At 32.6% G+C, this 72,089-nt stretch overlaps 1 pseudogene; it reads right to left on the minus strand.

The window, feature by feature from the left end:
* Positions 1–30,788: 30,788 nt before the first annotated feature.
* LOC149572249 (uncharacterized) lies at positions 30,789–31,546 on the minus strand (annotated as a pseudogene).
* Between the last annotated feature and the right edge of the window lie 40,543 nt (positions 31,547–72,089).

The following is a 72,089-nucleotide window of genomic DNA, read 5'->3' on the forward strand; positions in this document are numbered from 1 at the left end:
TAATGGTCATTTGTCAAGAATTGGTTGTACTTAGTCTCTATTATGTTTAATTTTTCTATGAAGTGTCTTAATAGCATTATTGGATTGTTTTGAGATAAGATGGTTGAAACAGAATTCTTTTATTATAATGATGTATTTCAATTCATTATTGAAATGGAAGTTGTTTCAAGTGCTGAGGTAGATTATGATATATGTTTGATGATATGTCATTTAAAATAGGAATATCATGTGCATTTTGATTCGTTATCTTGGTCATTTTGAAGTTAAGTGTAGATGGATAGGTCAGCAGGAAATTGAATGCATAGTATGAAGATTTAGAAAGTATCGTTGAGCTGAAACAACAGTTCAATTATATTTACGTGATCTTGATATTATAGGTTTAGTTTTTGTTGTTATAATTATCTATATTTACCTTTGAAATTAGTAGAATAAGATGTGTTACAAATAGATTAAAGGATGTAGTATCATGTTGTAAATTGATTTTATATTTGTTGCATGTACATTCTTAGTATAGCTGTTTGATGTGTATTTTAAGAATAGCTGTGATGAACATATATTGGGGTTGCTGAATTTGGTTGATCCTATTCAGTTAATTAATTCAGTGATAACTTTAAAATGAATTAGGTGGGTTAATTACATATAAAAAGATAATTGGCCTTACCTATGACTTAAACCTATAAGGTTAAGTACAGAGAACAAGGCAAATCTATATTCTGTCATTGACAAGTATAATAGAGAATATCATTATGTGTTGACTATGAGCATACCATACATGGATTGAAAATCTTAGTGCCATAACGATGACACCTCAGTATATATATGATTCATTTATGGGTTACTCTTAGTGCGAGATTAATTTTGCATTGTTAAGTAAATGTTTACTTCTTGCATATTAATTTTGGAACTACACTATGTTAAGTGGATCAGATATCTACATTATGGTTATGTATATGTATCTTCTAACATGTATGCAGGTGGATTACACTTTTCAACTCAGTGTGTACTGAGCCCCCCTTTCTTGTTGTGTTGCATTTTTGTGTGTTTTCCAGGTGCTTCAAGTTGAATAACAAGTAGCTAAGGATGACTAGTGAAGTTATTTCTTGAGTCAATTTTTAATTACTTGTAGGGTCCATATGTTGGACATTAGTGATTAAGAATGATGCCGTACATCATTATTGTACAAAACTCAATTTGTATTAGCATCATAATGGAAGCATATTTGGATGATAACATCTTTCATTTTGAGGTTTTCAGATTGTGAGTGGTTCAATCTTTGTACTTGTACTCATATTGAGTTGATTTCAAATAATAATAAAATTATTGCATTTATTGTTCTTGTTCTTTGTTTCATACTTATTGGTTTTTCTTAGTGTGGCATTACACACCATTACCATCTTCTTCAATCATTTTCTCTAGCACATGATTAGTTGTGCCAATACCAACATCTTCAATTTTGTTCTTTGTCTTAGGATCATCTTCTTCCATGGGAGCATTACTCAATGCTTCAATATTCACACCTCCATGTTCCTTGAGTTGGAAACACACATTCACCAATGGAAAAAAATAATTTCCCCCTTTAATGTGACCATGTTTCCTACAATGTCTCTAAGTAGTTGTGATTACAAGTCTTTGATTCTTTAAGCCCTTACAATTTTCATAGGGATAATAACATTTTCCATCACCTTTTCTTTTGAGCTAAGACAAAAATCTCAAAATTTTCTCCTTATTTTGTTCTAAGATCATATTGTTAGGTGTGGTATTTCTTGGCACTAGAATACTAAGAGTAAAGAATCAAAGCTATATTGGAAATAGAAGTGTTTGCACTAAAACAAGAAAAGGAGCTCAATAGGCCCTAAAAATGTATTAAGTATTTGATTTTTTGTAAAATTAATTAGATATTTTTATTCAATGAAAAATTAACTTCATGTTTAACTTCATAGAGATAGATTAGTAAAATATTAAGCATTGAATAACCTAGCTAGTGAAATAAACATAGTTATGTTCATTTCAATAGACACACTTAATATTTTTTCATATCATAATGTCCAAATCTATTAATAAGGTTCCAAATACAAAATGAGTGTACAAGAATCTAACAATCTGATACTTCGGGCATGGAGAACAGTAGAAGATTTAATAGTCTAATTGTTGTTTCTTCATGCTAGCTATTGTGTATTTCTTTTTGCTATATCAATGTAGTTCTATAATGATTCATATTTCTCTATAATGGTGTAAAGGATTTTGGGGTCTCTTCAAAACCTATTTTTCACTTAATGAAAGCATCAAGATGATGAAGTGAGTTATATGAAGTGATTCATAGACATGTATTAGAAGCACTATTTGTCTTATTTACAACTAGAGAGTCATGGTCGATATCCTTCAACAATGTCACATTGTTTGAATTATGATATCTTGCTTCAATATTTATTATGTCTTCTTTTGTGCATAATCCTTCTAATGATGTACAATAAAAATCATGAAATTTATGTATTTGCATCCTTTATTCACTTGTGATCAAAGATATGCATGAAGATTCCACTACTATAATTTCCTTACAGATGTCAAAACTAAATTATTCTTCAATTATTTTTTACTTGACATCTCTTTTAACCTATCATATCACCATTTATCTTGTAGATTAACTGAGGTAGGTTCTATGATTATAATTTTATTTCTTCCTTTGGAGGAAAATTAGGAAACATTGGTTTAATTGTAAGGGTGTGATGTTCTAAATATTCATCATTTCTTCTCGTTTCTCCTCTTTTCTATGATTTCCATTAGTTAATAAGAGCAATAATTGAGTTGGTTTCTTTTAAATATCTTTTTGACCTTTCATAAACTAATCCATATCATTGTTTAATTCTTTATTTCCTTCCAAATTAGGACATTATACTACCTTCTCAATCATTTGCAATAGTAATTCTAAATGCATACATCGAATTTAATACAAATAGATTTGAATTCCAAATGCATACTCTTGAAATGAATTAAAATCTTGCATAGCAATAATAATAAAAATTGTATCTGATATGGAAATGGAATGTATGCTTGATAACCTGAATTGTTATTTGATATGTGCTATTGAAATCCATGCTAATATGTAGGTTGATATGATGAGAATTTTGTATGTATTTTATTGATTGTTAGGTACAATAGTTAATGGATATTGTACATGCCATGTTTGATCAATAACTATTAATGAAGACATTTGATTTATCTTGAATTTATTATGATTATATGATAATGTTGTCTATGATATAAATATGAATTCTTGCACCTTTGATTACTTTTCGAAATCAATTTCTCTAAATAGAGAAATTCACAAGGGTCTATTATATTGTATACTCTCAAATCTATATTTAATGTTTCTTGAAATAATATGATTTTTTATATATACATGATGATCAATTGAAGATGCACAATGAAATATTCACCTCTCGACATTATAATAATAAATTAAGAGTCAACTATAGTAATCACAATAATCAAGATGATTTTTTGTGGTGAATGTCATTAATCATATGTTTATCAGGATATGTGTCAATAAGTAGATTTGGGTCAATATATGTGTTAATTTAATTCAAATTTTAGTTATCTCAATGACATAATCCAATAAGGATCTTAAAAATTAAGACAAGTTTTCTCTTTTAATATTTTAGGTTGACCCATGTTTGCACAATAACCCAACACAATGTGCTACATAATTTCATGAAAAACTAAGATTTAATTTCACAAAAAATAATTTAAATTTCCCTTAATCTTCAAGAGAAATACCCAATGAAATTTACAAATGAATGTAAAAAGAAGTAATGTACATGACACATAAATGTAAAGGTGTTGATAAATATTCAAAATCTATCTGCTGTAATCAAGTGACTTTAATGAATTAATGGTTTCCCTGGTTAGATAATATTATGAGATGAACAAGACAAAAAATCCAATCATATTGCCCAGAATATCCCAACTCTTTGATCACCCTCCCCTTCTATCACCGTCCCCTTCTATCTTAGACTCATTATCAATCTCCTATTCAATCAATCAAACCAAATATACATGTGATTGTCAAACTATGATAGAATTACCTATGATTATAACTCTCTATCCCAACCCTTTCTTGGGTACTCTATTCTCCTTATGGATTTCACACACATTCACCAACAGTCCTTACACCCTTCTCAAGGTCTTAAAGAACATTTTTTTCCTTCTACAGTGAACAAATCCCTCTTTCAATATCTATTTCACTAAACCCTCTATGTGACTATGATAGGTCTATTACATCTCCAAACCATGTGTACTATGTTGTATTCATCTCCCACAATGCTCTAGACAAGTATTTTACAATGTTTTCCATCATCACTATCATTGGGGAGACTTATTGCAAATTATTATGAAGGGAAACTATATTTGAAAGTCTTTGGATACCCTAACCAAGGGTTTATTAGTCTACAAAAAACTAAAATATATTTGAGTATAAGAAGCTAATCAAGGTTATTCAAAGGCCATTTTTTCTGAATGCATCCTATTATCTATAATTATTAATTGTGAAAATATTTAGATCAAGGTTTTCATTTTAGTCTCATTCTTTATCATTATCAATTCATTCGTTGGTCATAGTAACTAAGAGAAAGGGTGTGGGTTGAAACCTAGTAAACGTGAAGAGAAATGGCCAAAGATCTAGCAAAAAAGGCCAATGAAGCCTTTGTGAAAATAGAAGAGATTCTAGAAGTACTTGATGCCTAATTTTTTTGGATTCCTTTTGTGGAAGTGTGATGTATAGAATTGCAACACACTACGATTGGTGATCAATTATAAGATGTATTCATTGCTAAGTGTATGGAAGTTACATTTTTTTCCATGCGCTCTATCTCTTGTCACATTCTATAATTGCATTATCATCAACCCAGATAGTAGCAAGAGATGAGATGGTTTCACAAGTGCAAGCATAAGTTAAAATATATATATCTACTTTGAAAACTATATATATAATATATACATAGATCAAATTCTTGGATCAAATTCCTAGATTGGTAATGCAGGGGCATACATATTGGCTAGAACTTGGTGTGCTTAACCCTTTCTCCTAGCCACAGCTAAGACAAATTGGAGTGATGAGTTTCAATTTTCTCTTTTTTTTGTTTATATCCTAAGTTGGTCAAAAAAATTACAATAAACTTAGGTTATGTCAAATTTTTGACAAAAAATCTAAATAACATCAAAATTTTGATATTTTCAGGACATAAACAAAAAAAGGTGAAAGTAACAAGCCAAAATGACCTTTAGTAAAAAATTATGGAAAAAAACCAAGGGCAAATGTTCTAGTGACATCAATAAAATATTAATATTTTTATTGATAGGATTATGTGCAAAGGAGATGGTATAATATAAGGAGTACATATCATCAAGAAGTTTCATTCATCATAAATTAAGACACTACTTGAAGATTGTAAGTTTTAAGTGCACCCAATGATGTTCTTCCATTGTAAGCCCAAAGATGGGTCAATCTTGTGGTCTAATATAGATTTTTAGCTAATAAAATTCTTCTAATTTATGTCTATATTAGTTTCTTTAATGTCCTTCTTAGAGATATTCATCTCCTCCAAGTAATTTTTTAGTAGTTTCATTTCTTCTTCATTTGAATTGGTTTTCCCATGTGGAAAGAAGTAGGAAGATTGAATATCATAAGTTTACACTAGCATCAATCTTTCATTAAATAGTCACATGAGTTGGTCTTTTGGTGTCTCCATAGTGTCCAAAACTTTTCACATGATTATGAAATAGGTTATTTCACTATTGAAAACTCAATATGTAACACACCACAAACAAAAAATAAAACTAAGCAAAGAACAAACATAAAGAAGCATGGAATTTTTTTAATTTAATCATCAAATTGAAAGATCCAATACAAAGATTGAATCATTCTCAGAAATATAAACCTCAACATAAAAGAATATATCATCATTATATATTTCCATAAAGATGTCTATACATAATGAGTTCAGTACAATATAGATGAGCAATATCATTCAAAGATGCCTAGGTCCAACAAATGAAATTTTACAAGTATCAAATTCTGTTTCATGACGTAACTTCAACAGTCTTCCTTCAAACTAGATATTCAATTTGAACACCTGAAAATAACACAAACATACAACACAATGCATAGAGGGCTCAGTACACATTGAGTTAAAAAGCGTAGTCCACCTGCATACATGTCAGAATTAACACACACACACACACACACACACACACACACACACACACACACACACACACACACACACACACACACACACACACACACACACACACACACACACACACACACACACACACACAAACACACACATATATAAATATAAAACCTTAAAGCATATATCCAACTACATAACATAGTGCAATTCTAATATTACTATGCAAGAAGTAACACCTTCTAAACAATACAAAATTAAACTTGCACTAAGAATAACTAGTTAATGAACCATATATATATTGAGGTGTCATCACTATGGTGCTAAGATACTGCATCCGTATATGGTATGCCCTTAGATAACACATAGTGGGGTTCTCTATAATATTCGTGAAATGATGCAACAGAGACCTGCCTTGTTCTCCATACTTAACCTTACTGGTTAAAGTCATAGGTAAGGCCAATTATTTTTATTTATAATTAACCCTTCCAATTCATTTTAAAATTATCACTAAATTTAATTAACTAAATAGAATAAATTGATATTCAGCCACCTCGATATACGTTCACTACAGCTATCCTTAACATACACATCATACAGATATTCTAAGAATGTACATGTAACTAATAACAAGTCATTTTTCTCATGATATTACATTCTTCATCTTTTAAAACTCTCATCTTCTACTATCAATTTGAAAGTAAACTTAGGTTATTATAATAACAGAAGTAAATACTACAATATTACAATCTCATAAATATCACTAAACTGCTATATCAATTGAATGATATTTACCAGTCATAGTACTGTACTACTTATCTCTACTATTATAACAAGCTAAGCGTATCCTTTGAATTGACCAAGATAATAAACAATACACCTATGATAATTTTACTTCAATTGACATATCTTCAAATGTATATCATAAATTTGCTTCACAAAATGAAATAACTTACATTCCAATTAACAAACTAAAATATATCAGTATGTAAAGAATTCTATTTCAAACACTTAATCTCTAAACAATCTAAAAATTCTATAAGGTACTTCATAGCCTAAACTAAACACAATTGAATCCAAATGCAGCCAAAAGATCCTTGCAATATCTTAGGATATTCAAATGTCTATAGAAATTTCATCTTTGTTTAATAATAAAATTCCACCTAGTTTTAACTACAATCAGCAATTATCATAAAATAAAATATAATATCTAAGATTAATTCAATATACACTTCACCAATATGCAAAGTAATTTACATCATACTAATAGCCGGAAGTAATCAGGATGTAAATTCCTAAGTTAATAGAAGCACACAATCTCTTCTCATAATGATCCTGTCGATATTACAGCACCTATCTATATCTATGTTTTTTTTGAAAAGAATGCCTTATTCATTTGCAACTAATTCCACAACAATAGATATTTAACTTTCAATTTCCATTATAAATTATGGAATAATTTATGCTGTCACAGAGTTTCCAGTTCGAAACAAGTTTCCTTTTTAAAACATTTGACAAAATGTCATTTCCAAAACCATTATCAAATGTTAACTAAGTTACTATTTTCAATATATAATTTAATCATATTATCGAATTCGACATACTTCTAAAGAAAAATAATGACAAAACCCTCAAATTACCCATCAATATCATAATACAAGATAACTGTCATAAGAAATTCAAACTAACAATGTTCAAACTATATAATCGACCATGATTCATGAAGAAATTTCAAACATTTTGTTACCCATAAAATGCTATGCAAGTTAACATGACAATTTTAACATTGCTATGGTTTCACGCAAACCATTTGACAAAATGTCTCTGCCCTCAATAGCAAACACGAGCCCAGTTTAAAACATTCTCAAGTCTGAGGCCAAGCCTCTCGAAATTTGCTATATATAACCAAGTAAGCTAGAGGTATGTGTTTTCACAAGCTCATACCAATGAAAGCACAAACTTGCTCGCTATTACACAACAACCGAAATGCTCACTGCCGCAACCATATGTTTCTCACAAACTCAACTTGGTGGGAAACATATGTTTGGGGTAAAGCTATATAAACATAAATGAAGGAACTTCCAAACATATCTCTCCACAACTTCCACATTCAAAGGTGAATACATGCAGAGCTTTGCATAGCACACAGTGAACATACTCATCTTTGAATGTAAATTTTCACAATATGAAAATCTGATAACTTTTACATTATGCAAAATGAAAGTAACATGGCATTCGCAAACAGAGTGAAAGAGTAGGGTAAGAAATTGCCTCCTACCTGAACAACTAAAGATGGAAGATTTTTCCTCAAACCAACTTGATGCCAAAACCCCAAAAACAAAATCCAACACTAGTGAGCAAACTCTATAATGTCGACTCACACAATTTGTAGAAGACTTCACAATAGAGTGAAGCAAAAACTCCATAAACAACAATAGCCAAACTCTGAGAAACAACTCCATCGAGTTAAACCAAATATGCACGTTAACCTTCCAACCAACTCCCATTAAAATGTCAATATCTCAACACGAAACCATAGATGTAAAATCAACAAAGCAATGTGACTCAAAACTCGGCCTGTAACCAGCAAAAAACCTGACTCACATCAAGGTATGGCTGACTACAACTTCAGTGCCATAAGTTCGACAGTTCCAAGTCCACCGCCATGAATATGGCTCAAACAAAATAACAATGTTACCCTCCTTCATAGCAATCGATACCCATTTAGGGTTACATCATTGCTAATTGCTTATGAGGTGATTTAACTCTTTAAAAATAAAAACAAATACAAATGTATGCCAAGCTCCACTAAGGTGTTAAACCTTAATCATAAGAAAACACATATATAAATGCAAACCATGGTTCCCTCAATTAACAATCTAATATGAGTCAAGAAATGAAACCATCTTAAGGGTTAACACAAACTAAACATTAAATCCTTATATAGTTACATGTATGAAAGTACAATGAAGGATTCTGATTAAATACAACATATAACCATTTATAAATATCTGCAACATCATGTCAACATACAGCATGAAACAGAATGCAGTAAACAAAGAGTCAAAAACATAATAACATAATCAATAATTTATCAACTTGAAATCAATGATATGCCAAATGCAATTCATAAAATCCTAAATCACATTTATTGCTAAAACATAGTTCTTCACAGAAAATACGTTCAACATCAGTCTCATCATTCAACAACAGTATAATAACCAAGTTCTACAGAAATTCAAACATAACATCAGAAAGAAATCTTAAAATAGCTAAGTGGTCAGGCATGACACAATAACATGTATTTGTCTATGCTAAAAAGCCATTCCTCCTTTTCCAGATAAACCAAGAAATTCAATTTTCACAATGAATCAAAATCAATTAAGGGTAGATTCAAAAGAGTTCATTCATCCAACAAGGATTTTAATCCATGGAAAAACTTTATTGGAATTCCACTTAAAATAAAAATTAAAAAAAATATCTTTATTAGGATGAAATTGGAAACCCTTGGTAGGAACCCATCTCTCAACCAAAAAGGATATGAACTTTTAAATGCATTAAGGAAAAGGGCATTTTCTAGTAAGGGGTATGATGACAAAATTATTTGCGAAAGATCAAACGATGAAAATTGAAAGGTCAAAGAATACTACAAGCTTGTAATAAAACATCATAATCTTCAACTCTCAAATAATCCTCTACATAATTATACTAGAATAAAGCCTTCATACCCAAAGAAAGTACTTTCTTATGGGAAACTATGCAAAAATGTATACTAACAACAGAATGGTTTAGAAAACTTGGCAACAAAAGATAGTATAGATGTGTACTCTATAAACAAGAGGAAGAGTCATTGGACAACATTATCCTTAATTTTACTTGTGCCACAAAATGTTGGAATAATATTTGTCACAAATTAAATTAGTCAACAACACACTACCATAATTTGCTTTATATTTTACAACAATGGCCTACAAAGATGAAGAATAGTCTTTTCAAAAAATTATAGGTATTGATTCCTTCTATAGTTTCTTGGAAATTGTAGAATGAAAGAAACAGGAAGATTTTTTAAGGAAAAATGCTAAAAATAGAGTCTCTAGGGAAAAAATAGAAGCAAGTTTAGTAGAAACTTTAAATAATAGATTGAGAAACTCTACCCACACAAAAGTAGTTTTTACTTAATGGGATGGTCACATCCAGAAAAATTGGATGGGTTGAAATGGTAATCCCTTTGCAATATGGTAAGGGAGGAAATAAGGTAAGAGAGACTAAAATGAGAGTGGAAAACTCAAGAATGGACTATTTTTCATTAAACCTTTATGAATCATCTAGAGGAAATAATGAGATAGTTGGTATTGGGTATATTGTTCATAAATGAGAAGGTAAGGTGGTTGCTAGACTAGCCAAATCCCTAAATTATGCTACCAAAAATATAGTAGAATTTGCAGCCCTATTAAGGGTTTAAAGTTATGTAATAAGAACTTATTATTAAAATGTTAGTTATCAAAGGAGATTCTTACATTGTTATTAATACAATTAGAATGAGTGAAACACCTAGTTAGAAATTAAACCCATTACTCTAGAATGTAGTTCAAAACTTATAGTATACTTTACTAATAATGAATATAAACACATATATTGAGAAGGAAACAAGTTACCCAATGAGATGGCTAATAAGGTTATTGATGGCTCATTCGGTAAGGAAAATTATTTTTCAACACTTCCCCAACTCAAGAAGCTCTTCCTAACCATTCATCTAGCTTATAAAATTGCAGGGAAACTTCAAAAAAGATTCTAGTGTTAGTTTCCTCCTTAACATATTGGATGTTAAGCCTTATGTGAAATTTGACATCAAATGATCAAAACCTCCAGTGTCACTTAGATCTAATTGATGCCAGGGTTCCCATAGTTTTGAGTGTTTTGGTCATTGTCTCTTCCAGAAGGGTTATGAATTTCATATATAGGAAATTTAAAATTATTTAAATTTAACTTGGATTGGTATAAGGGTAGAGGGTTAATTTTAAATGGAAATATTATTTAAATGTATGAGTTTATGTATTCCTAACAATGATCTTGGTCAAAAGAGCAAGTTTTGTAGGAATCTAACAAGAACTTCTTCCCCAATCAATAGTGTAAATGAGATGGAATAGAAAGGCATTATTTAATAAATACAAGAAATTCTTCCCCAATTGAAAGTGACAATGAGATGGAAAAGAAATGAATTATTCAATAAATGCAGTGACACCCACTTATTCCTTTATTATATTTTATGTATTAATATATTGGACCTTTATCCTAGGAAATACTAGATGTTTTCTTCTTTGTTCTTCCATATTAGTGCTTGCACTAAATAGATACTTTTGTAACTTAAATATTTATTTAATAAAATTATTAATGGCCTCATCCTTTTACCAATAAAAATAATCTGAAAAAGGCCCAAAGAGCATTAACACATTAACATTAAAAAAAAACATGTTCAAAAGACTAAGACATACTATAAATATCACAATTTTCAGTAGCAAGATTGTAGGAATGTATTACATTATCAATAACCAAAATTTTAAGCATGAGTAACCAAAAAATGGGGAAAATGATTTAGTGGGACTATACCACATTAGATTGAAACATTCTATCTATTTTCTATCCAATAGGCATAAATTGCAAACCTTGTAAATTTATTCATTCATTAATTTATGGGGAGCTAATTAGCATATAGTAGATACTTTTTACACTAACATCAATGAGAAGATAGCAATATTGTCATTTAATCCTTTATAATAATTGTAGATGTATTCTTTTGAGAGTTAGGCATGTCATATTTTTGTTATAGTTTCTTCCATGTCAAAAACTCATTACCAATGTATAAATATTTCAAGGTTCTAATTCCTAAAGGAAAAAAGTTTGGAAGAACATCCTTGAGTCAAAACTAGGGGTATATCATTTTTCACCAAAATCTACCAAATAGATATATCAACAATTGTATATGGAGATTATTTCCTATGGATAAACTATGAGAGACTAACTTCCTTACATCACCCCATGCTTATCAGAGAGAAGAAAATACTTTTAAATCATGGGTTTTAATATGATCAAATTGAATGAAGAGGCTATAATACATGGAAATAATTTTCCATATAGTTTCCCTTTCTTAGATTTGGACAATGGCAACAAATTTCTAAATAACACCTTTCAAGTTTTGTTGCCTTAGATAGCTCTATAGATTCATTTATAGGAAAGTTTTATATCCTTCAGTTTATGATATTTCAATCCAAGGTCATCAAACTCTTGGGGAGACAACATCATTTCTAATATACATGATGTCTCTTCATGTTACTCTTATCATCAAACCATAAAAAAATTCTACGTATTATCTCTAGAGCTTACTAAAGTACATATAAGAAAAATAGCCAAGAAGAGGAATGATATAGAGTGAGAGGATATAACCTTATACATACTAATTTTATGTAGCTTACTAAAGTACATATAAGAAAAATAGACAAGAAGAGAAATTATATAGAGTGAGAGGGTAGAACCTTATACACTAATTGGGTCCTCCCTACTAATGAGAGAATATAGGTTTGCAATTTTTCATGCTTGTTTTCTATCTTCTTGAAGATCCATTCCCACATATCATAAGTTAGAGAGGGAGAGACAAAAAATAAGATACCAACATATCTCACAATAATATAAGGGTTAGACCACTACAACCTTTAGAAGGAAAAAATAAGAATGGGAAATAGTCCACTTGATGACTATAGACTTATGGGGGGAATTTAGAACTAATAGCAAGGTATAAAATCTAAAGCTCAGATTCCCCACTAAATCTCATCAATAATTAGTAATGGGATGACTCCCTAATTAAGGATTTGGACTTAGAAGCTTCTCTCACTCAGGTTGCCTAGACTAAGGTTTCTACTAAAGCCCCTACCACTTTTAAAGGTGAGAAATTGGCATAGAAAAACATGAGCATGAATATAGTGAGGTTGGGGATTGATAGGGAGAAGATTGATATTATAGTTGGTAAGATGGAACTAGGAAAAGTGGATCTCTAGGAGCTCACAGATCCCTCTATGATCATTCTTAGTGACTACATAAAGGTCAAGTACATGGACCTTCTTAACACTACAACATTTGGGGTCAAATTGTGATGGGATGTAATTTGTGGTCATTTTCATTTTTTTTAATTGTCCTCGACATCATCTCAATATTGATGTCTATGTTTTAATTGTGATACCCTCGCGAGCATAAAATAAATAAAAAAGAAACACAACAATTGTTTTCCATTTGTTATAATTTTGGAGAGAGTTGCATGCAAAAGAGGTGGAGAGTTGTGAACATTGTCATGGCCCTTGTGATCTATGCATTTGGTTATTGTGCCCTTATGATCTCTACATTTGGTTGTTGTTCCATTGCTCTATGGTTTCATTATCGTGTCATGCCCTTACTCTATTATTTCATTGTTGTGTCATGCTCTTGCACTTCAATTTTATTGTCATGTCATACCCTTGTGCTCTATGTGCCCTTGCTCTATGATTTTCTTCAAGGGAGAGAAGAAGTACATCTGTAAAAAAAAATTCTTTTCCTTGTAAACATGTATGTCTTTACATTTCCTTCTAAACATGTATCTCTTTAGATATTCAGAGATATATTTTTCAAGGCGCTTATTACATATATGATTCAACTACATATATATTCCAGAATCCAAATAATTAAACAATAAAACTTACTCAACCCATGCTAAGTGACTTACCTCAAGATCCTATACAAAAATAATGTAGACTAGGAAAAATGGGCTGAGTTCACAAGAATTTTACAGAAATATATCATAGCATATATTTTAGAAAAGAAACAAACCATAACTAGTTAAATGGGTCTAGCTATTGATTAGTAGGGTTGATATATATGTATATTTAATTAGGTTATAGCTTCTACAAGGGAATGTACCTCATGATTATGAATATGTGCTTGGTGTGCCCTTGTGATCTCCATGATCTATGTTTCATTTTCGTTCCCTAGCTCTCTGATTTTGGTGGCATTCCCTAGCTCTACAATTTTATTGCCATGACATGCCCTTGCTCTATGATTTCATTGTCCTGTTGTGCCCTTGCTCTATAATTTTGCTTCCATGCCCTAGCTCTATGATTTTCTTCAATGGTATGTAAATTTTGGTTTCCTTTCCTTCTAAATAGGTATCTTTGTATATCTCCTTTAGAATATGTATATTTAGATATATTTTTTAAGGCGCTTATTGCATCTTAGCTACACAACAGAAAAATTGATCCAACTGCATACATATTCCAGAACAAAATAATAATAAAATAAAATTCACTCAACTCATGCTAAGTGACATACCTCAAGATCCTTCAAAAAAAAAAACACATACCACAAAACATGGGTAGAGTTCGCAATAAATTTTATAAAAACATATCAGAGCAGATATTTTTAGAAAGAAACCAGCCATAACTAGTAAAATGGATCTAGTTGTTGATTAGTTAGGTTAATTAAAAATTCCTATAGAACTAGCATCATGTTAGGTACAATAAAATCAACAATCAATTGTTCTCAGATAGAAGGATCATATACAGTTTTCCAAGGTGATAAAATTTCATATGCAAGGAATTGAAGAATAACTTCAGTGAAGAGTTGACTATAAGGAGTTAAAGAAGCAAGTTCTACTTCTGTGTAAATTCCATAATCATGAGGCTCATTCCCTTATAGAAGCCTCTTCCACAATGACGTTACCTCTAAACCATTCAAAGGATGTTGAAGTGGTTCCCAACCTTGAAACACTCTTATAAGTATTTGTTACTCAGAATCATCATAGGGAGACTATGCCAATACTTGAAACACTCTTATAAGCATTTGATATTTGGACTATAAATTTTCAATTACACTTGCAAGTGATTCCAATTTCATAGTACCTACTACAACACTTTCCTTGATTCTATCTAGTGGCTCTCATAATACCCTCTATGTCGTCTAGTTGTTGTTTCTGCCATGTAGTCTCTTTCTAAAGCTGCTCCTTCTCCTTCACTCTCATGCCTTAAATTTTGATTATCAAACTTTTGAATATCTACCTCTACCTTATCTAAAATCAACTTCACAGTGTGTTGTAATTCTACCATAGGTGTTTGATCATCATTAGATTTCATTTTAGCATTCAAGTTTTCAAAATTGGTAAACACCCTCACTTGTGGACCTCTCATGTCAAGCACTTTTTGTACTATTTCAACACCATGTTCTTGTTTTTGAGCTAATAGTTCTTTAGATGTATTTTCTTGTAAAACATTAATTTTTTTGAACAATTGTAAACTCTCATAAAGTACATTGTTGTTTTCAAGTATGTATGTATATATGTATATATATGTATGTATGTATGTATGTATGTATATAGAGAGATCTTGTGGATTGTGGACTATGGATTATAAACAAAAAAGAAAAGAAAACACAACATTAATCATTACCCATTTGTTTTGATTGATTGTGGAGAGTTGGATGTGAAAGAGGGTGGAAAGCTTTGAACGAGGGTGGAGAGCTCTAAATGTTAGTGTTGGTGGAGATAAGTGGAGATCTAGGATTTTTTTGTTATTCCCTTGTGATCTTGGTGACCTTGCTCTATGATTTTATTCAAGGGGAGAAGAGGTACCTATGTAAATGTTCTTGTCTTTTCCTCCTAAGCATGTATATCTTGTTCATATATAATAACTTTGGTTATATTCAAGGATAACTAATTATGAAGAATGTATGCATATGTGCATGTATGTATTTAAATTAATTCACAATGTGAACTACTTTATATGCATACATACACACTTGCATAGTATTTGTGCTAAATTAAATTAATCATTCATGTCTTGAATTCACACAAGCGATTATCCTTGCACTCAATTGAAAAACTAAGTATGCAAAAATATGTAATTATAGATTATATTATCTCTTGGTGATTGAGTAAAGATCTCGTGCATAATATCACCTAGGGAATGATCGGATGCATTCAAATTAATTCATAATAGGACCAATAAGATGATCCATTTATGTTACTTCATACTTGTGTTATTGAACATTTTATTTAACGTAATCATTAATACTAGAATTATATAGCTATAACTAGTATTCATGTTTATTTTATTTAATCATCTACATTTAAGACTATTATTTTTCCTAAAATTAGAATGTATATTTGTTATCACTAAAACAAAATATAGATCTCTAATAGTTATCTTTTCTTAATTTCAAGATCTTCATATTTAACATGAAGATTTTCCACTACTAGATAGTGGAATAGCCACAATGTGGAGCCACATGGCTCATGTCTTTTCCACCAAATTATATTTTTGTCCTTCAAAAATATTATAGGTGAATGTTGTTTTGGTTTTCCATATATTTAATAATTTTTCTCTTGTCATTTGAGTTAATTTTCTATTATGAGATAGAGACATCTATCATAAGGATGGACATGTCAATTTTGATCATCCCACTTTCAAAGTTGATTTCCTTATCAAATTAATGAAACTACTTGCAACTGAAACCTTGATTTTCTATAACATATCTGATCAGCCATTCACACAAATGAATACATGGAGCCATTATCATCATGAGTAGACTCACTCTCCTTAGATTAATTCAATCAAAACTATTCATACCAAACTAAGTATGCAGAAATTTGTAGTTACAAACTATATTATCTCTTGGTGATTGAGTAAAGATCGAATACAATTTTTCAAGGTGATAAAATTGCATATGTAGATGTATGTATGCATGTATGTATGTATGTAAGTATGTATGTATATATGTATCTTTGCATCTCATTGTTGCACCCTTGTGATCTCTATATATGTATGTTTGTATGTATGTATATACATATATATGTGTATATGTGTATATATACATACATACACACACATGTGTGTGTGTATATGTATATATATACATACATATACATAAAGAAAAGATTCTCTAATCACCTTTTTGGGGAAATATAAAGAGATACATGTTTAGAAGGAAAAGAAAAGAACATTTAAGAGGTACCTCTTCTCTCCTTAAAGAAAATCGTAGAGCCATCACTACTACGTTTGGGCCTGAACACCACAAATTACACCGCCGTCACAAATTGTCATTGTAATTTGACCCTAAATGTTGTAGTGTTGTAAAGGGCACAAAGATCACAATGGAAGGACATGGAAATGGAATCATGGAGTAAAGGCATGAAGATCACAAGGGCATGGCAATGAAATCCTAGATCTCTACTGATCTCCACCAAGGGCATAGTAATGAAAAGCATAGATCATAAGGACATGGCAAAAAAATGTAGTGATGACAAGGGCACAACAATGGAATCTCCACCCTCGTTCAAAGATCTCTACCCTTTTTCACACATAGCTCTCCACAATCAAAACAAATGGGGAATAATTTATGTCATTTTTATTTTTTTAATATCTAAAATCAACTCCACGTTATATTGTACTTTTCCATAGGTGTTTGATCCTTGATAGCTTTCATTTTAGCATTTCAACATTCAAGTTTTCAAGTTTCCTCTTCATTATATAGTCCTTTCCACCCTGAAACTACTTTTTTACTTCATTAAAATTAGGACTTGAACAAAGCCAATGATAAAATAAAGCCCATATTCAAAAATCCAAATAAAAAAACAATAAAAATCAATCAACCCATGCTAACTGACTTAGCTCAAGATCTTGCACAAAAATAATGCAGACCAAGAAAAATGGGCAAGAAATTTTAGAAAAACATATCATAGCAGATATTTTTAGAAAGAAACAAGCCATAACCTAGTTAAATTGGTCTAGTTTCTAAATAGTTGGGTTGATTATGAATTCCTATAGAACTATCATCAAATTAGGTACAATAAAATGAACAATCTAGTGTTCCCAGCTAGTAGGATCAAATATAGTTTTCTAAGGTATAAAATTACATATGTAGATGTATGTATGTATGCATGTATGTGTATATATATGTATGTATGTATGTATGTATGTATGTATGTATGTATGTATGTATGTATATATATATATATATATATATATATATATAGAGAGAGAGAGAGAGAGAGATCTTGTGGATCATGGAGATCAACAGAGATCTAGGATTTCATTGTTGTGCCCTTGTGATCTTTGTATATGTACACACACACATATGTATATGTATGTATGTATGTATATAAATAGAGAGATCTTTGCACAATAGAAAAAAAATAAAACTCACTCAACAGGTAGCATGGCCATGGGTATTTTAACAAGCTTTTAAACATAACTATATTAGGAGTGAGTTAGGATGTATATATATTAGCCTTACATTAACTGTAAACTACAAAACAAAGGTTACACTAGGGTATTATAATATTGTAATTATAGAAAACTTCCTGATTTGCCTAAGTGGGTGTATGATGGCAAAGAGTTGTATTAGGTGAGTACAGCTCACCAATGGTTATAGGAGTATAGCTACATAAAAACAATTAGAAACCAAAACTACATATTCATTAGAGTGAGTATTTCAAGGGTCTTGATTCCATGAATATAGGTATGTAGGCAGCCTGGTAGGAAGAGTATGCCTCTAGTGTGCAGATGCCTTGGAAGTTTTAAAATATTATATGTTAATTCATGAGGCTTATATTTTATGACAATATATGTACCTAGTGTACCTAACTTTTGAAAATAGAAGGCTAAACTCTATGTTTCAACATTAACTTGACTAGTTTATTTAGACCCATTGATTATTGTCACAAGCTTTTAAACATAATTATATAAGGACTGAGCTAGGATGTACATATTTTAACCTTACATTAAATATAAACTACAACACAAAGGTTGCACTAGGGTATTATAGTATTGTAATTATAGAAAATTGTTTGATTCACCCGACTGGGTGTATGATGGTGAAGAGTTGTATTAGGTGAATAAATCTCATCAGTGGTTATAGGAATACATCTACATCAAAACAATTACAAACTAGTACTACATATTCATTAGACTAAGTACTTCAAGGGTCTTGATCCTATAGAGACGAGTATGTAGGCATCTTGGTAGGTGGAGTATGCCTCCAATGAGAAAATGCCTTGGACACAGTTAGGGAACACTTAACCATGTATGTATATATGTATGTATGTATGTGTGGATGTAACTATTCTCTACTTAACAGTGTCATCCACATGGGGGGGCAGTTTAGTTTGCACCTTCTGCAATACTTTATTTCCAGTATTTGAGCTCTTTGAATCAAAGGTATATAACTTTATCACTTGTAACATTAATTTTCAAATAGTGCAAACCACAATAGTTTCTTATAATTCTATGGTTCTCTTTGTAAGTTTATAAAATTGAATTTTAAAAATTAATTGCATTTATGTACATATTTTTCAAGTTTGATATTTATCTTTTTCCTTACTCATAGTCCAACAATAATTTTTCAAAACACATACTGACCAGTTCGAGATTGAGCAAAAAATTGTAAGAAAGATTGTGCCAAAAGAGCTATTGGTGCACGATAATCATCTTTTTATGCTATTTTGGCATAGTTTTTCTTACATTTATAATTTTTGGTTAGAACAAAATTCCAAACTAATCAAGTAGGTGATCCAAAATTAAATCATAATTAGATGAGGCATGTTTAAAAAATTTATTGGCATATGTTATTAAATGTTATGTGTTTATGTGCTACTGTTAGATAGCTTTGGACATTATGAGATTATTTTATGGATGCTCATAATTTTTTTTTACTTCATGTGATAATGAATGAATTTTATATTTTATTAATGAATGAATATGAGATCCATCTATTCTTGGGTACTCTTTCTAGGCCATTGTACTAGTTCTTAAGCCCAAGATAGATAAATCATGATTTCAAATGTAAACTTGGGTTCTTAACTTAATGAATGAGCACACCAAGAAAAAGACCTTGTGTGATGAAGGATTATATGATTTTCTATGTATTTCACCATGCAGCAGTGCATTGCAAGTTCACATACATTCTCAAGTAGACATTTGTGAGCAATAGGTATGTAAAGGTTCCATGCAAAAACATGTAGAAGAAAAAAATGTCATGATGAACATTTTTGATGATACGTTTGCCAAGAGCATAAACAAGTTCCTCAAGGTGACTTCGCATTATTAAATTTTAATTTTTTCCAACACCATTTCTCTTCCTCTATATGCTACACAAATAATAAAAAATTGCCTCCAACATTGAAACCATATGGTAAATAGGAATAGTACATGCCTAAGCCATAACCTAGTTAAATTGGTCTAGTTGTTGATTAGTTAGATTCATTAAAAATTCATATAGAACTATCATTAGATTAGGTATAGTAAAATGAACAATGTATTGTTCCCAGCTAGTAGGATCAAATATAGTTTTCCAAGGTGATAAAATTTCATATGCAAATGTATCACTTGAATGCCAGGCATGAAGCACATTCCCCAATTTTTATGCCTTCCCCAATTTATAACAAATGGTTGGATGTAAAGGATCCATAATCTGGCACAATAATGGAAGCCAAGGATGTAACCATTAATTTATTGGCATGCTCTCCCTACAAGTATCCCAAGTATCTACTGCTACTATTAATTTAGTTTAGTTGTTGATTAACTAGATTGATTACAAATTTCTATAGAACTCTCATTAGATTAGGTAAAACAAAATGAACTATTTGATGTTCCTGGCTAGCAGGATCAAATACAATTTTCTAAGGTGATAACATTTCATATGTAGATGCATCACTTTAATGCCAGGCATGAAGTGCATTCCCCAATTTATAATGAATGGTTGGATATAAAGGCTCCATACGCCAGCCCAACATTGGAAGCCAAGGATGTAACCATGCATGTATTGGCATGCTCTCCCTACAAGGTTCCCAAGTATCTACTACTTCTATTAATTTAGTCTAGTTTCTAATTATCTAGGTTGATTAAAAATTCCTATAGAACTGTTATCACATTAGGTACAATTAAAAAAACAATATATTGTTCCTAGCTAGCAGGATCAAATATAGTTTTCCAAGGTGATAAAACTCCATATGCAAATGCATCACTTAAATGCAAAGCATGAAGCACATTTCCCAATTTGTAATAAATGGTTGGATATAAAGGTGCCATATGCTAGCCCAATAATAGAAGCCAAGGATGTAACCATGGATGTATTGGCACACTCTCCTTGCGAGGATCCCAAGTATCTACTGTCATTGTTAATTTGGGCATTACTATATGATCTAGAATGTAATAAAGTATTGAAGCTAGTAGTAACTTCTCCCATGTCTCTAAAAAACATAGTATAGGTTCAAGGTCCTTTGGCTCCCAGGAATTTGTAGTAGTTATTCTCATTGCTAGAAGAATAACTTTAGTTAAGAGTTGAGTGTAAGGAGTTGAAGAAGCAAGTTGTTCTTCTATGTACATAAATACCATAATTACAAGGCTCATTCACTTGTGGAAGCCATAACCCAATTTTATATATATATATATATATATATATATATATATATATATATATATATATATATATATATATATATATATATATATATATATATATATATATATATATATATATATATATATATATATATATATATATATATATATATATATATATATATATATATATATATATATATATATATATATATATATATATATATATATATATATATATATATACAAGCTATAACCTAGTTAAATGGGTCTAGTTGATGATTACTTGGGTTGATTACAAATTCCTATAGAATTGTCATTAGATTAGGTACAATAAAAGGAACAATCAACATTATTTTTGTGCAGGATCTTGAACTAAGTCACTTAGCACAGGTTGAGTGAGTTTTTGTTTTTGTTTTTTGGATTCTAGAATATGTACGTAGCTAGATCATTTTTTTCTATCATGCTAAGATGTAATAAGCACCTTAAAAAGATATCTTTGTGTACATACATACATACACGTATATGTATGTATGTGTATATATGTGTGTGTGTGTGTGTGTAGCATATGTATGTATAGATTTATGTATGTATATATCATGTGGAGATCTAGGATTTTGTTGCCATGTCCTTATGATAACTGCATTTCATTGTTGTGTCATTATGATCTCTGTATCTCATTGTTGTGCCCTTCTGATCTCTATATCTCATTCATTTTATTCTACCTAAAATGATGATAGTTCTATAGGAATTTGTTGCCATGCCCCTGTGATCTCTGCATCCCAAGTATCTATTATTATTCTTAATTTGAGCATCACTATATGATTCAGAATGTTAATGAAGTACTGAAGTCGGTAGTAACTTCTCCCATGTCTCTAGAAAAAGTAGCATAGGTTCAGGGACCCTTGGCTCCCAAGAATTTGTAGCAGCTATTCTCACTATTGGAAGAATAACTTCAATGAAGATTTGAGTGTAAGGAGTTAAAGAAGCAAGTTCTACTTCTATGTAAATGCCATAATCATGAGGCTCATTCCCTTATAGAAGTCATAACCTAGTTAAATATATGTAGATATCAACCCAACTAATCAACAACTAAACCCATTTAACTGGGTTATGGCTTGTTTCTTTCTAAAAATATCTATTATGATATGTTTTTGTAAAATTTCTTGTGCACTATGTCCACTTTTCCTGATCTACATTATTTTTGTGGAGGATCTTAATGTAAGTCACTTAGCACCTTAAATAAGATCTTTATATATACATACATACATTCATACATGTAGATATCTATGTATGTATGTATGTATGTGCCCTTATGATCACTACATTTTATCGTCGTGCCCTTGTAATCTCTACATCTCATTGTCATGCCCTTGTGATCTTTGTATATGCATGTATGCATGTATGTATGTATATACATGTGTGTGTATGTGTGTGTGTGTGTGTGTGTGTGTGTGTGTGTGTGTGTGTGTGTGTGTGTGTGTGTGTGTGTGTGTGTGTGTGTAAATAGAGAGATCTTGGCATAATAGAAAAAAAATAAAACTCACTCAACAGGTAGCATGCCCATGGATGTAATGGGAATGCCTATTGGTAAGTAGATTCCTCTTTTTCTCTCTCATTTTTCATGTGTTTATTTGACTTGAACTATTATTTCTTAGGGGTAATTTTATAATATTGGATTCATTTTATGCAAGAGGTGATGATGACATTCCTAGATGTACTCATGTGATGAATCTCTCATGAGCAATGAAGATGAACTTTCCATGAGAGTAGTAGGAGGCGATGAGGACATTCTAAGTAATTTAAAGATTGATCATTTCTTAAAGATTTTAGATGTTGGGTGGGGGGGGGGGAGGGGGGAATATGAGCTTCTACCTTCATGTGATTGGCTCTAATTAGTAGAGAATATTAAACTATTCTCAAAACCAAGTGAAGCTCAAAAATTACCTATGATTGTATGACAACTAATTGTGCAAATTTCTTGGTTTCAAGCAATGCAAAAGGATGCCATAGTTCAATATGCAATGTCAATTCATATGCATACGACATTAGGTGGAACTATAAAATACAAGTTTACATTTTTGTTAGAAGTCTTTAATTAGGTATTTTAAGTTATAGACCACCACAAACATTGTTTATGATGATGGTCTATAATTTTAAAAACTTAATAGACCTATTAAATAAATGTAATCATGTTGTGTTTTATCAGCTCCATCTGATATCCATGTATTTAAATGCAACTACACATGCATTCTTGATTTAGAGTGGCAGAATCTTATTTTGGATGTGACAGAAAAATGGCATGCACCAGAAGATGGGAAAATGATGTCACTTTTGTAGGTCTAGAACCTTTTTTGTACTTTAAAGATTTATCTTTTTTTAAAGATTTTAGATGTTAATAGGGAATTTTGATGTTAGGTGGGGGGGTGGGGCCAAATGAGCTTCTACCTTCACATGGTTGGCCCTGAGTATTAGAGAATATTAAACTATTCTCGAAACCAAGTGAAGCTAAATATTAACCTATTCTTGCATCATAGTTATTCAATGTTTGATACCAAATTTTTATTGTTAATACAACACATCATCACAATTTTGGTCATCAATCCCACCACATGCCCATCCCAATCACGACTGAGGATTTTGATGACTTGTCATGGGGCCCATGGCATTTTTGTCACATAGACCTTGCAATTACGACTGTATCATCAAAAAAATTTTGTCATAATTATTACAGTGAAAATGAATAATTTTCCAAAATAGTAGCCCAATTTATGACACTTGTGGCCATATTAATTGTGATGGTAACCCTTGTCATTGCCACTAGTAAAAACAAAATTTTGACTCTTGTCCAATGAGAGCCAATTCTAACTGATGTCAGTTGGGCGATGGGTTACTGCTATAATTACAATAGCCTATCGTCATAATTTGGGCCCAAATGTAGTAGTGTAACAATGCTAGGAATAGTCTATTGGATAATTTTAGATCCATCAAGTGGTTCACTAGTAGAATTTTGGCAAATAAATGACTAAGTGACCAAAAAATTTAGTCACAAGCCTAAATTTTTTAGTCACATGACTAAAAGTGATCAAATTTTCATAATATTTTATAATTTATAACTAAATAAATGACTAATTTAGTCATCAGACAAAATCGCGAGATTAGAAAAAGATAAGTGACTAAATAAATGACTAAATAATTGGTCACCTAAACAAATGAGTGATCAATGATTTTTTAATTTTATTAATACATTCTTTAACTTTTCAATAACTTTAACTACTCATTGTTGAAGTTTTTTTCCTATCAATATCAGTTAACTCTTAAATGTGTATGGTTGTTTCAAATTTTAAAGGGGTATTAGACTCTAGATTCATGGAGGGCCACTAAAACTTCCTTGAAGTATAATTTGTTGAGGAAAATTTAAGATCCTCTTACTATTAAGAAAGATCATAGATTATAACAATAAGTGATTTGGATCTAGGCAAAAGCCTACAATGCAATGGTAACTTGCAAGCCTCTTATGTGGGACGTCTTGGGTTCGAATCTACATTTTCTTAACATATAATAATTAATTCCAAATAATAATAATAATTAATCTAGGCTTTGGCCATTTATTGATTAAAGGAAAAAAAAAAAGTGATTTGGTAACAATTTAGCTCTAATTTTAAGAAATGTCTTATAAATTTTATAACACTAATTAATATTACTTTTTAAACAATTTTTTCTTCTTACAATAATAAAATGTAATCCAATTTCTTCCTATTTATCATAAAACCTATTCCTATCCATATCCCTCTCCCTCCCATATTATCCAAGAAAGAAAATTTTCAAAGAAAGAACAATAATAGAAAGGGCATTGTGACCAACAAAGTCTCCTTTAGGGTTGGGATAATATTAGCTAAAGAAGAAATCAAGTTACAAGGACAATATTACCCTAACAAGGAATTGAATTACAAGTGAATAAAGATCAAAGGGCTTATTAGAGTTTAAGGGTCTAGGTTTGGAGGATGTAGATGAGGGGAAAACATGAAAATGAAAGGGGTCATGTCATACTACAAAAACTAATTACTTTGATCTAGAAAAGCCAATGGAATTTGGGTTGAAGAAAATTGTAAGTTGTATGCACATTAGTTATTTTATTTTGAAATATTTTCTATGAAGTATACTTTCTTCTTACAAAGAAACAAACACAAGATTTCTTGTAAGATATTTCCTTTATTTTTCTATTAATTTATTTATTTTCCTACACCTTTTATCATTTGTCTTGTTTGGATTGACTATTTTCCTTTTAGGCATGTAATATGTAGCACATAACAATATATATCCATAAGTAGTGAGGAAAGAGTTTGGTCATTATACTATTATGATTAATTATTGTTCTTATTATTTTTTATAGGTAATTGGATGACACCTAGATTAATTATTATATGTTGAAATTAATTATTACTATGTGTTAAGATAGGGTAGGCTCAAACCTAAGACCTCCCACATGAGAGGGTTACAAGTTACCGTTGTTATGTAGGCTATTTCCTATTAATTATTTTATTTAAATAAAAATGATAAAAATGAAATTTATATTCTTTGATGATGATGAACAAATTTAATAAAAATGATATTTAAAAAAAAAAAAAATTAATCTAATGTTAGAAGGGTTAAATTAATTAGTATCAATTAGTGTAATTTATTCTAATAAGATCATAAAGATATATGAATTAATCTTAGTATTTTTTTAATGTCAAATTTTATTTATCAATTAGTTAAGAATCACAAGTCATATAATAGAATTAAATTAAAATATTATATTATATAAATATCATTCCATAATTTATAAAATCAATAAATTATTTATATTTTTAAAGAATTAATTAAATATTTAAACTCTATTTTTTATTAAAAATTACATTTTATAGTCTACGTATCTTCAACATACATGTAATGCATAGCAAGATGCAATTGCTAGGTTACTTGTAAAAGTTGATTGATCGATCTTTTGAATGAAAAATGTTGAATTCTTTACATATCAATCCTTCATCACTAGGCTAGTTTACACATTTTAGGTGGGCAGAACTATAGAACCTTTGAAAGAGAAGAGTGAAGGCAGGGGTAGAGACAACCAAACACATTTCATAACCAAATAGAATATTGGCATAGGAACGCACACATTTTATAAGAGAGAGATTGATTGATTTTACATTGGGAAAGAATCCTAAAAGTCATAAAAGGTGCATCAGTGATAGAAGCAATAGCAATAGCAACAAGGTTTCCCTATATTAGTATTAGTGTTTATTTCCCTGACCTATAGTTTTCCATGATTGTGATAAATTAATAAAAAATAATCAATAATTATAAGGTAATGTATAATTTGTCATTTTAATTCCATTCTCTTCAACCATTGCATATTTCTTTCATTTTCAAAAATTGTGTTGCTAGGGTTTGTTTATGATAGAGATAAAATGATTTCTACTACAATTCATCAAGGTAGCCCTAGCTCTACGATTCTTGACTAATTCATGAGGTGGATGTAGGGAAAATTTTAGAAAGAGTATCAATAATCATGAAGTAAATAAATCTAATGATGTATGTTCCATCATTCACATTTCCTACTACCTTATGATAATTTGTTAGAAAGGGGATGAAACCTCCAATCACACAAAAATGATTGAGAAGAAAGAATATTTAAGAAGAAAGGAGTAAATTTACTATGAGTGTATTTCTTGATCCCTATTCTTTGGGGATATGTTTCTTAAGTATGACCTTTGTGTTTCTTGAATTGCAAGTTGTGATTTGGTGCAGATATTTACTTAACATCAAATCTCATCCAACTGATCTTAATCAGCCACTCTAAGAAAAAAAATTAAATGTTTTTTTCATGCCTTATACATGATGGGAGAGTAAAATAATAACTTCAAGATTTGATTGTGTCATCACTCTCTCCTTTTTTTTTAACTAAAGAAGTTAGCCATTCATATTTTACCAATAAATGTCATTGATTTAGTGAATTTAAAAGCTTCATTTGCATGTGGGATTAATAGATTCAAGCACATTTATATTTTGACCATGGACAAATTGAATATTGTTCATTCTCTAAATGGTATTATTTGGAGGTTTCTTATCACTACTTAATGCATTATTCTATTTTATTTAGCTTTTAGCTAGATTGCATTATTCTTTTAGAAGATTTTTGTGTTTTTAATTATTTAGAAGGGGATCTATAGTTTTCCCTTCTCCCAAAAGGAAATAGCTACATGACCTTAATAGTTAAGACTAAAATATATTAGATTATAGACCTAAAAATCCATAGAACTTCTACTCATAAGTCAAAACACCACCTACCAAAAGACACAATTTACAACATTAAACTGAGGCACCCAATTACCCACACCACTAGAAACCTAAACACCCCAACCTTCCAAAATTACCATCATGGATTCCTTCTCTCTACCAGTATTACCTTGCGAAGAAGAAACTTTCTTATGATTTCATCTAGTTCCAACAATTTTAAAGAAAATCTCACTATTTTTTACATTTGAAGTAGTTTTCTTGTTGATATTGCTCAAGGATTTGATCTTGGATAAAATATTTGTCACATCTAGCATAAGTTTATAAGTTTGAGGTGTAAAGGGTTGACTAGACCCTAGATTTAAAAATTGTTGTAGAGAACTCAGTAAATTATGCTAATTGATTTGGGAAGAGTGAAATGAAAGAATCAAAAAGTCAAAAAAAAGATATTCAATCACATCACCTACTACACCTAGTCACCATTCAATGTATATTTTACATAATCAAATATATTTCCAAATCTATTTAATCTTGCTTTTACATCATTAAATAATGTGTAAAATAACTACCCAAATTCATTCACTGGATGATGTTATAATCTCTAGGCTATCGAGAATCTAAAAATACTAAGTTGATTTTCTATTCATGGGACTGGATACCCAATCATAAATGACTTCTTGCATGACAAGTGTGATTTCAAATTCCTTTTAATAGCCTTTACAAAAGTCCATTTATACATCACCTATGCAAAATCAGTTTTCACAATCGTTGTCCTAATTTTCAAGTATGCAGGCTTGAAACAATGAACAAAGGCCCCATTTTCTATCAAATTCCATATAATTAATTATAATTGAAGGATTATATTTTTTACCAATTAAACATGGATTTTAATCCAATGAGATCATATAAATAGATAACTCCATGGTTTTATAATAAGAAGGTTTTCAATTTTCTTTTTATCCTTCATTTTGTTTGATTCTTTCTAAATGATATCAATGTTTATGTTGAGGTTTGTTTTATCAACATTTTGGATCACACTCATGATCCATCATTAGAATGAATAGTGAGAGGTCAAGGAGATGAAAACATCTCTTTGATTTTTCCATTACTATCATAATGTAAGGTCACGGAGTCTAATCTGAATGTTGATGAAAAATGTCTACATAATCTTAATCTATAAATATATTATTTTTATTTTTGTGTTTTCTAATCTATGTTATTGGTAGTATCATACAACTACCCCATCATATTTCACAATGATTATCCCAACCTCTAAAATGTTGTACACCCTAATTTTTTTCTACACTTCTACTCCAATATTAAATCTTATTAGATGTTACAAAGGGATCTTGAAGTTATAATTCCTTTCAGTTTTCCCATGTTGAATTTTATTTACTGCCTGAGTTATGATTGTTAAGCTCCATTAAAACTTTTGATTTAGACATTCCTTTATCATTCCAACATTAGTATGGTTTATGCAATATTATTATCATGTTATCCAATTTATCTTGCCGCTATCTCTTAAAGACTATAGTTTATAGGATGTCCAATTTATTTTCCAATGGGCATGTCTTATAGACATTAAAGTGGGCTATTGACAAGATGTTTAATTACACTTAATAATATAATTAAAATTCACTTTGTAATTGTACTAATTTTTAATTTAATATGGAATTACAAATAAAATTGTAAATTTGGATGACTGGAAGAGTATTGAAATAGAGTAAAGCTATAAAGAAGCAAAAAAATTTATAAAAAGAAATAAATTTATGTGAAAGCTCAAACCTCTCAAGCAAGTCACTCTTGTCATAAAAAACTTTGTGATATTTGTCAGAATACTAATAAGAAACCCACCTTATATGATTGATTTTGAATTCCCAAACCAAAATATGGAAAATATAAGAACTATAACCTAGTCAAGTTACAATAATTATTTTTAAAATTATCAATACTTTTGATGTTACATGAAACCATTTATATTACTCTAAATTATAGGTAGAGATATTTTTTTTACACATCAAGACTATAAATCTAGGATTTGGAAATCAATTCAAGGCACATTATAATAATAGTTACATACAAAGATTTAAATCTCTCCATGTTTTCACTTGGATTAAATAAAATAGTGCTCAAATAATATTTCATCTCAACTAATCTATGTATATGTGTCAATATGTCACTCATTGAACATTTGATATAAGATTCATTTAGAACCAAATGAGTTATGTTCTAGAGTAATCACTGAAGTGTTACTATGTTGCTAAGTTCACATCCATTTTCAAATTATATTTTTACATATTATAGCAATTATTCCTTTTTTTTTATCATCATCTTGTAACTTCTTATTGCTAATTGTATTGGCTTAGCAAAATACATGGCTACATCATAGTTTGCAAAAATTGTGATTTGTAATGTACGAGAAATTCAAATTGAAGGAAGCACCCTAATATTGGCAATGTATAACTTTTTGAGTATATGAGAATCCGGCTTGCAAGTTATTTTAGTTGATAACCCAGTTATTCTGATAATTTAAAATGGTCTTTCCATGATACATCGTAGCAAGCATTCCCCAAGTTGAATTTACAATAAGTGGAGAAAGACCATTAGAAAACTATTTTTTTAAAAATCATATCAATTAAATAAATGGACTAGATCCCCAAAACATCCATTAGCATTTATGCCCAACACCACCCCACGCTGATATGTGACCATTTTTAAGATAATAAATCATAACTTTTGAATCACATCTTGATTAGTACTATCATACTTTACTAATTAGCCTCAATAATGTCCAACAAAATCTAATTTAGAGGAGAGTTTATTCTATTCACATCAACTTTCTAGACTTTATGGAAGACAATATAGTGGAAGCTATATTAATTGCTTAACCAACTAGAAATACAGAGGCTTTCTCTCACAGATCACCATTCAAAATATTCTCCAAAGATGGTTTCAAAAATAATTGATGTAACAATTACCTGAGATCTACTGCTATAGATATATTCTTGTCACATGTATCTTTCCTTGTGGCAATCATTACTTCTAAATATCCCTTCCTTTCCTTCTCCATAGTCTTCATCTCTATTTTTTCTGCCTCAAAGGAAGCCATAAACTCTTCATATTCTATATCTTCCTTGTGATGGCCATTCATTTGGGAATCATGTGATAAGAAGCTAGGATCAACACGTGGATCTTTAGATGAGTGAACCTCTTCTATTTTATTGACTCAGGACTTCTCTTTTAGAATTTTAAAAAATGAAACAACAGTAGCAATCTGGCCTTGCAGCCCAATAAGGATTATCTTGGAGCTTATGTCCCTTCTTGGATGCATGCAAATCCTCTTCAGCCTTCCATAAAAGTGACTTAGCATCTACCACCTCATTCTTTGTATGCCAGAGTTGAAGATGTGAAGATTTGATCAAGCTACCCTTTACTGTTGAAGTTCTTCCATCTTGACTTGCATTATTTCTCTATAAATGACACAACTTTCTAAACACTTTAGAAGCTCCTCCTTTTCTACCATTTTTTTTGCAACACATCAATCTAGTTTTTTAGTTGAAGTAGCTTTATGTTTTTTTCACTAATTATAGGATCATACTTGTTTGCATTACTTAAATTCTCTCTATCTAGTGTAGACGACCTTCTTGAGTTTGGTTGCACTTCATCAGAAAATTAATTTATACATAATGGATTTATAAAAAGATAAACCAGTCATATGGCATTCCATTTTTTGAAACATAAAGAAGGAATCTGAAAGATCAAATTCTAGGTTTTGTCTCAAGCAGGTCTGTTCAAGTCTCACATGGGAAGAATTCTCAAGATTAATTTTCTAAAAGTGAATTTTCCTAGTTTGTTAAATGAAATATTGAGCACATTTAGTTTATAAAAAATGAAAGCATTTAAATGAAAGGTTGGGCACACATAGTTCAATTGTCAACACAAAACAATTGTTTTGAAGTTTGATTTTGTTAGTATTTGATTCTTTCAAACTTCTCTATTTGTTGGGTGCCCTGGTACTCTCTTACAAATATATGAGCATATTCTACTCATTATTCTTACCAATAATTACATATATAAATCTCCATTTAGTACACTTTTGTATAGCTCGATGAACCTTCTTAAGAGTTTCTTTTGTATACCTTTTATTGCCATGGCATCACATACGTAAGGTTTCATTGTTATTGTTTAGAGAAAACTCTTTCCTATAATCTTAGATCAAAAATATCTCTGTAGCCATATGTATTATCTTCTATTGATATCATGTAGACCTTCTTTACTATGTAACCACTATATTATAGAGATCAACCATGATGTTTTGACTTGGAAATCTAGATATCTTTTTGCATTGTTTTGTTCTCAATTTTAACAGTTCTGGAAAAATATTTTCTTCATAACCTATCCATCATATTGAAATTGAGGCCTTCTTTTTCCTTAGATAAGAACCTAAATCTTATTTGAGAGATTCCATGATTTGGAGCTGGAAATTTTTAATAGAAAATTATATCAATTCTTGATTGATTTATATATGCTATGCTAAAAAAATACATCTACCATAGTCATTTAAAAATTGATATTTATAATAATCTAACTATTTGAATATCTTCTTTTGCATATGGTTTTGAAATTTCTAGATTAAAATCTTTAAATGAGGTTCATAAGATTTGATGTGTAGATCAAAATTTTAAAAAATCTTTCACTATGTCCATTGTTCAAATTTGAACCATATTCTCCTTACTATAAACTAATGATCTTTTCCTTCCTTAAAATGACTTTATTATCATTTTGTACCTAACCATTATATTCATTAGCAAAAAGCAAGGGTTCTGATAGAATTTGAAACTCTTTTATTATGCATATACTAGGTTGCATGTCATGGATCCTACTTCTCTTCTGATATCTTTTTAAAAGCAATAATTCCTTCAAGTGGTGTTTTAAGCATTAGATGCTACCATAAATATAATATTCTCCCAGCAATACTTTTCATTATTTTTTGTTGAGCCATAACATGTTATGAAGTTACTTCCTTGGAATATTTTCTTATTCTCAATCCATAACTATGTTCTATTAAATATAATAATGTTATCCTATTCTTTTTTATTTTGTGTTGACAATTGAACTATGTGCGCTCAACCTTTCATTTAAATGCTTTCATTTGTTCTAAAATACATGTGCTCAATTCTTCATTTAATAAACTAGAAAATTTTACTTTTAGAAAATTATTGCTACCTCTTTCCTCATTGTAATCCTAAGGATTCTACCCACCTGAGACCTGAACAAACCTACTCTGGACAAAATCCAGAATTTGATCATTCAAATTCCTTCTCTATGTTTCAAAAAATTGGCTGGTTCATCTTGTACAATTCTCTACCTATATGCCCAATATCTTGAGATTCTATAGATGGTGAAGAAGGTCCAAAACCCCATCCAAAGGTAGAAGTAGGATAATTTTAAAAATCTTGAACACTGCCATATCCTTTGACAACATTCCAATTCAAACAGCATTGACTTTGGACATTTAAAAACTAATGGAAATTGATAACAAGCAACCCAATATCTTCTAACACCAATAATGATTTATAAACCAAGAAAATGTCTAAGGCTAATTAATATGCATATCAAGATTCAATCAGTTTTCTAGTTCAAAAACCTTATGCAATTTCATCTAGAACTCAAAACAAATGTCTAAAATCAAAACTCTTTAATTCATGCAACATTTAAACTTGACTTCAATTCCATTAACTGATTCTTACTTCTCAATTTTTCAACTCCACTATAGGTCAATCATGGTCAATAAATGCATTCTAAACTTTACTATTTGATTGTCAACAACTAGAAAAGTTTATATATTAACACAACAATATCATATTTTCCTTTTCTATGATAAATATCAAAGTCAACCAACTCAAGAAATAGAGTCATGAGCTATTTTCTTGACCTAATACCTCTCTCCAAAATATTAAAATTCCTACTTGAATCCCTTAGTTGATTCTATGCATATTAGGTTTTGCTTCCCATTAAAAGAGCCTATTAACCTAGAGAATATTGCAACTATGGATTAGCCTATTAATAGAGAGCTATCTTGAATATGTACAAAACGTAAATGGAAACACATACCACAAAGACCAAAATGACTCTAAATCTAAGTCCTTTCATTGGCAATGATTAGTAATTTAATAAGATATCATCTAATCAATGAATATGAACTTACATAGCTATTATGTCAGGAAAATAAGGAAGTAAAAAACCAATGATTTATTAATGTTTGATTTCCATACTTCAATTCACTACCCATGCTTAGGTTTTCAAAGAACTATACAAATTTGTAGCAAATAATTAGAGCTTTGCGCCATTATTAGTATGGATGACGTGCACATCTTATAGGGGTGCATATTTTAAAGGCATGCAAAGGAAATGAGGGAAGTTAAAATAATTTTCTTAAACATTGGGAACTCTGATGTATTTGTACAGTGGTAATAACAATCCATATAGGCATGTGAAGTCATCATCATAGATGAATCAATCAATAATTCTATGTGAAGGAGATCTTTGGGAGTCAAATGACATTTTTAATTATATTTCTAGACTCATAAACATTTGTAAATTAATAAAAAACATAATTACAAGGTACTCAAATTTGATTTTAAATATGATTGGAGTATTTGATGTCAAGTACAATATATCATGCCCTTTTTAAAAATATTTTTAATGATTTTTTCCATCTTCAAATCATATGCCTCTAAATTTTCTTGCCTATGTAGTCTATTTGGTTAGGTTTATAGAAATTATTTACTCGTATAATATTTCTTTTTAAATTCTTTAGACTACTTTATACATCACACTGAACAATAGTAGTAGAATATATTAAATTAGTTGCATTATCAAGTTTACTATATTCAATGGGGATCTAAAAAACAATATATTTACCATGTATAGTTGAATAAAAATGTGGTTTCCATTATTTAGATGTGTCATAACATTAACAATTTCACTTAAATTTAACACATAATACATACAATTTGCAAATAAAAATTGTAGTCAAAATAACATTATTATTATTTTCCATAGTAGAGTCAAAGCGTAGTGATAATTTCAAGGGTTTTGGTGTTGAGTCCTTGGTGATTCCAAAGGGCATTAACCTTTGTGGGCTCTTGAGAGGAGTTCCTTTGGCATGTTATTTATATGATAGTGGGTAGGATAGTGATAAAATCTTCTTCACCAAGCCCAATTAATGTAGAAGTTGAGAAAACCAACTTCATAGATCCCCAAGAACACCTGCATGCAAATATCCTATAATGAAGAGAAACCAGAAAACAAAAAAAGTAGAGCTTGGAAATTCTCAAAAATATGAGAGAAAAAAATTTATTCCAAGTTATGAAAACAAAAATACAAAGTTTCAACCTTTAAAGGTGAACGAAACCGTAGAGGGAAAAAGAAACTAGGTTTGCACAATATAATTAATATAAAATATTAATTATATGCACCTAAGAGAGCTAAAGCAACTAGAGTAATAAATAAGTTACTCTAACACCCCACCTTAAGAAAATCTTAAGAGGAAGCTAACCTAGCAAAGCTATGAAAGCAAGAAAATGGGTCCCAGTAACAAGGCTTGATCAAGTACCCAAAACAAGGAAATCTCTGTAAACTGGACAAAAAGGAGAAAACCTAGTGGGAAAAAATCCTCTCCAAAAAGAGATAGAACAAAAATGCTAAAAAAAAATGAAGGAAGGAAGGCCTCAAGAAGACCCCAAGCATAGACCATAACTGAAGATAGCGTGGCGATGCAAATGACTTGGTGAAGATGTCAGCAACCTGTGCATTAGTGGAAATGTACTCCAAAGAGAGAACACCATCCTGGATTAGATGATGAATGAAATGCATATGAAGCTTAATGTGTTTAGTGTGTTGATGCTCCACTCAGTTGTGGGAAATATGAATAGCACTCTGATTATCACACCACAAAATAGTGGGATGATCAAGAGGAAAACCAAACTCAGTCATCAACTGCCAAAGCCATAAAATCTCCTGACTAGCAAGTACTATGGCTTGATACTCAGCCTCTATAGATGAAATTGCATGAGCCTACTACTTCTTGCATGACCATGTGATAGGACTAGAGCCAAGATAGAAAACAAAGCCAAAAGTAGCCTTCTGATCATCAACATCACTGGCCCAATCTGAATTAGTGTAGCCAACAATGTGAGGAGTCCCTATTGTATAATGAATGCCATACATCAATGTGCCCTAAATGTATCTCAAAATACACTTGGCATCTTTCAAATGACTCTCATGAGGCTCATGTGAAAACTGAGAGACAAGACCCACTATGAAGGAGAGATTAGGACAAGTGTGTGTCAGATACAACAAGCTACTAACCAATTGTCGATACAATGTGGGATCCATTGAAGGTGAAGTGCAAGAGGTAGACAAAGTAACACCCAACTGAAAAGGTGTAGGATCAGGCTTACAATCAAGCATGTCAAAGCATTGAAGCATGTCAAGAGCATACTTTTGCTAGTAAATAAAGATTCCAGCAGGGGATTGAACAATCTAGAGACCAAGAAAATAGTGTAGCAATCCAAGATTAGTCATCTCAAACTATTCTATCAATGCTCTCTAAACTTCCTTAATCATAGAGGATGAGCTACCTATGAGAAGAAGATCATCAATGTATAGCACAAGGATCAAAATCTTAGCCTCAAGATGTTGAATGTAGACTGTAGGAGTGGAATGGCAGTGTGTGAAGCTTGTAGAAAGCATAAAGGAGTCCATCTTCTCATAACAAGCCTGAGGGGCCTATTTGAGACCATACAATGAGTGTTAAAGTATGTAAATCAAGGAGGAATCCTACATAAATCCCTGAGGCTGCTCCATGTAAATCTCCTTAGTAAGATCATTGTGCAAAAATGCACTCTTCACATCCATCTTAAAAATGGGCCATCCCTATGAAGCTATGAGGGATAAGACAAGGTGAATAGAGTTCATCTTGGTGACAAGGGAAAATGTCTCAGTGTAATGAATACCCTCAACCTATGAAAAGCCCTTCACAACAAAATGTGCCTTGTACTTATCAATAGAACCATCAATAGCAAACTTAGTATGATACAACCATTTGCATCGCACTACCTTTCTTCTATTAGGAAGAGAACAAAGATCCCAATTATGATTTTTCATCAAAGAAGAATACTCCTCCTTCATTGAACTATCCCACTCAAGATTTCCTATTGTTGCTACAAATATCTAAGGATCATTACAACTAGCATGACTAAGAAGACTAGAACCTGCAGTATGTGAACGGGTGCGAGGAGAAGTGGTAGGGTCACTAGCTAGCAATCCTACAACCTCAACTATAGCTCAAGCCCATTTAGGAATCTAGGGAGGATCCTATGGTGGAGGTAAATGGGGATCAACATTATCATCATCCTCATGATCCATAAAAGAGATTGGAAAGGATGAGGGAGTGGTGGTAAGTGAAGTAGACTCTAGAGGTAGGGTATCTACTGCAGGAAGGTACTCATCAAACTAGACATCCCATTGAAATAGGACCTCTTTGGAATCAAGATCAAACAACCTATATGCCTTAACATCCTCGTAGGAGCCAACAGAAATGAGGTGTCAACTCTTTCACTTCATTTCTCTCCTCTAAGCATCCAGTATAAATGCCCATGCTTCACTACCAAAAACTTGGAATGAAGATACATCAGGCTTGACATGAGACCAAGCCTTCTCAAGAGTCAATGTTGAATTTCCTTGTGAGGCATCTGATTCTAAATATAGTTGGCACAATTGATTGCCTCTACCCAAAAACACAAATACATAGACCTAGACTGAATCATACAATTAGCCATCTCCCAAAGGGTTATGTTCTTTCTCTCAGCCACACCATTCTACTGAGCGGTGTAGGGTACTAAAAACTAATGGAGAATACCATTTTCAGCACAAAAATCTGTAAATACTTGGTTCACATACTCCCCCCATTATCTGTGCATATCCATCGAATAGAAAGACTAGACTGCTTCTCAACAAGTGTCTTAAATACTTGAAAGGAATCAAAGACATCATACTTGTACTTCAAAAAGTACACCCATGTACATCTAGTGAAGTCATCAATGAAAGTAAGCACATATCTGGCACCTAAAAAAGAAGGAGTGGGAAATGACATGAGGTCACTATGAATCAACTTTGATGGTGCCAAAGCACGAGTGGCTCATCCATGTGGAAAAGGATCCCTATGTTGTTTGCCAAGTGCACAACCCTAACAAACACCATCTCTATAGGAAATTTGGGGAAGCCCAAGAAAAACTTGCCTGTGTACTCATCTGATAAAGATATTGCTAATTGACATGGCCCAAATGCTCATGCCAAAGTCTACTTACTGAATCTACATGTGCAACAAGACATAAACCTATGTCATCAAAAGACTCAAATCCATCAAATCTATAGAGGTGAGATGCAAAGTCAATACTCCTAGTAGCCATAATCATCTCAAAATTGTGTAAGTCCTAGACAACTACATCATGTGGTGAGAACTCAACTATCTTACCAGAGCCAGAGTGGAAAATTTGATAAAAAGACAATAGGTTCATTGATATATTAGGGACAAGAAGAAAATCTTGAAGAGAGCCCCCAGCTAATATAATAGAACTAGAACCCATGATAGAAAGATGTGATGAGTCCCCAATAAAAATTTGTGAAGTAGGACAAGGGGCAAGTGAGGTGACCAACTGCAAAGTGTTTATGATATGGTGAGAGGCACCAAAATTAAGAATCCAAGTAGGTCCAGAAGTCATAGCTCATGCAGTAAGAGCATGACCTTTCCCTGCAGTTGGGGATGAAGACTTAGGAGCTGAAATGTGATGCTCCTACATGGCTTCCTCTAAAGCCTCCAAACATTTCCAACACCTAGAAATGGGATGTCCATCCTTTCCACAAAAATTGTGGGTCTTAGTTGATTTATTCTTAGTCTTGGAGGTAGACTTAGTAGAATTTGAAGCAAATTTTTCCTTGGAAGGGTTAGCTGGAGGTTTGGCATCATTTTTTGGTGCATCTTTCTTTAGTTTGGCTTTCTATTTTGGTTTCCCCTAAGAAGTCTAAGCAACCAATGCTTGGTTGGAAGAGCTAGAGGCATCCACCTATTGGATCTTAGCCTATTCTCATGTCAACCAATCACAAAATGTCTCAAAAAAAGGCATCTAATGTCTGTTACCCAAGGCATCCATAGTGGAGTAGAAAGTGGAAGAAAAGATCTAATACTGTCCTCACAACTTTGAGAGTATCAGAAAAATACACTCATCATCTATTTTTTTTTTACCACATCCCTACAAGATTGTATGCAAATATTTGAACTTCATCAAGAAATCTTCAATAGTGGGAAAGCTAGCTAGAGTCAAAGAAGTCAACTTTTCATCAATCTATAGTGCTCAAAACTCATTCACTATGCCAAACAACTTGTGGAATTTGGTTCAAATAGCCAGTGGAGTGGTCAAACCATACAAGTGAAATAGTAGACTATCTAAGATGTTTAGTACAATTAGTCCCATGGCTTCATCCATTTTATTTCTTTTTTTAAGAACCTCAAAAGGGAGCTACATAATAGGTTGGTTCGTATCTAGACATGACCATAAGCCTCTTGACATGAGAAGCCTAGTCATTTGTGTCTTCTAGATGTGATAATTGTGCAGCATGAGCCAGATCACAGAAGGATCTAACATTTAGAGAAAGAAGAAGATGGAAGTAGAAGGGTCTTATTCTAAATTAAATTATATAATAGGAAATGCTCCCCCCACAATGAATAAATATATCCCCAAAAATCAAAGAAACAACTATTGAAATACACAAAAACTGTGAAAAGAACTTAGAATTCGAATGCAGAGAAGAGGAAAATAGAAGCCTCTAATTCAACACTAGAGTTGGAAGCTCAAAAAAACTTAGAATCAAAAAAAACTAACACCATTGTATCTATCTTTGAGTCATCTTTCCAACACTTCTTTTGGATCCCAAAAATTCATCTGTATGCTCAAGTTATGGCTGAAAAATTGACTACTGCTCCAAAAAAGAGGCTCTCTGGAAAATTATAGATGTTTGCTTAAAATTGATGCCCATATGGATGTCATCAAGTCATTTCTAGAAAAAAAATCCAGTGACCAAAATGCTAACATCAATGGACAGAATGATGATGTCACTGGGCCAAAAAGTGATGTCAATAATGGTCATCGAGAAATGATGTCATGTGCCAAAAAGATGATGTGGCAAGCTAAAAAGTGACATCCCCAATCATAGAGTGACATCAGCTTGCTAGAGCGGCAACAAAGTGATAACTACTGGTGGTAGTGGTGCTTGGGAGGAAAACCCAGTGGTGTTGCTATCTAAGGCAGAGTGAAGGCGGTGGGTCAGTGCCACATGGGCTGTGGTGGTTTGTGGGTGGCACCTCCCCTATGAGAAAAGTGCTAGTGGAGCATGAACTAAGCATTGGTGACCCCACAATGGTGTGTGAGTGCTGCTACAGTGATGGCCCTTTTTTTAATATTTTTTATTTTTTTCATTTGTACAATCGTACAACAGCATGCAAAGGGGCTAAAAGAATTTCCCAAATGCCTAAAAGCCAAAAATGACAAATTTTATATGTTTCTTGACTACAAATGGCCTTTTAGATCCAATGAAGGTGTTCATTTGGTCCCAAAGTGCCCCAAAAAATTGCCCTTCTCTCTTTTGAAGAAAAAAACTCTGAAAAGGTTGGGGTTTCAAACTCTGAATCATGGCTTCATGAATCTTTAGATGAGGAAGTAGCAGGTTCACTCTAATACCATGTAGAAGTTGAGAAAACCAACTTCATAGATCCCTAAGAACACCTGGATGCAAATATCCTGCAATGAAGAGAAACCAGGAAATGGAAAAAGTAGAGCTTGGAAATTCTCAACAATATGAGAGCAAAAAATGTATTCCAAGTTATGAAAACAAAAATTCAAAGGTTCAAGCTTTGAAGGTGAACAAAACCCTAGAGGGAAAAAGAAACTAGGTTTTGCACAATATAATTAATATAAAATATTAATTATATGCACCTAAGAGAGCTAAAGTAACTAGAGTAATAAATAAGTTACTCTAACAATTAATGCCTTTGAGACCACATAGATCTTCATGGAAAGTATCATTTTGAGAACTTTAGAACTTTTATTTACTAACAAACTATTTAATATTGTCAAATGAACAAGTGTGTAAATGAGGAAATATAAAAAAAATAAAGTTTTGCATGTTGTTTGTGTGATCCCTATTATCTTTTCGTTGACAATTGAGTTTTCTGCACTCATTTGAGTTTGTGGATTTCATGATGATTTTCTTGCAATTTGCTATAATGTACAAGTTTGGTGACCAATTACTAGCCTTGCAACTCACCAACAAGTGTTGCCTCATGTATTTTATGAGTTGGTAACTTGCTATTCAATTTTACTTTCAAAGTTAGTTATAATTCCAAGTCATTTGTATGGAATATAGATCAAAAGTACTATCATTATATATCTACTTTCTGGAACTACTATCATTCTATAAATCCACCTTCTATAAAATCATCATTTCTATACTTGTGGGCTAGGTTGCAATTTTCTCATAATTTAATGCCAGTAATTGAACCATTGTTCTTTTACTTGGTGATAGATGTTGTAGATTTAAGATTTATATTGTTACAAATAAAAAAGTCACATTCTCTATATTGTGCAAACTATTAATGTTAGTTATTTCTATTTTTTTTTATTCCTTTTGTTGAACATGCTTTATGTTTTAAGCCTTTTGCAGAGTTATATGGAGGATGAGATTCTTTTTTCTCATTTTACTCAAATTGAGGGTTCACAATTTGAGATATTTGATTTCTCTCAAGTGATGATCTTTAACACAATTGCATTTTAAGTACAATCATAATATATGTTGTAAAATAAATCCTTATCTTTTTGTAAATAAAATTTTCACTAATATTTGTGGTGTGTACATCTTGAAAACAAGGAGGGATCGTATAAATTCTTTTTGGGAGTAGCTAAAATATAATGGATCCAATAAGGCATTCAATAGTGTTTTAAAAAATTGCAAATTAGGGGAGGAGAAGCCCAAACATAAATGAACTATAATAGTAAGTTTTTTAACCCGTGTAGTTACACCTTTTGTGTGTTAGTTTAAATGAGAAAAAAAATTAATAGCTATGTTTGATGTCACCCTAAAACCCCACAATAGTCTTCCCTTGAAAATGATAGATCTCAAAGAGGTTTAGTAATATGGTTTAGGAATAGCTTCAGGATGGCCTATCACCTTTATCCAATATATATGTAACCTAAGCCTCTAAAATAGTTAGAATAAATGATGAGATTTATGAATCTACAACTACTGCAAATGTTTTTCTTTATGTTGTTTTGCAATATCTGATCCATGATTGCACTATTTAGTAAATCTAATTGAGACTTTTAATATTAGTTGGAATCATAAGTACTACATTAATTTTTTTTTTTTTTTTTTTTCCTTTCATTACCTATGTAATCTAATATGTTATATTTTTTCCTTTTTGTAGAAATGTTTTGATAAACTCAAAGAAGGGGATAAAGATAAATTTTTGGAATCATATGATATTGTGTTTCCAATATTGGGATTATTCACTCCTTGTTTATTTTACATGGAGAAAACTTGGATGGAACTGGAGATGCCAACATAAACATTATAATAGTCACAAGTAATGTACCACTTGCATATGAAGATAAAATAGCTGGAACTCTTTGTCTCAAAGGGAAAGAGAGAACCTTCACATGGTGCCAACTAAACTATTTGGAGAAAATGACATAGCTTTTTATCAAGGAAAATAGGTTTTATAGTTTATCAATGTGTTATTTGTTAGAAAATTTGGCTCATTTCTTAATATTGTATTATTTTGAATGTGTTATTTAAATATTTTAAGTATCGAGGTGTATTTTAAAGAGTTGGAAACTCTTAAACAATTTTGACACTTTTTATCATATTTACATGTATACTCTTTAGAAAATTTTAACATATTATAACTTATATATCCATTAAAAAATTTACCCCAAGTTACCCTTTTTCTCATGATATTGAATCAATCTATTAATTTTAGTGATGTTCAGATGTAATATTTTTGTTTATCATGATATTGAATCAATCATTTAATTTTAGTTTTGTTTATGTGTAACATTTTCATTTTCTTTAATGTTTTAGTTCAACTCTGATATCATATTTTTTGTAGTTTAAAGTTTATGGTATTTTAGAAATTATTCATTTCATAAATATATTTAATAATAATTAATGGAAATGAACAAATAAATAACCAAATTAACCATCATATAAATGATTAGTTGACTACCAAATCAACTACTAAATATCCTACTCAAAACTCTAAACTAGATGGTTGGCACTCTAAGTGTTTTTGAATTAGCTAGCATTCTATTAGGCAGGAAATTGGAAGGGGGAAATCTTATAGGAGGTATTGATTCTGGTGGGATAGGAGATCAAAATATGGAAATTCTAGCAAACTCTATAGTGGTTACGGGTTCTAGTTCCACTAGATGTGGGGTTGAGAAAATCCCTTTGGATTCTTTACTTGCAAATCATGTGTCCGGATAGGAATTTGCACAGGAAAAGATTCCTTTGTAGAATGTGGAGGAGATCAAAGAAAGGAAAGTAGAGAACCTACCAAAAGGGTTAGGAGATCAAAGGGCATGGTCTTCTTTGTTTGGTAGGAAACCTGGACGAAAGTCATCTTTCCCTCCAGTCACATCAAAATCTTGCTGGGAGAAAGGTGAGTTTCAAATCTTTATTCTGAACCTGATTGTTTGTTTCTCTATCTCTTCTATGGAATTTACTCTCATTGGTAAATTTATGAGGCAAATAGACCAGATATAGATACTTTGAAAAATATGATAAAATAGAAATGGGTTATCCATGGTCAAGTTGATATAGCTCCTATGATGAATGGTTTCCTTTCATTCATTTTTAACTACAAGGAAGATATGAACATGGTCCTTTGTGGAGGGCCATGGTCATTTGGCGAAAGTGTTCTTTAAACTTTCAATCTTTTTAGCAGCCATAAATTAGATGTTGTTTGCAATTTTGTTAGGGAGCATAAGTTGGATATTTTATTGCTTCAAGAAATGAAAATTGAAAAGAAGAGTGCTAAAAAGATTAAGTCTTTGAATGATTACTATATAAAGGCAAGTAGCTCAGAAGGAGCTTTAGGAGGTACTATGATGTTATGGAAAAAATCCTATTTCTTAGCAATTGTTTTGAATGCTAGCAAACATTTCATGGTTGTAAAAATTACAAGCATTGACCAAAATAATGAATGGTATATTGTCAATATGTATGCACCTAATATTAAGAATTCTAGAAAAAAAAAGGTATGGGAAACTTTTTCTAATATAAAGAGTAAAGACTACTATGGTAGATGGATCTTCATGAGGGATTTTAATGTTTCTCTTTATGACCATGAAAAAAGGGGGGTAATGTGAGTTAGCTAGATGGGAGATGGGATTTTATGGATTTCATTAATAAAGAGGGTTTAATGGATCTAGATCTTCATGGTATAGAGTTTACCTAGAGTAATAAGAGGACAGGTGATGATTATCTTCAGGCTTGATTGGATAGAGCTCTTATTTCTCCTAACTAGACTAAAGATTTTGTATGCAAGTTAGAGGCATTATAGAAAATTGGGTCAAACCATTTTCCTCTGATCTTTACTACTGATAAGGTTAATATCAAAAAAAAAATTCCTTTTAGGTTTGAAAAAATGTGGATGCAACATCCATAGTTTGTGAGTAAATTGGTTGAATGGTGGAATATAGATATTGATGGAACTACTCTTTTTAGGGTGGCTTTTAAGCTAAGAAATGTTTAAAAGGAGGTTAAAATATAGAATAAAAGATGTTTTGGTAATATTTTTGAGAGTAAATCAAATATCAAAGAAGAACTGCAAAATATCCAAGATGGGATATAGAAGGAAGGATGTGATCTTGATCTTGTTAAAGAAGAAAATAAAAAATTGGTGGAGTATCATGACATTGTTACTAAAGAGGAAATTTATTGGAGGCAAAGATCTAGATTGGTCTGGCTAAATGAAGGAGATAAAAATACTAGGTTTTTTAACCTTTTTACTCTGAAGCATAGAGCTAAAACTCATATCTCAAATCTTAAGAAAGGTAATATGGAGATTACAGAGGAAAAGGAAATCTTCAAAGAGATGGTTTCCTTTTTTTCCACTCTAATGACATCTTACTCTAATATTGATCCTATTCACCAAGAAAAAATTTTAAAAGTTATTCCATCTCTAATTATTGAAGAAAAAAATAAAATGATAGGTGTTATTCCTAAGGAAGAGGAAATTTTGAAGCCAATTTGTTTCTTAGGAGGGGATAAGTCTCCAAGACTGGATGGTTTTCCTATGTTCTTTTTCTAGAAAGAATGGAAACTGGTTGGAAAAGATGTGTACGATGTTGTTATAGAATTTTTTGGGGAAAAATGTATGCTAAAGGAGATTAATTCCACCTTCCTCCACCTTATTTGTAAAAAGGTTGGGGTTGATTCTCTAGACCAATTCAGGCCTATAAGTTTGTGTAACTCCTATAATATTATCTCAAAAGTCCTCACTTCTAGGCTTCTTTTGGTGCTACCATCTCTTATTGCTAAAGAACAAAATGGTTTTATCCCAGGTAGACAAATTCTTAACTCTTTTATTGTTGTGCATGAGAATATTTACTCTTTATTTTGTTCCAATAATTAGGGTTTTATTATGAAAATTAATATTGCAAAAGCTTATGATAGAGTGGAATGGGCTTTTCTTCAAAATATTTTATTGGCCTTTGGCTTTAGTAACAGTATAGTGAGGGTAATTCTACAATTGATTTCTCAAACCTTGATTGTTGTATTAGCGAATGGATGTTCCTTTGAATTCTTTAGCCCTTCTAGGGGATTGAGATAGGGAGACCCTTTATCCCATATTCTCTTCACTATTATGGTTGATTGTTTGGGGAGGTATATTGGGAAATTGGTTTTACAAGGGGATATTAAAGGTCTATAGTCTTCTTCTCAACCTCTTAGTTGGTCCCATGGATAATTTTTTGATGATACTATTTTCATGGGGAAATTTGAAGTTAGGGAAGCTAGAAATCTTTTAAAATCTCTCAACCTCTACTCTTTTGCTTTAGGTTAGTTGATTAACTAGAATAAGAGCTCTTTTTTTTTTTTTAACACCCTAGCTTTAAGACAAAACAAGATTGCTAAAATTCTTGGGTGCTCAATAGGTTCTTTTCCATGTATTTACCTAGGTCTCCCTTTGGGGCCTAAAGCTCTAGATTCCTTTTGGGATGATCTCATTAAGAAGTTTAATAAGAAACTTGTTGGCTGGAAGGGTAACCTTTTGAGTCAAGCTGGGAAAATCACTCTCCTTAAAGCTTGCCTTCAAAGTGTCCCTACTTATGCTTTGAGTCTCTTCAGAATTCTAGCAAAATTTGTAGATACTATTGAAAAAATCCAAAGGAATTTTTTCTAGTCTGGCACTAAGGAAAGGAAGACAATAGCTTTGATAGCTTGGGATCAAATTTGTAAACCTATTAGGGAAGGGGGTTTGGTAATCAAGTTAGTGCAAAGTATGAATAAAGCTCTTCTTGCTAAGTAGGGATGGAGAGTGTATCATGATAATAAGGAGTGGAGCACTATATGGAAACATAAATACCTTTTTAATGCTCCCTCTTTATTTGACTTTCTTTCATATCCTAATGTTCTCTCCCCTTTTACCATCTAGGGGGTTGTGTAGGGAGCTAAGAACATCTTAAGTAAAGGATGCTCCTGGAAATTTGGAAATGGGCAGAAGGCTAGATTCTGGGAAGATGCTTGGATCTTGGACCATCCTCTAATTGAGGATTTTGAGGATAGGACCCAAATTGATAAATGTAAGCAATTGTATGGCACTCATGTGGGACATTACTAGTTTAATAATAGTTAGGTTAGCCTTGTTGATATTAACTAGGATTTTCATAATATCCAAATTATGTTGAATGCCTTTTTTTTTGTATCCCCATAAGGAAGATAAAATGATATGGAGTGCTAATGCAAGTGGTTGTTTTAAAGTTTCATCTATGTTCAAATTTGAGGAATAAGGTGTTTGCCCTTTATGGACTAGAGCTTGGATAAAAGGTCTTACTCCAAAATAAAATATCTTTTACTAGATATCACTTCACAATAAAATTCTTACTTGAGACAATCTATAAAAGAGAGGCATCAATGTGGTTAATTGGTGTAGCCTATGCAAAGAAGGTTATGAAGATAGAGATCACTTGTTCTTAAATTATACTTATAGTCAAAAAGTATGGAGTATTATCCTCATTTTTTGGAATATTTCTTAGGGCCATCATAACAACATTGAACACTTTTTTCAAAGCTAGAATTGCCCATTTAAGGATAGTGATGTTGGTTTCCTATGGAAAATTACTCTTCCCCATCTCTGGTGGGGAATTTGGAAAGAAAGAAATAATAGAATCTTTAGAAACAAAGAAATTCCTGAGTGGGTGCTTGGTCAAAACATTGTCAGAGCTATAAAGGAAAACTTCAATTCCTAGTGAAGATTTCCAAATTGACAATCCAATGCAAACTAAAGGTTCTAAAATGAAGAAAGAAGATCAAAGACTGAATGCTAAATAGAAGGGATGGATCAAAGGGAATTTTGATGGTGCTACTAAAGGAAATCCTAGAAAAGCAGGCTACGGAGGGGTTTTGAGGGATCACATTTGTAATATTATAGATGCTATTGCCATACCTATTGGTACCTCTACTAGTCATAAAGTTGAAGCTACTTCAACTCTTTATACAATGAGGCTAGTAGTAGAAACTAGTTACTAGTACCTCTAGATGGAAGGAGACTCCTTGAATATCATAAATATGCTTAATGGTAAAAGCTTGATTACATGGTCTATTGAAGCTAGTGTAACAAAAATTAAAACCTTAATGGAAAAATTTTACAAAATCATTTTCTCTCACTCCTTCCATAAAGGAAATGTTGTGGCTGACTGGATTGCAAATCAGGATGTCCAACAAGAAAGTAAGATTAGCTGGCATGATGACCTAAGCATGATCATGGATTTTAAAGTACTAATTAATTATGATAGAACCGATGCAGTGGAAGGTAAGATTTTCTAAGATTGGCAATTTAATGATAAGTGGACATGGGATTACAAAGGACAATGTTATATTCCCTAGGAAGTACCTAAAAGTGATTATTACCTCTACTTGGCATGTAAGTGTTTTAATGAGCACCTTGGCTTTTCTCAAATCTTTATGTCTCCTAGTCTACTCTACTTTGGCATTTCATAGAGAAACGCAATTTTTGGATATGGGTAGGGAACCGATAAAATAGGAACCAAAGAACCATAAAGCATGGAAGGCCAAAGCCTCTATTTGGAAAATTTTGAAGAAAGGTAATGTTACTACTTACTTGGAGTGCCTTCATGGCTACAAACAACATATCATGGAAGCCTTCTTTAAAAATTGGTACAAAAATAGGGTTTCCATGCATGGTGTTATGGTTCACTTGACTAAAGATTCCTTGCCAAAGTCACAGGCCTTCCTAAGGAGGGCATAAATTTCAACAAGGAGACCAATATTTCTAATGTTGCATTTAAGAAATTTCTAAAGATATAAGAAGAGGAAAAAAATTGGAGAAAAATGGTGACTTTTATGAGCTATATCAAATAAAATTTATTTGACAAGACATCCTCTCTTGCATCAGTAAGTACTTCATTCTAGATGGTACTGCAAAAAGAGTTCATAAATTTCATTTTGTTTTCCTGAATCATTTTTCGTATAAGGATAGGATCTCTTTTCCATTTTATATAAGGTACTCCTTGCTTCAAAGCCTTCAAGCCCATAGGAAAAAAGAATCCCATCTAGTTTTACATGAAGGGCTAATCCATTTAATTGAAAATTATTGTAAGAGTAAGGCCACTGTATCTTCTCCACCTTCGAAGAAAAAGAGAGGTTCTATTAGTGAAACCCATTCAAGGAAGAGTAAGGGAGATGAAGGGGTGAGTGTGAAAAAGAAGAATCTAAAGTAGGACACACCTCAGAAAAATGTTGAGGAAATTACTAAGTCTAAAAATTCAAACAAAAATGATGAAATGAATATGGAGAATGAGGAGAATATGGATATGGGAGACTTGAGTTCAAACCTAGAGGGTTACCCTGGCAACAAAGGTGAGCTTGGAAAGGATGAGGCTAAGGAAAGTTATGAAAAAATTATTGGGTCAAAAAATATTGGAGAAGAGGATAAAAACTAGAGTGAGCAACCCTAGAAATCTAGGGAGGAAAATTTGTAGGAAGATATGGGGAAGGAGAAGGATGACTTAACTGGTAAGAGTACTACGCTTTCTTTCCTTCATACTACTAAGCTCAAGGTAGATTCCTCACTCCAAGGTGATTAGTCATGGATGTATAATGAGTTAATGAATCTTAAAAAAAAGAATGGGAAAAATGCAATAGGACCAGGAAACTAACCAGGCTAATATCATCCAGCTGGAAGTTTAGGTTGGCAATATCTAGAGAAGTTAAAGGAATATGAACATGAGCTTCATCTTTTGATCAGAGAGAGTGGTAATAAGAACATTCTAGAACATTACAGAACATTCTAGAACATTACATAAGAGGAGGGCCAACCCAACAACGGTATGGACTCATCCCAAGAAAAGATCTTAAATTAAATGTCACAAATGAAATAATTCCCACAAGTTGGCTCACAAAAATCATGTCCAAATACTGGCACTTGGCATACACTAGGAAACTCAGCACCTAAAGGAATGCTACAGTAACTCGGCATTTGAAGAGTGCTACAACAACTCGGCACCTGAAGAGTGTGACAGGGACTTGACACTTGAAGAATGCTACAGTAACTCAGCACCTAAAGAGTGTGACAAGAACTCAACACCTGAAGAGTGCTACAATAACTTGGCACCTAAAGAGTGTGACAAGAGCTTGGCACCTGAAGAGTAACTCGGCACCTGAAGAGTGTGACAAGAGCTCGGCACCTGAAGAGTAACTCAACACTTGAAGAGTGCGACAAGAGCTTAACACCTGAGGAGTGTGATAGGAGCTCGACACGTGAAGAGTGCTACAGTAACTCGGCACCTAAAGAGTGCTATAGTAACTCGGCATCAACTACAAAATGAGAAAAAATGAGTAGGATAACAAGGTAACCCAGGATGCTCCTGCATCAGTTGTGTGAATGGAAAACAAAAGAGAGTGAGTTTTGTGAAGACTGTGAAGGAAAATAAAAAGGAGAAATTACAACATGTGCATATAGATGTATAGGGATAGGCTCAGGTATCTTCCTTTCATGGCTCTCATTATTATGTTACATTCATTGATGATGCAACTAGAAAGGTATGGATTTATTTCCTTAGGTAGAAATCTGATATATTTCAAACTTTAAAGAAATGGAAATGCTTAGTTGAAAATGAGACTGGTAAGAAATTAAAATGTCTCAGATCTGATAATGGTGGTGAGTATTGCAATCATGAATTTGAAGACTATTACTCCACTAATGGTATTCATAGACAAAAAACTATTCTAAGGACTCCACAAGAAAATGGAGTGGATGAATGCATGAATAAGACTATAATGGAGCATGTAAGGAGCATTAGGTTGCATGTTGGGTTTCCCTTACACATGTGAGTGGAGGCTATCAATACTACTATATATTTGATTAATAGAGGTCCCTCTACTCCTTTGGGTTGTGGTATTCTAGAGGAAGCATGGACAGGTAAGAAGGTGAGTCATTCTTTTCTCAAAACCTTTGGTTGTGAAGCATTTTCTCACATAGATTTTGAAAATAGAACCAAGCCGAAAGCTAAATCAAATAAATATGTATTTGTTAGATATGGCATTAATGAATTATGTTATAAGCTTTGGGATTTTGAAAATTAGAAAATTGTAAGTAGGGATGTTATTTTCAATGAAAAAGTGTTGTACAAAGATCTATTGCAGAAAAATGAGAAGAAAGAAGATGATTATGTAGTGTTGGATGATACTCCAAAATATGATGTTCTAGCCATTTCTCATGATGTGCAACAACTGCAACAATAAATACCACACACACCAATGAATGTTAGATGGTCAACAAGGCAAATTAGACCTCCAAAAAGATTTTCTCCCTCTTTGTACTCAATTTTACTTACTGATGTTGGTGAATCTAAATGTTATGATGAAGCAATACAAGTGGATACTAAGATTCAGTGGGAGTCTACAATGAAAGATGAAATGGACTCTTTGTTAAAGAACAAGACATGGGATTTATGAAAGTTTCCTATAGGTAAAAAGAGCTTTATAGAATAAGTGGGTTTATAGGTTGAAAGAAGAGGATGGAGGTTAAAAAAAATTTAAAGCTATGTTAGTTGTAAAAGGATTTGCATAGAAAAAAGGAATCGATTTTGATGAGATATTTTCTCTTATTTTTAAAATGACTTCTATCTGTACTATTTTAAGCCTTGTGGCTACTAAACATTTGTATTTAGAGTAGCTTGATGTTAAAATAGCCTTCCTTCATGGTGATTTGGATGAAGAGATATATATGGCTCAACCACGGGATTTTGAGGTCAAACATAAGGAGAAATTAGTGTGGAAATTAAAGAAAAGTTTATATGGATTAAAGTATGCACCTCGAAAATGCTATCTAAAATTTGATAGTTTTATGCATGAGCATGGATACAATAGGTGTCATTTAGATCGTTGTGTTTACTTTAAGAGGTTGGATGATTATAGCTACATTATTTTATGTTTATATGTCGATGATATGCTTGTAGTTGGGTTTAACATGGATCACATTAAGGGGCTAAAATGCCAGTTAGTACATGCATTTTCTATGAAAGATTTTGGGTAGAAAAACATATCCTTGGTATGAAAATTTGTAGAGATAAGAAGACTAGAAAATTGACACTATCTAAAGCTGATTATGTTGAGAAGGTGTTGCAAAGTTTCTCTATGGAGAATGCTAAAGCTATCAACACACCTTTACCTGGTCATTTGAAGTTGACTAAGGAGATGTGTCCCAAGACACAAGAAGAGGAGGATAAGATGTCCAAGGTACCCTATGCTTCAGCTATAAGAAGCTTGATTTATGCTATGGTATGTACAAGGCTATATATTGCACATGCAGTGGGAGTCATTAGCAAGTATATGAATCATCTAAGAATTGAGCATTGGAATGTAGTCAAATGGGTTCTTAGATATTTGAGAGGAACATCCAATAAGTGTTTACATTTTGGGGGGTCTAGTACTAATTTATAGGGCTATGTTGACTCAGATTTGGCAGGGGTTATTGATACCAGGTGGAGTACTATAGGTTATGTCTTTACTATTAGTGGGGTAGCCATGAGCTAGGTTTCTAGGTTATAGAAGTTTAATGGTTTATCCACTACCAAAGTAGAGTATGTTGTTGCTATAGAGGCAGCCACTGAGATGATATGTCTTTAGTTCTTCTTGGAAGAATTGGGACATCCTCATAAGGATAATTATTTGTTTATAGATAGTTAGAGTACCATTCATCTTGCAAAGAATTTAGCTTTGCATTCAAAGACCAAACACATATAGTTGTGGTACCATTTCATTCGGTCAGCTTTAGAGGATGGCCAGTTAAAGCTAGACAAGATACAAGATACATACAGATGACAATCTAGTAGATATATTTACAAAGGTAGTAACAAGGGATAAATGGAAAGTTGATTTTTATCATTTATCCAACTATTATCACAATTATTAACCTTAATCAAACTAAAGCATGTGAGCAATGTGATCAGAAACCACAACAAGATACTCATGCATAATAACACTAGATTTGTTGGAAATATGACTAGATAGATGTATGAGTGTTGTGATTTATGGCAACATATGTTTTTTGTATTTCATGATGTTATTGAAGTTAGAAAATTGTCTAAGTCTTAGACAATTTGTAGTAGGAGAGAGACAAATCTAATATGTATAGATGCTAGATAGTATCATGATGATGTATGTTAGTGTGCAAACATGTACAAATGATACAACACAAGTTACAATCAAAATATCAATTCATGTATTTAATAGAATAGAATAGAGCATATCAAATAATTGGATTCTACAACTGAAGGAATTATTTTGGTAGCAAAATAATTACTAAGTCATGATGGATCAACATCCTAGATGTTTATCCAAAATCATTTTTATATTTGGTCAAGCATGTAAAAGTATTAAGGCCAACTAAGCAGAGATTTATTAGTTTTTGTGATATAATTAAAGATCATATCTTGCGTAGATGAATTGTGATGTACATATTATGTGAACAATTGAGAAGAAAGCTTAAATGATATGCAAGCCTTATGTGATGCCAAAATTGTTGTATGATCAAAGAAAGTGTGATATACAATAGTAAGATAGTATTGTATGTATACCTATTCTTGTGAAGAACTTAATTATATATTGCATGTTAGGGAAGTGAGCTCTTCTTGCATACATTGTATTTGATCCACCAACTCCTAACAGGGTTGAGGCTTTTAACAAGGCCTAGTCCTCTAACAAGGACTCAAGACACTATATGTATTCACAGACTCCTAACAGGGTCAATATCCTTAATAGGATTCTTTTTTTTAGTGAATCATCTTGCGGGTATCATCCTCATTGGGGTTTTCCCTTGGCTAGGGTTTCCGTAGTTAGCAAATAATGGTGTTATCAGTTCTCTTTGTGTATGTTTATATTTATTGTTTAGCATTGTTGGTTTACTTTCATATGAAATTTATAAAGTAATTAACAATATTTAGTTGTGGAAAAAAGTTTGTAGAATACTGATTCACCGCCCCCCCCCCCCCCCACCCTGAGTATTATCTATTTCTAACAATTGGTATCAAAGCCTAGTTACTCAAAAGAGGCTTAACATCTTGAGTAAGATCCCTATGGATATGGAATAGTTAAAGAGAAATCTTGAAGAAGATCTTAAGAAGATTGACCTTCTTATAGGAGAAAGAGATAACCTAAAAGATAGGTATGAAGATGCAAAAGTTTACACTTGCAAACTAAAAGACAAGATTGATGATCTAAAATCTAGTAAGGAATCAAATGTGTAAACTAATGACAATGATGAAGTAGGAGTTATCAAGAAAGAAAATGAAATTTTAAAACATGAGTTGAAAATTGTTGAACTTAAGTTAATTCTTAAGAAAGATGACAGTAAGAATGAACTAGATCTAAAAATTGAGAATGCAAACCTTAGATCCTAGTTGACTTAAGTAACATCTAAATCAAATTCTATTAAGATAGAACAAGCTAAGTTAGAAAAGTACAACACTATTGTGAAAGGAGATTTTACACAAGCCAAAAAATAGTTGGAGAAGCTTCATTCTAGTATTGAGAAAATTGATGAGTACATATTTTAGCAAAGACCCTCCTATGACAAGACAGGTCTTAGATATCTTATTAAGAAATCAGCCAAGAAAATTGAAGTTAGGAAGGAACTAGATCTAGTTGTAGAAACCCCTAAAGAAACTGACCATAGTTAGATTGAATAATCTAAAAGAGTGGAACTAGTTGATTTTGTTAAGAATTCTGATGAGCTCAAGATAGCAGATAAATTTGATGAACCCAAGCAAGTTGAATCACCCAAGGAAGTTACACATGACATCAGAGGTAGATGTTTCATATGCAGTGAGGTTGGTCATATGAAGAGAGATTGTATAGGTAAGTCTTTTAAACCTATTACTAATTTCTATTGTTAGAATTGCCATGGTTATTAACATAAAATAGTAGATTGTAAGAAACCTAAATTTGATGATAATAATGGGAATAGTAGAATGTTTAGGAATACTAACCTTTTAGGTAATGAAAGAGGAAGATCCCAGAGTAGATTTAATGATGGTGAAAGATCTAATGGTGAAAGGAAATAGTTTGTATGCTACAAGTGTAATGTCATGTCCCCTTTTCAAATAATTAAAAATAATAATCTTTGCTAAGGCAGGTAGGCCCAAAAAGGTGAAGTTTCGGAAAAAGGGGATAATCTTTGGAAGCTAATGGACTAATAAATGAAAATTATTATTAAAATCTATTTTATTAACCCCTTTTGGACGTGATTTAGGGTTATGCCCTCTTTTAAAGGGTTTGGAGGCATTTTGGGTTGATTTCATAACTTGATTTTTGTGCATTGCTTTGTAGTTCTTCAGAGGTTGCCAAACCTGTGGAGAAGGAGACCAAAGAAAGAGAGTTTTTAGGTTTATAGGAAGGCTAAGGATGGGATTTTGAAGCCATTCCATGTGCATGCTCATGCAGAGTTTTTCTTTGTGCTGAACAGTGCAGATTTGTGGGTTTTCGGGTGTGTGTTTTGTAAGAGTTTGGTGTTTCCAGTTGAATATTTCATATCAATTTCAGTTGCTGCTGTATTTCAGACTTTTAGATGTTAAAATAGAGCTGAATATATGTATTTGGTCATGATTATACTTCTATGATAGATTATTAGTGTTTTTGTGGTGTTTTCGGGCTATTCTATGTTATTTTCGGGAGCTCGATGAGCATTGTTTTTATCCTTCGTTTGGGAGCTGTTGTGTAAATGTTATATAGATATGAAATTTTCATTTTGTAGGCTGTTATGCTTCTGAAATTTTTATAAAAATTTCCACTTTCAGATTTACTAATAATATGTGAAGCTCTAAAATTTTTGGCACTATTTTCAGCATACCCAATTTGGGGTTTATTGAGAAATTGGTGGATGTTTGAAAGATTGGTTGTTTGATCTTAAAGATATGATTAGAGGCTTGAAATATCATATAAAATTAGAAAAGGGAAATTTTATGTAACAATCTTGGAATTATTGTAAGGAATTGGAGAGAACCTAAAAGAAATAATGGAACCAATTAGAGAAGAAATGCATTTGTATGTCAATTATGCAATAACTTTTGACACGTAGCAAGATTTTTTAGAATGGATAGAAGGAACTTCAATAGGAATCCTAATCATAGAAGGAACAATAATAGAAATGATAGAAGGAATGGAAATTATAGTAACAACAATTAGAATAAAGCAACCAAAGAAGATGTTGATGAATTCAAAGAAGCATTTGTGAAAGAAAACAATCTAGAGAGTTCTTATATAGTTTTGGAAGAACAATATCATGATGCACTTGATGAGAAATTGAAGTAACATATTTTTTGTGACTCATCCTATCTAAATTAAGCATTCCCAAAAGAGGTACAACATCAATAAATTAGAGCTGATGAGATATTTTCAATTAGAAGTTGTGTAGCAAGTAGAAGGTAGAGGATATAGAGAGGAAGCTAAGGTCAAGTGCACAAGAATTTGTGGGATTGCAGTATGTCTTATGGAAGAAAACAAGTTTACTAGTAATCAATGATAGATTTTTGAAGAAGAAGTAGATGCACATTTAATGTGGAGTTCAATTTGAAATGATTTAAGGATTGTGAGCAAGATTATGAGTACCATTTCATCATGCAATGATTTTGGAGAAATTAGTGAACAATTTGATAGCAAATTCAAGTGTGAAGAAATACATTTGAAGTGAGAAGTTGCAAAAGCCCTAATTGTGAAATTAAAGGTGTTTTATGAAGCTTTTGTTAGAATTTCTAGTATAATCTATAAGAAGCATGATAGATGAGTCAGTATGTGATGTAAGTGATAGACCTAGATACAAGTTCAAGAAACACTCACTTGTTTCTCTCATAAATAATCCGTTAAGAACATTTTCTCAAATCCCACAAAATATACTTCACATAGAGGATATTAGAAGCTACATTCACTATAAATTTGAAAATATTGGAGATGAGGACATCCATAAGGATTAAGGAGTTATGTGTAATGGGGACTTAACACTAAAGTTTGAATATGCATACCTGAATGAGTTGAATTTGGTTAAATATATGTTCTACATGGAATTCAACAATCATGAATGGACTAGAATTATCCTAAGTCCATAAAGAGATGTTTTGGGTAGATGATGTACCAATCACAATTGACAATGTCCTAATTCATAAGGTCACAGGTCTCAAAAATGAAGGATGTAATCCAGTGAATGATGAGAATATGAGAAAGGTTGTTGAAATAGACCTTAAAACTAAATTTGATGGCAGGAAGGTGAGAGTTGATATGATTCAAAATATAAGAACTAGAATACTAAGAAAGATTGTAGGTTATAAGTTAAACCACAATTCTAGAGTTAACTCAATGCCAGCAAGATTTTTGCATGTAGCATATGTTATGATAGTATAAAGAAAGAAAGTAAATATGTGTGATATTATCATAGCACAATTGCCGGACAATATTGCAAAGCTAAAGAAGTCAAAGAATGAAGTCTTTAGATTTGAATATCTATTAACACACCTATTTTTCTATGCAACCAAGTAGTTCCCTAGTATAACAAATTGGGATAGCAGTGAATGTTCAATGAAGATGCTTACATAGTGTTATAGGGAAAGATTAGAAAATGTCATAGATAATGACATTGATAGAATGATGAAGAAGCAAAGATAAATGAAGAAAAGAAAAGGCTAGAAAAAGAGGACAGGAAGGACAAATGAATAAAAAAGAATTTAAAATGAGAAGAGGATAGAAGTGTTAGAGTGATTATTCTTTTACACTTATTAATTAGATCATCTTGATTAAATTAATTAAGTTGTTTATTACTCTAGTTTACTTAAGCTATCTCTTAGGTGTATATAATTAATATTTTATATTAATTATAATGTACAATTTAGTTTTATTTCCCTTTAGGGTTTGTTCACCTTTAAGTTTAAACTCTTGTAATTTCTTTTTCATTATCTTAAAATACATTTTGCTCTCACTCCATTGAGATTTCCAAGCTTCACTTTTTTTCTTCTTTGGTTTCTCTTCAGCAAAAGGTTATTTGCATGCAAGTGTTATTTGTGAACTATGAAGTTGGTTTTCACAACTTCTAAATGGTATTAGAGCTTCCCCGTTGCTACCTAGTTTAGAGATCTTGAAGCCGCAATTCAAAGACAAAAAAAACCCATCTTATCGAGGTTTTTTTCTTTAATCTAAAGGAGGCACCCTTTTTTGGTGCACTTTGGGAAAAAATGGATGTTGTTATCATGCTCAAAATGCCTGGTATAGTTGAAATTCATATAAAATTTATGAATTTTTGCCATAGTAGCCTCTAAAAAAATTTGGCCTCCCGAGGGTCGTACGAACACAAAAATTGGTAAAAAGAATTTTTAATGCAAGAAATTCTTTTAAAATGTTTTAAATTGGTGGCCACCCACATGTCACCCACACCTAACTTGTACCCAGCTACCATTGGTGTGCCACTAGGGCTTGGCCCACGCTCTGTCGCCACCAGCATATCACTCACCCATCATCGCCTCTAGTGGAGCACTGCCCACTCACTGCCACCGTTAGTGGAGCACTGCCCGATGACCACCATCATCACTATCCTACTACTCAGCAACCCTATGAAAAGCTAAAATCATCCTTCTGGGAGGTGATGTCACTTTCCAACTATTGATGTCATCATTCTAGCTAGTGACATCATATTTTAACCGATGCAATTTTCTAGGTGTTGACTTTATTTTTCAGTGAGCTAACATCATTTTCTAGGGACCAAATTTTTTTCTGGTAGATGGCCATATGGCCCTCAAATTTTTTGCAATGTCTATAATTTTTGAGAGAGCTTATTCTTTGGAGGAGCAATTCATTTTTTGGCCATAACTTGAGCATACAAAGATCTTTTTTAGATCCAAAAGAAGCACCAGAAAGCTAGTTCTGAGATGAAGATGATGATGCTAGTTTAATTTCATGATCCAACCATTTGAGCTCTTTTTTTTGTTGTTGAAGTAGAGGCTTTAGTTTTCTCCCTCTCTACATCTAACATCCAAGTTTTCTTCTCAATTTTTGTGCTTTTCATAGTTGTTTCTTTGGTTTATGAGGGATATATTTATACATTGTGGGGGGTACATTTTCCTTTCTATAATTTAATTTAGAATTGACCCTTCTACTTCCATCTTCTTCTCTCAATGGAAGACCCCTCTGTGGACCAACTAATGCCACACAACTACCACAATTGGAAAGCACACATGACTCAGTTTCTTATGTCACATGGCTTATGCTCATGTTTGGATGAGAATCAACCTATCCTATAGTGCCCTTTTGAGGTTTTTCAATATAGAAACAAAATGGATGAATCCATGGGATTGATTGCACTAAACATATCCAATAGTCTTCTATTCCACCTAGATGGTTTGACCACTCCTTGGGCTAGTTGGACCAAGTTTTACAAATTGTTTGGCACAGTGAATGAGTTTTGAGTACTACAACTTGATGGAGAGTTGACTTCTTTGACACCGACCAGCTTTCCCACCATTGAGAACTTCTTGATGAAGGTCAAATCTCTACATATAGCTTTGCAAGGATGTGGAAAAAATAAAATAGATGATGAGTGTATTTTTTTGATACTCTCAAAGTTGTGAGGATAGTATCATATCTTTTCTTCCACTTTCTACTCCACTATGGATGCCTTGGGTAACAGATATCAAATGCCTTCTTTTGAGACATTTTTTGATCGATTGACATGGGAACAAGCAAAGATCCAATAGGTGGATGCTTCTAGCTCTTCCAGCCAACCATTGGTTGCTCAGTCTTCTCAAGGGAAACCAAAACTGAAGAAAAATACACCAAAAATTGATCCTAAACCTCCAACTAACCCTTCCAAGGGTAAAACTTCTTTGAAGTCTACTGAGTCTTCCTTGAAGACTAAGAAGAAATTAGTTAATACCTATAGTTTTTGTGGAAAGGATGGACATCATGTTTCCAAGTGTTGGAAATGTTTGGAGGCTTTAGAGGAAGCCATATAGGAGCGTCACATTTCTACTCCTAAGTCTTCATCCCCCCTGTAGGGAAAGTTCACACTCTTACTACATGAGCATTTACTTTTAGGCCTACCTAGATTCTTGATTTTGGTGCCTCTCACCATATGACTCACACATAGTAGTTGGTCACCTCACTTGCTTCCTATGCTACTTCATAGATTATTATTGGGAACTCATCACATCTTTCAATCTTGGGTTTTGGTTTTGTTACATTAGTTGGGGGTTCCCTTCAAGATGTTCTCTTTGTCTCTAACATCTCGACAAACCTATTGTCTATTTATCAGATTTGCCACTCTAGCTCTAGTAAGACAAGTGAGTTCTCACCACATGATGTGGTTATTTGGGACTTACATGATTTCGAGTTGATTGTGGCTACTGGGAGTGTTGACTCTACATCTCACTTATATAGATTTGATGGATTTGAGTCTTTTGATGGCATAGGTTCCTATCTTGTAGCACATGTAGATTTAGTAAGTAGACTTTGGCATGAGCATTTGGATCATGTCAATTATAGATATCTTTAGCAAATGAGAACACAAGCACTTATTCTTGGGCTTCCCCAGATTTCATGAACAAATGGTATTTGTTAGGGTTGTGCTCTTGGCAAAAAATATAGGGATCCTTTTCCACATGGATGAGCTACTCGTGCTTTGGCACCATTAGATTTGATTCATAGTGAACTTGTGTCATGTCCCACTCCTTTTTTCGGTGCTAGATATGTGCTTACCTTCATTGATGACTTCTCCAAGTGTACATGGGTGTACTTTTTGAAGTACAAATCTAATGTCTTTGATTTATTTTGAGTCTTCAAGACATTTGTGAAGAAGCAATCTATTCTTTCTATTTGGGGGCGGGGGGGTGGTATGTGAACCAAGATTTTATGGATTTTTTCTCTAAACATGGTCTTTAGCATGAGTTTTCAGTGCCCTACACCCCTCAATAGAATGGTGTAGCAAAGAGAAAGAAAAGAACACTTTGGGAGATGGCTAATTGTATGATACAGTCTAGGTCCATGGATTCATCCTTTTGGGTAGAGGTAGTTAATTGTGCCAACTATATTCAGAATCAAATGCCTCACAAGGTAGTTTGACATGTGATTCTTGAAGAGGCCTGGTCTCATGTCAAGCCTAGTGTATCTTCATTCTAAGTTTTTGGTAGTGAAGCATGGTCATTTTTACAAGATGCTCAAAGGAGAGCAATGGAGTGGAAGAGCTGACACCTCATTTCTGTTGGCTACTATGAGGATGTTAAGGTATATAGGTTGTTTGATCCTAATTCCAAAGAGGTCCTATTTCAATGGGATGTTTAGTTTTATGAATGCCTTCCTATAGTAGATACCATGCCTACAGAGTCTACTTCACTTACCACTACTCCCTCATCCTTTCTAATCTCTTTTCTTGATGATGAGGATGATGATCTTGGTGATCCCTATTTACCTCCACCGCAAGATCCTCCATAGATTCCTAAATGGGCTTGAGCTATAGTTGAGGCTACAGGATATCTAGCTTCTAACCCTTCCACTTCCCATCACACTCAATCTCATACTATGGGTTCTAGTCTTTAGAGTCATGCTATTCATAGTGATCCTTAGACATTTGTAGGAGCGACAAGACATTTTGAGTGGGACAGTGCCATGGAGGAGGAGTATTCTTCTTTGATGAAGAATCATACTTGGGATCTTTGTTCTCTTCCTAAGGGAAGAAAGTTAGTGCAATGCAAATGGCTATATCATACTAAGTTTGTTGCTAACAATTCTATTGATAAGAATAAGGTAGGTCTTGTTGCGAAGGGTTTTTCACAGGTTGAGGGTATTGATTACACAGAGACATTTTCCCCTATTGCCAAGATGAACTCTATTCGCCTTTTCTTATCCCTCATAGCTTCTTAGTGATGGCCCATTTTTCAAATGGATGTGAAGAGTGCATTCTTGTACAGTAATCTTACTAAGGAGATTTACATGGAGTAGCATTAGGGATTTGTGCAAGATTCCTCCTTGATTTTCAGATTTAACACTGATTGTATGGTCTCAAATAGGCCCCTCAGGCTTGGTATGAGAAGATGGACTCCTTTCTACTTTCTATAGGCTTCACATGCTACCATTCCAATCCTACAATTTAAATTCAATGTCTTGAGGCTGAGGTTTTGATCCTTGTGCTATATGTTAATGATATTCTTCTCACAAGTAGTGTAAGAATTTTCCTTAGGGAAAAATCACCCAAGATCAAGGAACTCAAACACAAACACAAAATAGACCAAAGTATGATTAGAATAAAAATATCAAAATGAATTGATAATATGTCATTGCATGTCATGTACATACACACTAGGAGTGCCTAAATATAAAATCCTTTGAAATGCTTCTAGAATGCCTAGGAGTTAGCACATTAATAAGTCTTACAACAAGGCACATATCTACCAAGAGTAGATTATTCTCCATTAAGCATAGGAGTAAATGTGATGATGATAGGATAAGCCTACAAAGGAGTAGTAGAAAAAAATTTTGTAGACACCATGTGATTAATTAAGAGTGAAAATATTTGTGTTGTCTACATGACAACTCAATTAATTATGCAAACTCCAGTGTTGTAGACACCATGTGTCAAATTAGAGTTTCTTACTCTAGTGTTGTCAACATGACAACTCATATGAGTACACAAACTCTTAAGTGTCAACCTAATAAATAATAAAATAATGCATTGACCTAAATAAACTTAAGTAAAGTTTAAATAGTGAATACTTATTTACACCAACAACCCCCCTAATGCAACTTAGGGGAATGCACTTAAGCTTACAAAAGCTAAGATGAAAAATGCATGATGGGTCCTAGCTACTAGGCCATGTTAGGTACCCATGTACACAATGCAATGTAATCTCTCATAAAGTGGAGAAAGAGGAAAAATCTCATGGGAAAAATCCTCCCCCAAAAAGAGAGATGAAAAATCAAGATGCATGGATGGATGGAGTAATCAAGACCCCCCCCCCCCCCCCCCCCTCCCATTATGACATACATCAAGTATATAAAAAAGAGAAGCATGAGAAGTAAAAAACCCCATAAGAGGAAAAATTCCCCCCTATAAAAAAAGAAAAGAAGAAAGGAGACAAGGTAGTCCTCCCCCCCAAATGTAGAATATCCATGAGTGATAGCTACTCCAATGTGGAAGCTAATCCATGACTGCTGTATAATGTTCCTCCCTTTTGGAAGAAATAATATCATAGGTACATATGAGATGCTTCCACAATGTGTAGAAAGACTCTCAATGATGAATACTGTCTCTAAAACCTACTCAACTATCCCTATGTCGATATAGATGGTCGCCCCTTCAATACTGTTGAAAAGAACAATGTCTAATCTAGCAACTATGAATGTAGAACCTATCCCAAGGAACCATATGTATCCTCAACTAATAAAGAGACCTCCTACAATTATTGTACATAAGGATCTACAATCATATCAACTTGGAAAGACTGATCATGTAGAGAATGGATAGGAGGGTTAGAGTGAGCCCTCACAACAACTGAAGAAGGATCTTCTTCATCAAAGAGAAAATGTATATCATCAATGATTTCTCCCAAATATACTATGTATGACTCCACAAAAAAATCTAAAATATATATCGAGAATTCCTCCATTGATGTTGGAACTAGAAGATAAGGTGTAACCTATTGTGCTAGACCTATCACTATGGCAATGTGTGAAGTATTTGCCTCAGCAAAGAGAAGATGAATATCATCAATGATGCCTCCCACATCTTCAATGTGAGATTCCATGAATAGCCTTGCAATCTCTAAAAGGAAGTCATCCCATGAAGTTGAAGTAGGAAGATGTGATGTTTCCTACTACACTAAATTAGAAGCATCTATGGCTGGAACTAGATCAGTAGTAGCAATAGGAGCATAAGGAGGCAAGATCTCAACTAGAATTATAGGGACCATGACTGGAGTGACTGGTGATAAAATGTCCTCTGGAAATGGAGGAACTATTGGATCTCCATATGCTTCCCAAAGAGCCATCCAAACATCATGCAAAAAAATTTCCATTCTAAGAGGAGCAAGACATTCCTTACTCATATAGTTATACAAAAAGTGAAGAAGTTTAGTAATATATGTCCAATTAGGATTTGGTGGCAATGTCTTTGAATAGTGATAAGGAAGGACTTCCTGATGTTCTCTTAGATGATCAAGTATCAATGCACCCCATTTGTGATGGTTTCATGTTGTCAAATTTGGTCTAACACCAAACTCACATGTGTCACAAGACTCCATGAGATCAATTAATGAACCCCCAAAATGCAAAAAACAATAAATCTCCCCCTAATGTATGATTTGGTGCTTTATAGGTAGTGTGTGTACAATAGGCCACTTGTCAAAATGTACAAAGTGAACTTCTAATTTTGCTGGCTACAACTACCTGTTAAGACTCAAATCTATCACTAAGAACTGTAGCTTAGATGTATAATAATTTGGAAAAGTAATCAAAGTAACACAATGTAGAAAAGGCACTAAGTTTGAAAGTGATATTTTTGTCCACATGACCCTATAATCTAATTATAGATATAGAAACTAGATGAAAAATTAAGCACTTTCAAAAAAATGGAACTTGAAAATGTCTTTGGATGAGCCCATACATAGTTGTTTCAAGTTGCAAAATGTAGGATTAGATAGGTAGAATCACCAAAAACTAAATTTTTTGACAAATTCATGCACCAAAACTAGAAAAGAATAGCACCACTAAAAAGTTTAGGAAATTCTACCCAAAATCAAAACAAATTGCACCTAATTTGGAGTCCAGATGACTGAGATATTGCCTCCAAAGTCAAACAATCAAATCAAAACTGAATCTGGAGAGGGGTCTAGATAGCAAAACACTGGGTTAAATTTGATAGTCAAATGGCCATCATAGCAGTGTTATTTGGCCTAAAAATGATGGTTAGAAGGCTATCAAATTTAGGCTCATAAAATGTTGACATCAGCAAAAAAAGGCCACCATAGATAACATGGCAGGGCCATACCATACAAATGTGATGTCATTGTACAATAATTGGTGAGGTAGTAGTGCACATGTCTATCTAACGTGGGTGTACAGTCTTGCATGTAAGTATAGAAGGTGTCTAATTGGGCTAGGTTTGTAACTTACTAGATCATAGTTATGCATGATGGTACGCTAAGCTGTTTCCATGTGGGGTTGAGCTAATAACTGTGTTGGTGTTGCATATGGAGGTTATCGACTATATAATGCATGGCAATTCCATAGAGTTTAAAATATAGTAGCTGAAATCTTCAACATCGGTGATCAAGGACTAGAAATGGTTGTAGCAGTGGAAATTGAGTTTTTGATTGTAGCATCGGAGATAGGGTACACAGTGTCAAAAAAGTCTGTAATGTCAAGAGCTAGAGAAGTTTATTGCCATGCCAGATAGGGAGTTCACTAGAAAAAGTTAAAAAATGCTACCCAAAAGTTGTGGGAAATATCCCACATCCACATGGTGGAGTGACTCTATAGAGTTTAAAATGTAAATGCCACAGAAGGGAAGTAAACAAGCTATTGAAGGGTTGTTGTCAGTTGTTGTGGTAGTTTTCAGATTCATAGTTCACTAACTAAAGGAATATTCCCTATGAGAGCTGGGGTTTCACCACCTAGTTCTTGCAAAAAAAAATTCTCTACAAGTCCTATAGGCCAAAAAATTCAAAAATTTGCAAACAAAAATTATAGAGAAAGAAACACAAATCTAAAATAAAATAAATTGCAAATCTAATAGATGATCATACTGGAATTGCAAATTGGGCCTTCAGGTGCTGGTTTGCAAAAAAAAATTTCCTCAAGTTTAACTATGGCCTAGGGTAGGTGAATTTATAGTCAAATTTCATCGAATCAATGTTCCAAACACAATGGCAAGGTTTTCTTTGGCTCTAGACATTCCCAATGACTGCAATACTCTAGATCTGGGTCAAGGTGTCTTTAGAGAGGTGAAGCAAGAATGGTCTTGAATGGCTATGTGAAGAGAAACTCCCCAAGTTCTTATACCGTGTAAGAATTTTCCTTAGGGAAAAATCACCCAAGATCAAGGAACTCAAGCACAAACACAAAATAGACCAAAGTATGATCAGAATAACAATATCAAAATGAATTGATGATATGTCATTGCATGTCATGTACATATACACTAGGAGTGACTTAATATAAAGGCCTCTTGAATGCTTCTATAATTCTTAGGAGTCAGCACATTGATAAGTCTTACAACAAGGCACATCTCCACCAAAAGTGGATTATCCTCCATTAAGCACAAGAGTAAGTGTGATGATGAGGGGATAAGCTTACAAAGGTGTAGCACAAAAAATAATGTTGTAGACACCATGTGCTTAATTAAGAGTGCAAATAACTATGTTGTCTACATGAAAACTTAGTTAATTATGCAAACTCCAATGTTATAGACACCATGTGTTGAATTAGAGTTTCTTACTCCAGTTTTGTCAACATGACAACTCATATGAGTATGCAAAATCCTAAGTGTCAACCTAATAAATAATAAAATAATGCATTGACTTAAGTAAACCTAGTAAAGTGTAAATAGTGAATACTTATTTACACCAATAGGTAGCTCATCCTCTATGATTTAAGATGTTCAATGAGCCTTGATGGAATAGTTTGAGATGACTAATCTTGGTCTATTACACTATTTTCTTAGTCTACAAATTGTTCAAACCTCTATTGGAATCTTTGTTTACCAATAGAAGTATGCTCTTGACATGCTTTGATGCTTAGACATGCTTGATTGCAAGCCTGCTCCCATACCTTTTCAGTCGAGTGTTACTTTTTCTACCTCTTGCACTTTGCTTTTAGTGGATCCCACATTGTAGCAGTAGTTGGTTGGTAGCTTTTTGTACCTAACACATACTCATCCTGATCTCTCCTTTACGATTGGTCTTGTATCTCAATTTTCACATGAACCTCATGAGAGTCATTGGCAAGATGCCAAGCATATTTTGAGATACATTTAGGGAACACTTATGTACAACATTCATTACACATCAGGGACTCCTCAGATTGTTGGCTTTACTAACTCAGATTGGGTTGGTGATGTTGATGATTAGAAGTCTACTTCTATCTTTGTCTTTTGTCTTGGCTCTAGTCCTATTACCTAGTCATGCAAGAAGCAGCATGCTTGTGCACTTTCATCTACCAAGGCTAAGTATAGAATAGTAGTGCATGCTATTTAGGAGATTTTATGGCTTTGACAGTTGATGACTGAGTTTGGTTTTCCTCCTGATTGTCCCACTATTTTGTGGTGTGATAGTTAGAGTGCTATTCATATTTCCCAAAACCCAATGGAGCATTAGCACACTAAACACATTGAGCATCATATGCATTTCATCCATTAGTATATTTAGGATGGTGTTCTCTCATTGGAGTATATTCCTACTGATGTATAGGTTGCTAACATCTTCACCAAATCTTTTGCATCACCTCATTATCTTTAGTTGCAATCTATGCTTGGGGTTACAGAATTTGTCCTTGAGGGGTTTTGTTGAGGCCTTCCTTCCTTCATATTTTTTTAGCATGTTTGTTCTATCTCTTTTTGGAGAGGGTTTTTCCCCACTAGGTTTTCTCCTTTGTCTCTAGTTTATAGAGATTTCCTTGTTTTGGGTACCTAATTAGGCCTTGTTGTTAGGACCCATTTTCCTACTTTCATAGTTTTTCTAGGTTAGCTTACCTCCTAAGTTTCACTTAAGGGGGATGTTAGAGTAATTATTCTATTATGCTTATTAATTAGATCATCTTGATTTAATTAATTTATTTATTTATTACTCTAGTTTACTTAAGCTATCTCTTAGGTGCATATAATTAATATTTTATATTAATTATAATGCACAACCTAGTTTTATTTCTCTTTAAGGTTTGGTTCACCTTTAAGATTGAACTCTTGTAATTTATTTTTCATTATTTTGGAATATATTTTGCTCTCACTCTGTTGAGATTTCCAAGCTGTGTTTTTTCCCTTCTCTAGTTTTTTTTAGCAATAGGTTATTTGCATGCAAGTGTTCTTGGTGAACTGTGAAGTTGGCTTTCACAACTTCTACAAGAAGAGGAGAAATGAAAACAAGAGGAAGAAAAAAAGAGTACAAAAATGAAAGCAATTGCATTAATTCATATAGCAACTCTAGCAATAAAATCACCCAAAAAAGTGGTATCTTATGATGATGAAGATGATCAGAAAGGACTAATGAGCTCCTTGAGAAAATTACTTTAAAAGAAAAAATTAATGAAGTCTTTGGAAAGAACAATGACAAAAGTCTTGGAGAGTATGTAGAAGACGGTTTTTATAACTATCACAAATCAAGACTTGCAGACAAAGGCAAAAGAGTTGGTGAAATCCTTTGATGAAGAATTCACAACCTTGGTAGAAATTACTTTAGTTCATGCACAAATGAAGCATGATGAATTATTATTTGATACAGTATGCACAAATGTTAGGAATGATTTGAAAAACATTAGATGTGTACATTAAATAATTGAGGAAGAGTATAGATGAAGGAAAGAAGCTATATGGATAGTGTGGAATGTCATACAATTACCTATCAAATTTTGATAATTAGATCAAAGGCCAAATGAGTGAGCTTCAAACACTCACTACAAAATTGTAGCGACTAGAGGAAAGCATTGAAATATCTAGAGTAGAAATGCAGAAGATCCACAATACTATTAGAAGCATTGAGTTTGACAAGGAGAAGGTATTAAGGAGATTATCTATCCTCAGAGAATTTTGTTAACTGAAAATGCCTTCCCACCAGAAGATTGATTTCAAATGTTGAGCCATTTAACTATCATGCTTTCTAATTTTTCAAATGATCAAATGTTTCACAAGGATCTATTTTTAACTTTTGTCATGTCTCTATCCTAATTCCAACGACTTTATTTCATGTATGCCTTACAACATTTCAAGTTGTGACTTGTGATTCACACAGTCACAATGGGTTAGGTGCTAACTTGGGTCAAGGTGGTGAAGATGTGATTACTTGTTTTCACATCATCATAGATTTAGCTAACTCAATCAAAGCTAGGATCCTAACAAGTTGATTGTGTTGTTTTTGCATGGTCACAAGGTGAGTTTGGCATATTGTGGTTTAAGTCATGACAGTGCGGTCAGGCCAAAATATTCAATGTTTCAAGGATACATTTTGCACTATCGCAACATGTAAGAAGGAATATATAATTAGAGTTGTGATCAAGAATTTTATTTGTTTCACTTGGTTGCAAGGTTAGAAGGTGAACTTTTGGTTAGAGTGGCAATAGTGTGAATGCATCAAAATCTCAGTCTTCACAAGGTTGTAGAGGTCAATGAAAGATTTCAAGGGTAGGTTGTAAAGGAGTGATAACTAATTGATCATAGTTTTGCAAGAAAGAACTATTATTGAAGAAAGGTGGTGGTGAAGCTGCGATCATGAGTGGTCAAACATAAGAAATAAGGTTGAATGCTAGTAGAATGGTAAAATGGTAAAAGATGTTTGGTCTACATTGTAAGGCTTGATGATTGACTCTAGTTGACCAAATAACATAACTAATTTGGCATACTTATGATAGTAGAAGCAACTATTTGATTATGAATCCAATGTTTTCAATCTCCTACAACCACTTTCATCATTCCTCATGTCTAATAAATGCAAAGGAACACTCCATCGCTACTAGTTGATCCATCTATTTAGTCAAAGATCAATGTTCATTGTTCCTATCCTCTCAAAGATTGTTTGGTGGATAAGTGATCTTCTCATGTCTAGATTTTTACAGTGATCAGATCTTTTCTAGTTTTGTAGTAATTTCTCTACAAGTTTGAATGTAGTTGTTTGGTTTTATCTTAGGGTAGTAGCTATCTAGGTTATGCTTATACTATAAAAGTAGATTTTGTAATCATTCTTAGGGTAGGATCTTCTTTGTTTCTCTAGTATTTCCCTGGCATACTACTATAAATTCCCTCTTTTGCCTTTGAATTATATAACATCCTATCTTATTTGCTTTAACCTTCGATGTACTATGCAAGTTTTATCTACCTCTCTTCAATGGATTGTGGACATCTATAACCTACATTTATGTATCTCTTTTGGCTTATGAATGATAGGAAGTGAATCTCTTTTTCCTTGTGTCATTCATTTGGTTGTCTAATCTATGTGTTGCTAATGGATTCAAGCAAGTCTGAATCTATATATCTTTAGACTATCATGATAATTGTATTATGCATGTATGAACAGAGATTGGTTTGAACATCCTATTTTGGTTCATCACCTACTTAAAATAGATTAGGTAGTTTATTTCTATGCATTCCTCCTCCCTTTTCCTCTCTAAGTGTAGTCTAGGTGCATCTTGATAGAAAAGGGAGCTAGCCTTCTCTAGAGATTCAACCTCATTGTTCAATTCCCACAACTTGGAGGTTGTCTCCATGTTTCACAAGGTTGTCCTTATGTAAAAACTTTGGACCAAGGTGCAAACTTTTGTGACAACAGTTTTTGGCACACCCATTGATACCCTCATATTAAACATTCTAAGTTCACTGGCATCAAAGAAATATTGCATGTTCACACTAAGGAGATAGTACTTCCTTCAGTATTAAAGCCTTTAAGAGGCTCATTTGTGCAACATACTTGGTGACTCCAAGCTTCAAGCTTAATCTAGTTTCCAAACCAAACTTATTTTGATTCATGCCTAAGACACATACAAGGGAATCTTCTAGAGGTGAGTTCTAATACCAGGAGCTTTCTTTTTTTAATCCCAAAAGAAAGGCCAGGATATCTCTATCACTAGTTAGGAGTGCAATAGTAACACATACCCCTATCAAATCCATCTCCACTCCTCATGTTGTTAGATCTCAGCCTACATTACCATCTACTCATATCAATAGACCACTTGCTTACATGGCTAGAGCTCATGCCTTCACCACCTTTAATGGTGGAAGTCCCCTCCTATTAGCCCAAAGACATGACATACTAGTATTAGCTCTTAAAATTATACCTAAGTTTACTTGTGAGACCTCCATTTCCCCTATCGAGCATATTCAAGAGGTGTCTAACATCTACAATATCCATGGTATCACCAAAGATGATGTAGCAGTAAGGCTTCTAGCCTCATCCTTAAAATGGAAAGCATTACAATGGTATAGGGGGTTGCCTCATAAATCCATAGTTAATTGGGATGGGCTAGGAGCAGCCCTATGCAAGCATTTTGAAGAAAAAAGTAATCACCTATCACTTTTGGAACAATTCACAACTATCAAGAGGGAACCTCATGGATGTATGACTAATTTTAATTATATATTTCAGAAGAGATGGGACAAAATATCTATTGTAGTGAAGCCTTCTCTCGATAATGCATTCTTTTATTACCTTAGGGACTTCAATAGTGATATTGCTACCACTCTGCAATCTACCGAAGGGGATACTCTACCAAATGCTTATGAGGTTTTCATAAGAGCAAAAAATATCTTGATACAAGGAGGGAAGTTAGCTCCAAGGCCTCCAATGCCTTTCTTCCTAGGCATGCCCACTCATTAGCCTATTGTAGCCCCTATTCATACTTCCTCTTTAAGTGTGCCTCTTGTTGTGGTCCCAATAGCCTTCACATCCTCTAATGGAGTTAATAGGATTGAGGCCATGATGCAGACACTAATGTAGAAAGTGGATAAGAGGATGCAGGATCAAGAAAGGAAGATGAAGGACAATAGTGTTGTAGCACAAACAATGGGCAATGAGTTGGTGACTATGAGGAGACAACAAGCTCAATATAATAAGCCTCTCCAACTCTAGAGTCAAGTTCCCATACATGGTAGATCCCCAAACTAAATTCATATTCCCTACAATCATAATAGACCTATCAAACACCCTCACAATTAGAATAGAAATATTGACCACCCCCAAACTACGAACATGAACCTAAATAGGGCTTTAGTCCCTCAGAACAATATTGCTCAAGATCAAGATTTATACCCTTCTTGTAACTACTCTTATGGATATTAAATGTGTTAGAAGGTAGAGAGTAGTTCCCTAGCAACACAATGCTAATCAACTTGCTGATATTTTTCAATAGTATAGTTGTTCTTTCATGAATCATCTAATAGAGGAGCATTATAATGTAAACTAGGATTCTTATACTTACAATACTAGGAGAAAAAGAAGAGTTGTTGAATATGTTACTCCTCCTCCTCATCCTAATCAGGCTTCAACATCTAGTGCAATGCCTCATGTACAAATAGTTTCCTAGCAACACACTGCTAATCAACTTGCTAATGCTTCTCAGCTAAGAAAAGGTAGAATGATAGTAGAGGAGATGTGAATGACCCTCAAGTTGTTCCATCTCAACCTTCTATATC

The sequence above is a fragment of the Cupressus sempervirens genome, chromosome 2 (assembly GCF_028749045.1).
Source record: "Cupressus sempervirens isolate cs-2001-9-10 chromosome 2, ASM2874904v1, whole genome shotgun sequence".
NCBI classification, from domain to species: domain Eukaryota; kingdom Viridiplantae; phylum Streptophyta; class Pinopsida; order Cupressales; family Cupressaceae; genus Cupressus; species Cupressus sempervirens.